The sequence below is a fragment of the Gymnoscopelus braueri genome, assembly GCF_963280865.1.
Source record: "Gymnoscopelus braueri genome assembly, chromosome: 15".
Classification (NCBI taxonomy): Eukaryota; Metazoa; Chordata; class Actinopteri; order Myctophiformes; family Myctophidae; genus Gymnoscopelus; species Gymnoscopelus braueri.
The window spans coordinates 44,813,376-44,874,398 of NC_137620.1; the positions used below are offsets into that span (position 1 = coordinate 44,813,376).

Below are 61,023 nucleotides of genomic sequence, written 5' to 3' on the forward strand. Positions count from 1 at the left end.
ACCCAAAATGGCTGCCATCAACTAAACAGGAGAGGTTGATGCACTACTAACAAACAATTATTTTTTAAGCAGTTCGGGTGCGTTTTCCTAGTATATCTTTACTAGTATTTTGAAATAAGTGTTGGATAACTTGAATGCACTTATGAGCTCTCAAAATTTAGCATTTGAGTTTGTTTTTTATGATGTCAAAAGTGTTTGTATCATATTTGATACTACAGGTCTATAGTCCTTTACGATTTGTATCATATTTGATACTACAGGTCTAAAATAAATGTTTTTATTTTTTTTTGTACAACAAGGGGAGTTTGGAAAACGACACAACGTGGTACACGTTGTCTCCCCTGGCAACACAGTCAGTAGCCAATCCCAGCACGACCATCCCTCCGGACTATGGGCTGTGAACGGTCCCGGTGACGTAGCTAGCTAGTGATTGGCGTAAAATATTACTGCAAGACAATTCAATTCAATTCAAAGGGCTTTATTGGCATGAGAAAACATACGTTTACATTGCCAAAGCAGAAAGCACAATACAACAATACCGCAATACAATCAAAACAAAAAATATGTACATTTGAAAGTCAGAATCTTCAATAGATCAATTTCTATGTACCAAGATCACTGGCAAGACCCGCCTCCCTCTACAGCCAGGGGTGTCAAACTAGCGGCCCGCGGGCATTTTGCGGCCCGCGGAAAGGTCCAGTGCGGCCCGCGAAATACTTTTACAAATAGTGAATTGATACTACCTCTAACCTCTAAACCGGTGTTGCCATGTCCGCTTATTATAAGCGACTTTGGGCTTGTTTTTCTGGTAAGTTGCTTGTAAATATTGGTAGTTGCTGGTTGCGTTTTTTTTTTAAAACTTGTTTCTAAAGTGTAGTTGCTTATTTGGGAATTGTTTCCTAATGTTGTTTAAACCAGTGGTTCACAAACATTTTCAAGTCAAATACCCCCAAATTAAAATATATTTGTCCAGAGGCCCCCATCTGAAAACATTTTATGCCAGGGACCCCATTCAAGATTTGTGTTGTTAAAATGTTTCAAAAAAAATATTCCAAATGTTTCAAATATTCTTCAACGTTAGTTTTTTGTTGTTGTTGTTGAAAATAGCAGATCTACAAGCTCACAACGCGTCGCATCGCGACGTGTTGTGAGCTTGTAGATCTGCTATATATCCGCTATATATACATTGGCTATATATACATTGGCTATTTGAAAATAGCCCTTCGCCCTTTAAACATAATACTATATGTTTTAAAGGGCGAAGGGCTCGCTTCTTTTTGGGCTTGTTTTCATAGACCCGGGCTGCTTATTTCTCTCACACGACCTGGCAACGATCCTCTAACCCTATTGGGTGAAACCATACGTCAATCAACGGACCCCGGAAGACGGTGCGCGCATTGTAAACTTGTGTCGCTGTTGTTTGATAGATAGAATAGATTATTAAAATATATATTTATATCTAAGATCTGGATTGACCGTCTATCTAACCTTGGGAGTATTTAGCCTAGAAAAAAAGAGAGATACTGAGTAAGTAATCCTGTAAAAATCTGCAAAACATGGACGTGATTGTGTTGTAATAGGCGTATTAATGCTTTATTACATAAATAACAGTAGATGTAACGGTCTCTACATTACAGATCATAATAATACAACAATTACAATGTATTGTTTTCATTTATTCAGACAGACAGCATGGAAACAGCTTGAGGTTTTGGTTGCTGTTCCACCCTTTGACCAGCAGGTGTCCTTCGGATGCATTTATAGACCCCTTAACGAGGTGGTGCCATGGTTTTGCACTTTTTCTGTTTTTCATGTGTCTATGAGGTTGATAGAACTTCATTAAGCCTCCTGGTGGTGTTTTATGTCTTCTCTGACTACTTTGAGTTTCTTCCTGGAGGCTGAAACCTTGAGCCAATTCAGATTAACTGATTTTTTGCCATTAGAAAAACAGCCCTTTAGTGACATAGTAAAAACATGCCCTCCCCCTCATTATCATAACACAGCAGGTGTGGGCATGAGGAGGAGGAAGGACTAGGACAGGTGGGTGGTGCTAAGGTGGTGGAGGAGGTGCTAAGGTGAGAACCAGGTATACTTAATGAACTGGAGGCGTGTCCACATAAAAACATAATTTTAACGCTTTCTGTACACTTTTTTGAAAAGAATCTTCCTCCTAGTATAACCATAATACCTGATGATTATGTTTCAGGGGGGGGGGGGGAAATAACTGAAAATCACGGCACCCCGTCTTTAAAGGAGAATACCACTCATTTTCAACATTGAACTATGTCTTTAATACACCTTAGAGCTGTTGTGTGGAAATAAAAAAAAAGTCCCCCCCCCCCCCCCTTCTATGTTGCCTAGAACTGGATAATTGATTGAGATCATGTGATCAGTGATCTATGCAGGGTGTACTTTTGGCTGAGGGGGGCGGAGCCAAAGGTGCACCCTGCGTATGTCACTGATCACATGACTCAGTCTCAATGTTGGTAAACAAATAATTGGTCTATTACCAGTTACACAGAATTACACAATGTACCTGTATCAGACTGTAAAAATGTATGGACAAAGTGACGCCATTGGTTTCTACAGACCGTAAATGAAGCAGATTGTTCAGCAATGTCAAATCCGCCATCTTTCTCTATCGTGTCATATCCTGCACAACCGGAAAGAATGCTATTGGTTGGGTAGCTTGTCAATCAAGGGCGGGGAATGAATCCTATTGGTTGTGTAGCTTGTCAATCAAATCATCCCGCCCCTCCTAGAGCATAACCTACTTTATCATCAATTTTAAAATAAATGGGACCATAATTTACCAAAACGCATATCATGGTGATTGAAAGAAGACTTTAAACTAGCGACTGGAAGCATGTAGTATTTATGACAATGATTATTAAGGTAATAAAATCAAGTCTAAAGTTCGTCAAAAACCCACCCACTTGAATGAAGAAAAATTCTTTCTGACACCAGCATTCATATGAACTTTTACTTCCTATATAGACTCAATTTCAAAGCCGGAAGCTGGGCCCTTGGTGTAAATTCATTTTGAGCACACAGCAGTGGTTTAAAGTAACTAAGTACATTTACTCAAGTACTGTACCTTAAGTACCATTTTGAGGTACTTTTACTTGACTGGAGTATTTCCAATTTTCGTTGTGAGCTCGTAGTTCGGCTATTTTCACAATATTTATCTGTGGAACCGAGTCAAACTAAATGTAATGGCTACAATTCCAAGTGCTTGTCAAGGTGGTCGAATATGATTATTTCGGGGGGGTCGTGGCCTGAAAAGTTTGGGAACCCTTGCATTAGTGGTTACTTTCCACTCACTGTGCCAATGTTTAGGAGACTTCGCGTACTGGGCCCTGGAGTGACGGATGGAGCGACGTCGCTCTCAGATGGCATCGGTACCTCTGAAGGAGCTGAGGGTCTACTTGGTGGACTGTATGAAGACCCCCGCAGGCCTGACGGGAGCCCTGAAGGTGGAGGAGGTGGATGGGGATGAGGAGGAGGAGCTACGAGGTACTAAATGGCTTTGGTGAAGTTTAGTTTCAACGATGTACTGCGTTGAGTTACTTACTGTTACCTGTTTCAGGTAATTGTCCATTCTTGAGTTATGCCCCGGGACGGACACACAGACAGGTTCTGTGCATCTCTGAAAAACTGTTACTTTTCAGAGATTCAAATTCAAAAGTAGCAGATCTACAAGTTAGAGTGTGTGGATCTGCTACTTTTGATGCTTTTGTGTGACACTGTACTATGGCCTACTATCACGTAGGGCGTTAATTTACGTTTTTTTTTTTTTTTTTACAATAATGTAAATATGGAGATAAGAGGTTTCTGCAATGATATAAAAAATTGCGTCACAACTCCTGTTTTTGTCTTACAAAATTATTATTTTAATTACATTATTCCGAGTTTTGGTACCGGGTCACTGTCAGTCATTTATTTGTATACAGGCTTTGTATATTTAAGTTATTTTGTCATATCTGCCATTTTTGTTTACAAAGCCTAAAAGCCAAACAGAAACTTCATTTGTATTTAGGCTTATTATGTTCCAATATTTAATACCAAAAACACATTAATCACAATTATTTGTTTGAGCGTTATTAATCGTCAATTAAAAAACTGTCATGATGTTGTCAAAGCCCTAGGTCTGAGACAGCTGTCCGTGGGCCTGGTGGACTGCATGAAGGCATCATCTCCTGGTCACGGCAACCACAGCCCTACCACCGCCTCCGTGGGTCTGGTGGACTGCATGAAGGCACCTCCTGGTGTCAGCTACCACAGCTACCACAGCCCTACCATCGCCTCCGTGGGCCTGGTGCACTGCATGAAGGCATCTCCTGGTCACAGCTACCACAGCCCTACCATCTCCTCCGTGGGCCTGGTGCACTGCATGAAGGCATCTCCTGGTCACAGCTACCACAGCCCTACCATCACCAGCGTGAAGGAGGAACTGGAGTCACCGGTAAGATCTCCACAGACTCACGGGACGCGCCGCGGCATCCAGATAGCGTCTGTGTGCACGGTCAGGCCGGGCTGGGGGGAGGAGGAGGAGGAGGAGGAGGAGGAGGAGGGGCGCGGTGAGGTGGAGCTGGAGCTGCAGTCCTCCGACCAGGAGGAGGAGACGGAGGAGCGGGACGCGTGCAGAGACGAGGAGGACAGCCGCTCGGTAAAGGCCTGACACAATTGGAGTGGTGTAAAGTAACTAAGTACATTTACTGTACTCAAGTACTGTACTTAAAGGAGAATTTCGCAAAAAACTATGTCATAACTCCATCCCGGGTCCGCCGCAGCTAAAAACCCGCGCCTATGGGACTTTGCTCTAAAACGGCGTATTTGAACTCTTTTGAACTCTTTGTCTGAACCCCTCACAGGAGAGCAGCGCCACACGCCACTTGGTTGTAGAACTGGGAGACAGGGTGTCATCAGAGAGCCGTGTCACGTCCCGCCCCCCCCCCACAGCACCTCCAGGTGAGTTCATTCACATAGAGAGCCACGTCACGTTCCCCCCCCCCCCCTCACAGCACCTCCAGGTGAGTTCATTCACATAGAGAGCCAAGTCACGTCCCGCCCCCCCCCCCCCCCCCCCCACAGCACCTCCAGGTGAGTTCATTCACATGCACTCATGGATTACAGTCCTCAGTCTGACTGATTTCAGCCATTTGGATTCCATAGAAGAGGGAGGGGTCTTCAACAGGGGGTCCGTAACGGACCCTCAGAGCTACTGTAGGGGGTCCGCCAAATCTTTGTGTGATAGGATTTCTTACATCAACCACTTGAACCCTAGCGCCCCTATTCTGAGGGGAAACGTCAGGCGAAAATAGCCGATCTACAAGCTCACAACGCCTCGCGCTGCGAGGCGTTGTGAGCTTGTAGATCTGCTATTTTCGGCAAAGAGGTATAAGGTGTAGAGAGGAAAAAAAGAGCAGACGAAGTAAAACAAAAAAAGTTTAATCTGAAACACAATTTTCATCTCTCTCTCAGCTAGGGGGTCCTTGGCCTGAAAAACGTTGAAAATAGCAGATCTACAAGCTCACAAAACATGTTTAGCTTGTAGATCTGCAGATTGTGTTACTTTTGCAAGACACGCATACGACATAGTATAAAAATAGCTCATTCATTTATGAAAAAGCATAAAACGATGAAGTGTGCGTGTGTGTGTGTGCGTGCGCGTGTGTGTGTGTGTGTGCGCGCGCGTGTGTGTGTGTGTGTGTGTTTTCATCATGTATTCTGTATTATCACGTATCACTCTTAATTTGTTTGGTCTGTATCTGTTTTTCTACCAGATCCGTTTTACGTTTGCAATTCGATGATGTCTGATTTGAGCCTGGATGCAGATTCAGAGCGAAACGCAGAGCAACGTTCTTACGACGAAGGCGAAGACATCGAAGACATCGACGCCGAAACACGTGAGCAGAGCAGCGGCTCAGAATGGGACGGCGGCTCAGAGGAGGACAGTCTGGATGGACAAGAGTCGGGTCCAGAGAATGGAGGTAATTAATTTCATAGCGACTTTGTCCGTGCTGTTGAAATGAATATAAGGCTTAGCCCTTCGCATCTGTGTCACTTTAGGTTTCTTTGGCTATTCAAAAATAGCAGATATACAAGCTCATAGCGCGGCACCGAGTGCCGCGCTATGAGCTTGTAGATCTGCTATTTTTGAAAAATCGTAAAAAAAAAAATTATAAGTTTTTTTCAAAAATCTGTTAGGATTTAGAAAAACATTTTAAGAATCGGACTCAGACCTGAAGCCGATTCTACAAATGTCTTCTAAATCCCAACAGTTTTCTGAAAAACGTAATGTTTCTATATCAGTGGTGCTCAAACTTTTTCATGTCAAGGACCCCCAAAATGATATGTATTTGGCCGCCGACCCCCATCTCAAAATATGTTGTTCCAGGGACCCCCATGAAGCAAAGATTTGAGTTAAAAAATGTTCGCTTTAAAAGAAAATATATATTCAAAGATTTGCACACATTTTCACGATTTTCCAAAAATAGCAGATCTACAAGCTCATAGCGCAGCACTCGGTGCCGCGCTATGAACGCATCTGTGTCATTTTAAGATTTCTTTGGCTATTAAAAAAATAGAAGATATACAACAGCTTGTAGATCTGCTATTTTTGAAAAATCTTGACAATTTTGTACAAATCTTTCAATATAAAGTATATATATTTTTTTAAAGCAAACTCCAATATTTGCTTCTTGAGGTCCCTGGAACAAAATATTTTGACGGCCAAATACATGTTTTTAGTTTTTTGTCTCCCTGCTCTTCTTATTGAGACCATAGAGCACCGAAGTCTGACGTAATTTACACATCCTACCTGGGTCGCGTTTTTTCCCCCCCCCGTTCTGAATTCCTATAGACGTGTTTAATATCGCGTCAAATAAGAACTGTGTTCCAAAAATAAACAAATGACCCCGGCAATTTGACTCTTATGGATATGAAGCATCAACTGACGGTGAGAAAACGCTAATGTTACTTCCGACGAATTAGTGAAATTTTCGCCAGAAACAGACCGTATCAAATATGAGTGACTGACTATCATAAACGATACAGAACCTCCTCCCTGACAATATCGCAGAGACCGTTTGTTTATTTTTGGACCACAATTCTTATATGAGACCATTCTAAAATGACCCAATGTTATTCTCCATAGAGAAATGACTTTACGAACCAGGGGATGGACGAGTGACGTCAGGACTTCTGTACTCTATTAGATCGTGTCAAAGGTCATGTCTCACCTAGACACAGGATCTGACAAAAAAAAATTACCTGAAGGTTAAGAGTCAATTTATCCCCTGAGCGAGCAGGCAGGCTCTATTAGCTCAATGGTAAACATGTCAGCACTTGCACAATAAACAGAAAAATTAACCTCGACCTAATACCTCTCATCTCTTTCTCTCTCTCTCTCTCTTATTTATTATATATATAGATTTCGCACCACCCCAGAGTAAAACAACGATAGGGAAGAAGAAGAATCCCATCTACCAGTGTGACACGTGCGGCAAGAGCTTCCGTACCAAACACACTCTGACGCGGCATCTGTTCGTTCACTTCACGGACAAGGACGACGACCGCGAGAGGCCTCACCAGTGCCCCCGGTGCGCCAAGAGCTTCTTCACGTGGCGGCAGCTGAAGCGGCACAAAGCCGCGCACGCGGCCGACAAACCCCACCGCTGCGACGAGTGCGGCAAGGGGTTCGCCCGCGAGAGCGGCGTGAAGACGCACCGGCTGACGCACAGCGCGAGGGCCAAGCCGTACCAGTGCGACCAGTGCGGCAAGGAATTCCCCAGTAGGAACGAGCTCAAGCTCCACCAGGCGAGCCACTCGGACGCCAAGCCGCACGCGTGCGACCAGTGCGACAAGCGCTACAAGCACCCGGACAAGCTGAAGCTGCACCTGCGGGTGCACACGGGGGAGAAGCCCTACGAGTGCGAGTTCTGCCTCCGGCGCTTCGCCCAGGCCGAGGGCCTCGACGCCCACCGGTACACCCACACCGGGGAGAGGCCCTTCAAGTGCACGCTGTGCCCCAAGAGCTTCAGCGACCGCAGCAACCTGAGGACGCACCAGAGCGTGCACACGGGCGAGAAGCGCTTCCGCTGCCGCGTCTGCGGGAGGGGCTTCCGTCTCCTGCAGCACACGAGGAGCCACGAGCGCACGCACACGGGGGAGAGGCTGCACCAGTGCGACGAGTGCGGGCGGAGGTTCAGCGCGAAGGTCGGCCTGAACGCGCACAAGGCGAGGCACGGGCGACCGGCGGCGGCGCCGGCGAGCGCCGGGAAGGCGGAGGCCTCGTGCCGCTGCGGCGAGTGCGGGAAGCGCTTCACTACGCCCGCCACGCTGAAGAAACACCAGGTGGTCCACTCCGGAGAGAAACCCTACCAGTGCGACGTCTGCAAGAAGCACTTCAACGACAAGAGCAACCTCAACAAACACCTGAGGATTCACACGGGGGAGAAACCGTACAAGTGCGAACACTGTGAAAAGGGGTTCAGGCTCCTCCAGCACCTCGCCAGTCACCGGCTGACGCACAAGAAAGACAAGTCGTCGCGTTCGGCCTCTGACGGCGTCGGCGAGGAAGTTGACAAGACGCTAAAAGGATCATAATTGTATAATTAAGCCATTATAAGATTCTACAAAGGCCTTCTAAATCCTAACTAATCCTGAAAAAAATGTATGTTACTATGTCAGTGGTTCTCAAACTTTTTCATGTCAAGGACCACAAAATGTATATGTATTTGGCCACGGACCCCCATCTCAAAATATTTTGTTCCAGGGACCCCCCAGAAGCAAAGATTTGAGTTACAAAATGTTTGCTTTAAAATATATATATATTCAAAGATTTGCACACATTTTGGTGATTTTTCAAAAATAGCAGATCTACAAGCTCGTAGCGCTGCCGCGCTACGAGCTTGTACATCTGCTATTTTTGAATAGCCAAAGTGTAAAATAAAACTTTTTTAGCTAGATACAAATAATTGTAATGAATGGTTTTAATTGTGTTTTCGGCATTGCATATTGGAACATTATGAATACAAACAAAATTTCTGTTTCAGCCTTTTCAGGCTTTGTAAACAAAAACGGCACAGGGCAGATATGACAAATAACTTGAATATACAAAGAAATGACTGAAATCTGAATAATAATACTATATGGCAAAAACAGGCCCTTATAACGCGTGGCATTGTGACACGTTAGAGTTTGAGTTGTGATGCTATTTTTGATTATGTATCATGTGTTTTTTATTTTTAATTGTTTGGCTTAAATGCCCCAAATAGTGAAGCCAAATGTATTTTTGTTTTTATGGGGGTTAAAAAAAGAAGAAAAGATATGGAGATGCAAGGTTTACTGCCCGGCAGCATTGATTTAGTACAGCGTTGGTTCTTGGCGTGGGGTCTGTGGACCCCCAGGGTTCCTTAAGTGGGTTCCAGCTAAATGATTGATAGTTAATCCTCACCATTATTACATGCATGAGTAAATACAACTAAAGAATGTACAAGAATGGCTGTTTTGATCAGATTCAACTGTGTTTTTCTTATATTCTAGTTCACTCCAGTGCTGCTTCTAATGTCCCTCTGCTCAGAGGCAACCAATGGACCATTTTGACAAGTAAAGAAAGTTGAATGTAATAACATTGTGGGTGTGAAGGGCTGCAACTGCCAGTGGTGGAAAAAGTACTACATTTTTTTTACTCAAGTAAAAGTATCAATACTGCCATGTAGAAATACACTGTTACAAGTAGAAGTAGAGTAAAAGTATTGGTATCAAAATGACATTATAGTACAAAAGTAAAAAGTACTCATTATGCTGAATGTCCTATTTCACAAGTTTTCAAATGGATAAAAATCCTTTGAAAATAGCCGATCTATAAGCTCACACCGCGACGCATTGTGAGCTTATAGATCGGCTATTTTCAAATGGCCGAAATGTATTTAGGGCTGAAGGGGTTAATAATTAAGTACCTCAAAACTGGACTTAAGTACAGTACTTGAGTACATGTACTTAGTTACTTTACACCACTGGTGAAGAGCTGCAACAGCTAATCGAATCAATTTAATCGACTATTAAACACAAAAACATTTATATATTTTTTTAATATAAATGTGTTTTCTTCAAAACATTTCAAAAGTAGCAGATCGCGACACGTGGTGAGCTTGTAGATCGCTTTAAATTTGCAAATTTATTTTGCAATTTTTGCACGACACCCTCTTTTATACCTTGTACTGTACACCAAAATATAAAATAGAGCTAACGTGTGGTTCATCAGAGTAATTGATATTGCCATTTTCTTTTTTTTTGGCTTTGCACGAAAAGCACACTTCTAGGGCAAGTCATAAAAGAATGGCTTGTGGCAGCTGTGTGGGTGTGTTTCATTTACTGTTAACTGTATAGAACAGTGGTTCTCAAACGTTTTCATGTCGAGGACCCCCAAATTAATTAATGTATTTGGCCACGGACCCCCATATGAAAATATTTGCTGCCAGGGGGACCCCCGCATAAGATATGTGTTATTAAAATGGTTCAAATAATTCAAAAAACGTGGCACGTTTCTTCAAGATCTTTTGAAAATAGCCGATCTACAACGCTCGCAACGCGTCGCATTGCGGCGCGTTGCAAGCTTGTAGATCTGCTATTTTCAAATAGCCGATGTGTTAAAGTGGTTAATTTTTTTTAAAAATGCATATTAACTTATTCTTCTGGGGACCCCCTGGAACCCCCTCAAGGACCCCCTTCTACAAGCTGTACACGCAGGCTCACAGTAACACCTAAATCAAAACACACCCACAATCAATGTTCTCACTTTCTAACTGTATTTACGTGTCAAAATGGCTGCTGTGATGAGGGTTTTTCCACTCCTTTCCATTCCTAGATGGAACGTTTTTTTTGTTGCTTAAATGTATTTATTTGATGGAGCCTTATTATGTCATGAATGATCAACACTGTTTAAAGAACAGCATGTATCAATCAATAAAAAAAAAGTTCATTTGGAATTGTCTTTTTGTTTTTGCACTGATATTCATGAATGTGAATAATATATATATATATATGAAACGATTTGGCTAATATATAAATGCTGTGCTTAAAGGAGTAGTTCACCCCAAAAAATGCTTATTTTCTATCACCCCATTAAGCATTGAATTAATGGAGATTTGTTTTTGTCGCATTCCTGAGCCAATAATTTGATGACAACTGAGTCTCCTACTGACCCATGACCCGGTCATCAAATTATTGTGATGACCGGGGGTGTGTAGGGTGTAGGGCATTGGTTCTCAAAATGGGGTCCGGGGCCCCCCAGGGGTCCTTGAGGGAGTTCCAGGGGGTCCCCAGCTAAATGATGGATAGTTAGGAACCAAATGGACCCTTATGGGTCTGTAACTCTGAGAGTGTTCAAATGTTCAAATTTGTACACTCTCAGAGTTAAATTAACATTGATTTTACAAGATAAATTGGGGTTCCCAGTGATAGAAATGCCATTAAATGGGGGTCCGTAGCCTAATGCATGTCAAACTGGGGGTCCTTGAAATTAAAACGGTTGAGAATCACTGCTAGAGCTGTAAAAATCTTATCCTGTGGGGGTCCCTGGCATATCTTTTCAAATGGGGGTCCACGGGCTAATAAGTGTGAATTTGGGGGTCCTCGACATGAAAAGGTTTGAGCACCACCGGTGTAGGGTGTGTAATTGATAGAAAATAAGTACTTTATTTGTGGTATCATGACCACATTTTATTCATATAAACTCTATTATTTATGCCAGTAAATTAAATTCAACCTCAGACCTCAGAGCGACTATTTACCTGCCAGGCTGCCAAAGTCAATGACGATGTCCAAATATACTGTATGAAACTACAGGGAAACGAGACTTAATGATCAGAATATGACCTCTACATAATATTGTGTCTGGTGTTAGAATAGAATAACACCATTTACCATTTATTTGACCTTTATTCAGCTGGTGAGAGGTGGGTAGCTTCTACTGTTGACTGTGACTTGGATTTGGACCATGAACCTCATGAACCTTTCAAACTGTGTGTGTGTGTGTGTGTGCGTGTGCGTGTGCGTGTGCGTGTGCGTGTGCGTGTGTGAAGCACAGATGAGTCAGATTTCAGATTAGAATAAGGTACATCTTCAAGGTTATTATGCGTCACTTTTGGGAAACTTATGAAGGGACAGTGTGTGGGTGGATGAAAATCAATGATTGATCACAAACGTGTGTGCAGATCCATGAGTATGTTTGTTTGTGTTTGTGCGAGTGTGCGTGTGTGTGTGTGTGTGTGTGTGTGTGTGTGTGTGTGTGTGTGTGTGTGTGTGTGTGTGAGATCTACAGTAGAAGGCCTCACAAGTAGATACAGTACAACACAATGTCAGAGAGGGAGGCGTGTGTCCTAATCTTACAGAATGAAGACATTCAATTAATAAAATAAAATAAAAACATCAAATATCAACTATAAACAGAACAACTTGTGTGTGACTGTGTAGGTGACCAACTGTTCAATGAAAACTGTACCAACGCGGTTTTGAAATCGGTCAATATTGTGTTGATCTCTTAAACGTGAGTCATCGTGATAAAAAGAGAAGTTGCTAAACCACACTCGATAAGAGAGAGAGAGAGAGAGAGAGAGAGAGAGAGAGAGAGAGAGAGAGAGAGAGAGAGAGGGGATAGCCATGATAAACAAACAAAGCAATAGAGGTAGAGAATGGAGGGAGAGAGAGAAAGAGAGAGGGAGGGAGGAATAAGGGTGAAGGGGGCGGTGTTGTGATGACTCAATTGTTTTGCGGAGCAGTCTGACCTCAGAGCTCTTCAAATGGAGGGACAGGGAGCGAGGGATCACCATTCACCTCACACACACTCACAGAGGAGGAGAGGAAATCAGAAGAGACAAAGATGGAGAGACAGAATATACTCGTCTGTCTCAGCTGGCTTGTCGTGGCCTCAACCGTGGTAAGAACTTCAACCATTATCTTATACTTTGCCTATTCAAAAATAGCAGATCTACAAGCTCATAGCGCGGCACCGCGTGCCGCGCTATGAGCTTGTAGATCTGCAATAAAAATAAAAAAATCATAAACATTTGTGCAAATCTTTGAATGTATATTATTTTACATTTGTAACTCAAATCTTTGCTTCTGGGGGATTCTACGAAAGTCTTCTAAATCCTAACAGCTTTTTGAAAAAACGTATGTTGCTATATCAGTGGTTCCCAAACTTTTTCATGTCAAGGGCCAACACAATTATATGTATTTGGCCGGCCGCGGACCCCCATCTCAAAATATTTTGTTCCAGGGACCCCCCAGAAGTAAAGATTTGAGTTACAAATGTTCGCTTTAAAAAAGAAAAAATATATATATATTCAAAGATTTGCACAATAAAAAAAAAAATAGCAGATCTACAAGCTCATAGCGCGGCACTCGGTGCCACGCTATTCACAACGAATTAATTAAATTAATTAATTAAATGAAAAACAAATCCATTCACTTCAATGTTAAAAAATATACTTTTTCTATACAAAAATGATTAAAAACCCTGGCAGTGTGCATTATGAATAAACTCTGGCAGTCAATGTGATGGGTTAAATTGTTGTCCAAATGTAACTTTGTCTTTTTCGCAACGGTGGATGATTGATTACATGCATTATTGTACTGTAGGTCACTCAACTCTGATTAATTTAATACATAGGAGGACTTTTTGTGTTATCATTTTAGCCGTAATGTCTTACTGTAGGCCTACTCTGTTTACATGACATTGATTGTATTATTCATTAAAGGTAGGGTAAGTGATATATATATATATTTATTTTTTGGTAAAAAGGTTAAAGTACTATATTCTGATAGTAATCATTGCTACATAGTGTTTGTTGGGTCACAGGGGTCTCTCCAGCTCTTTAGTAAACAGAGTATAAATACATTTTCAGATAGGTGACAACATTTAAGCCAATCAGGAGAGAGCGCTGAAAATGCATTTTCTGTTTAATAAAGAGCTGCAGAGACATGGGAGACTCCTTTTACTGAACAAACACTCTATAGCAATGAGTACTATCACAATATAGAGCTATTTGACACTTATTCTAACAAAAGTAAATCACTTACCCTACCTTTAATATGCGGTGTCCCGTCAAAATAAGCAAGTAAAGTTAATAAAGTAAACTTCACTTCTCTGTTTATCCAGGCTCCTATAGTGGTAATGTCATGTAATCTCACATAATCTCATTCCAGGCTCAGATCGATCCCAGGGGAGCCCGTGACATGCTGCATGGCACCAAAGCAGATCAATGTGCCACGCTGAAGGAATGGCCTTTATGCACAGACGAGGACTGGGTAGGGAAACAATATTATTACTATTATTACTTGTTTTAGTTTTTATCAATCAATCAATCAATCAATCAATAAACAATCATCAGTGGCGTAAAAAGTACTCAAATGTTTTACTTAATCAAAAGTATCAATACTGCAATATAGAAATACTCTGTTATAAGTAAAAGTCCAGAATTCAAAATGTACTTGGGTAAAAGTACAAAAGTATTGGCATCAATCAACTACTTAAAGTACCATAAGTAAAAGTGCTCATTATGCAGAATGCCCCATTTCAAGTTTTCAAATGTATAAATATCTTTTGAAAATAGCAGATCCACAAGCTCAGAATGCGTCGCATCGCGACGCATTGTGAGCTTGTAGATCTGCTATTTTCAAATGGCCGAATTGTACATAGGGCCGAAGTGGTTAATGTATGTTTTGTAATAATAATCTAAATCTACAAGCTCTACAAGTTTTCCAATAATTGTAATGGAGTAAAAGATGAGATGTAGTGGAGTAGAAGTAAAAGTATTGGAAATTGGAAATACTCAAGTAAAGTAAAAAAAATCTTCAAAAGTGTTCTTAAGTACAGTACTTGAGTAAATGTACTTAGTTACTTTACACCACTGCTAATCACAACAGTTTATGAAGCTTTGCCTTCACAGCATAGTTTTGGTGAGATGATCTCAACTGCATATTTACTGTACCTATACCCAATACCGTAGATACAGTAGATAGATGATCCTCCTCTGTCCATCCCCAGAGTCCTAAGTGTCCGTCCGGCTGTCGTATCCAAGGCCTGATGGACAAGTACGACCTCGAGCTGCTGAAGAAGATAGAGAGCATCAGGAAGCTGCTGGCGGACAACCAGGCCAGCCATCGCTCAGCGGACCTGGACTCCAAACAGACCTACGACGACCTGAGAAGAAAACTCACCCTAGATGCAGGTGGGAAATAGTGTAGATGCAATAGTGTTGAATTTTTGAATATGTTTTATTCATAGTCTTTTGAATCAAATTCATTCCATTTAGTCATCTGAAAGGTCTTACTGTTACTCTAGTTTTAGTCGACTAAAATGTATTGTGGTGGTGCCTTGATGGCGTCGTAATGGCTGATTTTACACTTGGTTGCATGCTGAAAATAGCAGATCTACAAGCTCACAACGCTTGTGAGCTTGTAGATCTGCTATTTTCAGAGAGCAACAACACCCGAGCGCAACCAAGCATAAAATGACTTGTCTTTTAGTTCTACTGGATCTCTTCTCCACTAGTGCTTTATTTGTTGACGAAATTGTCAATATAGTTAGTCTTAGCTTTAGTCATCATAGCTTAGTTTTTATTTAGTTTTCGTCAGTGAAAAAAGGTAGTCGACGAACATTTTTCGTCATAGTTTTAGTCGACAAAATCAACACTGAGATGAGATGCAACTCAAATCACCTCTTCTCCTCTCTCTCTCTCTCTCTCTCTCTCTCTCTCTCTCCCCAGGTAATGACAACACCTACTATGACCTGGCCCAGAGCCTGCGTCAGAGGATCGTGGACATGAAGATCAAGATTGACAGACATCTGACGACTCTGAGGGCTCAGAAAGAGCGTGTCAAGGACCAGGTGGTTCAGATGCAGAGGCTGGAGGTACGACAACCGTGTTCTTTGAGGTGGTGGAGGGCTGTGTGACCATTTCTGTCAGCATCAGGCTCATCACCATTATGTTGTCGGCATACTTGTCAGAAAACAACTCAATGACATGACACACTTGAGACTGATGTCTTTCTAATCATCTGCCCCTCCCCCCCTCTCCTCTCCTCTCCTCTCCCCTCCCCTCCCCTCCCCTCCCCTCCCCTCCCCTCCCCTCCCCTCCCCTCTCCTCTCCTCTCCTCTCCTCTCCTCTCCTCTCCTCTCCTCTCCTCTCCTCCCCTCCCCTCCCCTCTCCTCTCCTCTCCTCTCCTCTCCTCTCCTCTCCTCTCCTCTCCTCTCCTCCCCTCCCCTCTCCCTCTCCTCTCCTCTCCTCTCCTCTCCTCTCCTCTCCTCTCCTCCCCTCTCCTCTCCTCTCCTCTCCTCTCCTCCCCTCCCCTCCCCTCCCCTCCCCTCTCCTCTCCTCTCCCCTCTCCTCTCCTCTCCTCTCCTCTCCTCTCCTCTCCTCCCCTCTCCTCTCCTCTCCCCTCTCCTCTCCTCTCCCCTCCCCTCCCCTCTCCTCTCCTCTCCTCTCCTCTCCTCTCCTCCCCTCCCTTCTCCTCCTCTCTCCTCTCCTCTCCTCCCCTCTCCTCTCCTCCCCTCTCCTCTCCCCTCCCCTCCCCTCCCCTCTCCTCTCCTCTCCTCTCCTCTCCTCTCCTCTCCTCTCCCCTCCCCTCCCCTCTCTTCTCCTCTCCTCTCCTCCCCTCCCCACTCCTCTCCTCTCCTCTCCTCTCCTCTCCTCTCCTCCCCTCCCTTCTCCTCTCCCCTCCTCTCCTCTCCTCTCCCCTCCCCTCCCCTCCCCTCTCTTCTCCTCTCTCTGTGTAGGTTGACATTGACATGAAGCTGCGTGCCTGTAAGGGCTCATGCCAGAGTTATAATGAGTACAGTGTGGATAAAGACAGCTATATAGCACTGGAAAAACAGGTAAGGACAGCAAGAACATCATGGATGATATCTATCTATACAGTATGGTATCTATCTATTATCCTCCATTCCTCAGAGAGATTATCTCTCCCCGTCTGTCCGTCCGTCCGTCCGTCCCTCCATCGTCCCACCAGTGTTGATTTCGTCGACTAAAACTATGACGAAAACTGTTGGTCGACTACCTTGTTTCACTGACGAAAACTAAATAAAAACTAAATAGAAAACTAAGCTACGATGATTGAAAGTAAATATATTGATAATTTCGTCAACAAATAAAAACTAGACTAAATGTCAGTGAGGGATCTAGTGGAGAAGAGATCCAGTAGAACTAAAAGACACGTCATTTTATGTTTGGTTGCGCTCGGGTGTGAAAATAGCAGAATAGTAAATCGGCTATTTTCAGCATCCAACCAAGTGTAAAATCAGCCATTATGACGCCATCAAGGCACCGCCAACATACATTATAGTCGACTAAATCAACTGTAGATTTAGTCGGCTATAATCTTATGATATTTAGTCGACTAAAACTAGACTAACAGTAAAATGTTTCATGTGACTAAAATATGACTAAAACTACATTTTGATTCAAAAGACTATGACTAAAACTGAATAAAAAATTTGCTCTCAAAATCGACACTACGTCGCACCCACCCACCTTCTCTCTCTGTTTTTGTTTAGTTTTAGTCGACTAAATATCATAAGAATATAATCTACAGTTGATTTAGTCGACTAAAATGTATTGTGGCGGTGCCTTGATGGCGTCGTAATGGCTGACTTTACACTTGGTTGCATGCTGAAAATAGCCGATCTACAAGCTCACAACGCGTCGCAGAGCGACACGTTGTGAGCTTGTAGATCTGCTATTTTCAGAGCGCAACACCCGAGCGCAACCAAACATAAATGACTTGTCTTTTAGTTCTACTGGATCTCTTCTCCACTAGATCCCTCACTAACATTTTAGTCTAGTTTTTTTTGTTGACGAAATTGTCAACATATTTAGTCTTAGTTTTAGTCATCGTAACTTAGGTTTTATTTCGTTTTTATTTCGTTTTCGTCAGTGCAAAGAGGTAGTCCACGAACATTTTTCGTCATAGTTTTAGTCGACGAAATCAACACTCCGTCAAACCCACCCACTGACCTTCTCTCTCTCTCTGCTCCGCTGTGTCCCTCCAGGTGTCCCAGTTGGACGCCCAGTCTGCTCAAAGCACAGAGACGGTCAGCACCATGTATGTGATGAAGAGCAGAGCTCTGAAGGACGTGGTCGTCGACAGCAGATACCGAGCCAAGCAGACCGTCGGCTCTGGAGACGCAGGACAACAGACGCAGGACTTTTTCACTGAGGTAAGATTATTTAACCATTTAAACTTTAAGACCTGAAGCCGATTCTACAAATGTCTTCCTAATCCCAACAGTATTCTGAAAAAAAATTATGTTTCTATGTCAGTGGTTCTCAAACTTTTTCATGTCAAGGACCCCCAAATTGACACTTATTAGCCCGCGGACCCCCATTTGAAAAGATATACCAAGGACCCCCATAACAGATTTTTACGGCTCTAGCAGTGATTTTCAAACATTTTAATTTCAAGGACCCCCAGTTTGACATGCATTAGGCTACGGACCCCCATTTAATGGCATTTCTATCTCTGGGAGACTGGGACCCCAATTGATATTGTAAAATCAACTGTTAGTTTAAGTCTGAGAGTGTACAGATGGCAGCCGTCCATTTGGTTCCATTTGTACACTCTCAGAGTTACAGACCCATAAGGGTCCATTTGGTTCCTATCCATCATTTAGCTGGGGACCCCCTGGAACTCCCTCAAGGACCCCTGGGGGTCCCCGGACCCCACTTTGAGAACCAATGCAATAAAGCATTCAAAGATTGTGGAATAGTTGTCTGGCTACGCGAGACTACAGTAATAGTAATATCAGCAGCACTAATAGTGTACTAGTAGTCATACTTAGTAGTAATAGCAGTGGTAGCAGCAGCAGTACCAGTGGTGTAAAGTAACTAAGTACATTTACTCAAGTACTGTACTTAAGTACAATTTTGAGGTATTTGTACTTTACTTGAGTATTTCCAATTTCCAATACTTTTACTTCTACTCCACTACATCTCAGAGGCAAATATTGTACTTTTACTCCACTACAATTATTTGAAAACTTTAGTTACTAATTACTTTTCAGATATAAACTATGATATAATGAAACATACATGAACCACTTTAGCCCTATTTTATACATAGGCTATTTGAAAATAGCAGATCTACAAGCTCACAACGCGTCGCATCGCGACGCGTTGTGAGCTTGTAGATCGGCTATTTTCAAATATTTAGTACTTTTACTTTTGGTACTTTAAGTACATTTTGATGCCAATACTTTTGTTCTTTTACTCAAGTACTATTTTTATTCTGGACTTTTACTTGTAACAGAGTATTTTTATATTGCAGTATTGGTACTTTTACTTAAGTAAAGAATTTGAGTACTTTTTCCACCACTGAGCAGTACTAATAGTAGTCAGTAGTAGTAGTATTAGTATTCATCATGGAAGTATACATTTGATAGGTATTACTAAGGTGATAAGCTGATACAATGATGCACAAACATTGTCTTGTGCCAAAGAAAAATCCAACTTCCTCCCTTCCTCTATCAGGTGAACATCGTCCAGCTGTCCTTGGAGGGGGAAGGAGGTGTCAGGCCCTCCTCCTCCTCCTCCTCCTCCTCCTCCTCCTCCTCCTCCTCTCCCTCTGGTGTTGATCGACCCTCGCGAGGTTCTGTCTCCACGCCAGGCGGGCGAGGAGGAGACAGTAACGTCTTCGGCGGCCTCGGCCACAGAGGCCAGCCGTCATCATCTTCTTCCTCCTCCTCCTCCTCCTCGTCCTCCTCTTCTCCCTCTGGTGTTGACCGACCCTCAGGAGGTTCCCTCACCACGCTAGCTGCCGGCTCTGGCGGGCGAGGAGACGGCGACATCTTCGGCGGCGGCCTCCTCCTCGGAGGAGGTTTCGAGAAGCCAGCCACCACCTTCCACAGAGGCCAGCCATCATCTTCTTCCTCCTCTTCATCGTCCTCCTCCTCTCCCTCGGGTGTCGACCGACCCTCAGGAGGTTCCCTCACTACGCTAGCTGCCGGCTCCGGCGGGCGAGGAGACGGTAACGTCTTCGGCAGCTTTGGTGGAGGCCAACCGTCATCTTCTTCTTCTTCCTCCTCCTCCTCCTCCTCCTCTCACTCTGGTGTTGACCGACCCTCAGGTACCGTAGGCCTGTCACAATTATTGCATAATCGTCTAATCGTCAATTATTTAAGATAATCACAGTTATTTCTGCATAATCATACATAATCGTTTCCATGTTGAAAAGTTGGCACACATTTCCGAATACAAAGAAAAGCAGAAATAGATCATTTATGCTAATTCCTTTTCACTTTGTGACGCGTTGTAAGCTTGTAGATCAGCTATTTCAGAAATGTTTTACATGTATAAAATTATTAAAGGGATATTTCACTTTCAAAAAATCTTTTGGTCATTTTATCGTCTACTCAGGCCTTTGTGAGCCCCCCAGACCGTTTTTAAGTTGCTTGATTCATTATTTAGATATTTGATATTCATTTTATCAGACACGCCCCCTTCCTATACAAACCCATTGTAACTTCAAACTCCATTTTTAACATGTTAGATTTATCAAAAACACCCGTCCTTGGTTCTGGTGACTCACCCTGCCCTCCTAATACGTGAGGGGCCGTGCTTTTTCGATTACTTTTTTCATTTATTTTATTTAAATTTTTTATAGTATTTTATTTTTTTCATTTTCCAAAAAAAATATTGAAAATAAATGAAAAAAGTAATTGAAAAAACACGGTGAAATATCCCTTTAAATATGTCAATCATTTCTTTATATTTAAGTTATGTGTCATATCTGCCCTGATCTACAAGCTCGTAGCGCGGCACCGAGCTTGTAGATCTGCTATTTTTGAAAAATCGAGAAGATTTGTGCAAATCTTTAAATAAATATATTTTTAAAGCGAACATTTGTAACTCAAATCTTTGCTTCAGGGGGGTCCCTGGAACAACATATTTTGAGATGGGGGTCCGCGGCCAAATACATATACATTTTGAGATCCTCGACATGAAAAAGTTTGAGAACCGCTGACATAGTAATATACGTTTTTTTCAAAAAACTGTTAGGATTTAGAAGAAATTTTGTAGAATCGGCCTCTGGTCTTAGAGTGCAACCACGTTCCAGTTCAGCATTGCAACACTGCAAACACACAATTAAATCGTTTATTGCAATTATTTGAGTGACAATTAACGGTCAACTTAAATGTGTGATGCATGGTGACAGCCCGACCCTCAGGCGGTTCCTCCACCACGCTGAGCGGAGGAGACGGCGACTTCTTCGGCGGCCTCGGCGGAGGGTTCGAGAAGCCAGCCACCTTCTTCAACAGAGGCCAGCCATCCTCTTCCTCCTCCTCTTCATCTTCATCCTCCTCTCCCGCTGGTGTAGATCCACACTCGGGAGGTTCTGTCTCCTCGTCAGGCGGGCGAGGAGGAGGAGGAGACAGTAACGTCTTCGGCGGCTTCGGCGAAGGAGGTTTGTCCTCCTCCTCCAGCGGTGGGAAAGGTACTCACATTTTTTTTTTTACTTAAGTAAAAGTATCAATACTGCAATGTAGAAGTACTCTGTTACAAGTAAAAAGTCCAGAATTAAAAATTCACTTGAGTGAAAGTACAAAAGTATTGGTATCAAAATGTACTTAAAGTACCAAAAGTAGAATTACTCATTATCCAGAATGTCCCATTTCACAAGATTTCGAATGTATCAAAATCTTTTGAAAACAGCAGATCTACAAGCTCACAATGCAACACATTGTGAGCTTGTAGATCTGCCGGTTTCAAATGGCCGAAATGTATATGGGGCTGAAGTGGTTAATGTGTGCTTTGTAATAATAATCTAAATCTACGAAGTAACTAGTAACTAAAGTTTTCAAATAATAGTAGTGGAGTAAAAAAGTACAATATTTGCCTCTGAGATGTAGAGTAGAGGTTAAAGTACTGAAAATAGGAAATTATCCAGTTAAGTAAAAAGTACCTCAAAAGTGTACTTAAGTATAGTACTTGAGTAAATGTACTTAGTTAATTTACACCGCTGTCCTCCTCTCACTCAGGTGGCGTTGACCTTCGACCCTCAGGTGGTTCCTTCGCGGCGCTAAGCGGAGGAGGCGGGGACTTATTCAAGGACCTCAACAGAAGGTTCGAGGAGGCGTTCGCCGGAGGAGGCGGCCAGCCCTCCTCCTCCTCCAGCTCCTCCTCCAGCTCCTCCCCCAGCTCCTCCCACGTCTCCACCAAAAGCGTCTCCTGCACCAGGAAGATCCGCAAGACGGTGGTCCAAACCAGGGACGGCCCCGTGGAGAAGACAGAGGAGGTGATGGAGGGGGGTCCCGAGTGCCATAGCATGTCCTCCACTGGACCCTCCTCCTCCTCTTCCTCGCCTTTCGGCACGAAGACCTCCGGAGGAGGTGGAGACCTGTTTGCCGGCAGGGATTTCGGCGAATTCTTTAATTGAACCGAATGAATTCCATTTGTTGGGCTTTATGATTCGGACATTTTACTTAAGTAAAAGTAGCGATACCGTAATATAAAAAATACTCTTTTACAAGTAAAAGGCCTGATGTGTTCAAAATATTATTTGAGTAAATTACAAAAGTATTGGCGTCAAAATAAACTTAAAGTTCCAAAAGTAAAAGTAGTGAAATGTTTGAAAATAGCCTATAGGTTTAAAATAGGGCTGAAGTGGTTAATGTATGTTTTATAATATAATACTTTATATCTGCAAAGTAACTAGTAACTGAAGTTTTCAAATAATTGTAGTGGAGTAAAAGGTACAATATTTGCCTCTGAGATGTAATGGAGTAGAAGTAAAAGTATTGGAAATTGGAAATACTCAAGTCAAGTAAAACATATCTCAAACTGGTACTTAAGTACAGTACTTGAGTAAATGTACATAGTTACTTTACACCACTGACTATGATGCCATCAATGATGATCAACACTGTTTAAAACACGGCATGTATTTTGAATTTTTATAAAGTCATTTGAATTAATTGCTGTCTGTTGGGTGTTTTAATTGAATTCATATTCACTGGATGTAAACCATGCTCATCTGGAGTCAGGTGGCTCAGATCGAGCAGAAGTCAGTCTTCAGGGCCTGGGCCGTAGCGTGACGGTTCAGGCACCCTAGGCTGCAATGCCAGCCTGACAGCATGACGTGGGTTCGACTCCCGTTCCCAACCATAGATATAGAAACCTAGATACCTCATTGGCCTCTGCAGTTCGTTGGAGCAACTCGTATCGCGGCCGCCATTTTCGCGTAGGCAAACGGACACTCAAAGTGACTACTGGCCAATCACAGCGCTCACAGCGCGTTGACTACCGGCCAATCACAGTGCGTCTTTTCTAAGACTTGTCAGAATCTAGTTGTCCCGCCCCCACCTGCCTCTGATTGGCCTACCGAACGCCCCCTTCTGTGACACACGCGGAAGCTTGCCTACAGCTTGCCTACGCGAAAACGGCGCCCGAGATACCAATGCCTCAGAGCCGAAGGAGGCGTCTACCTTTATATGTCTATGTTCCCGACGACCTTTGCTGCGTGTCACCCCCCATCTCTCTCCCCATTTCCTGTCAGCCTAGTTTCCCTATCAGTCTAAAGTCAGTCTTCAGATTGGGAATATATTGCCTCAAAAATATCTAAAACATTTTAACACTTTTTTTCTCCATAGATATGAATTTTATTTAACTAATTAAGACCTCTTAAAGTTTGAAATCTTGTTTGAAATGACCAAAACCTGCCTACCGATGATGTCACTGGTAGAACGGGTGGGTGAACTGTCCACATCCCTCCTCTGAGACACAGTCAATAGACACAAATGTCTGAAATGTATTTAGGGTTGAAGTGGTTAATATGTTTTGTAATAATAATCATCAAACTCTACAAAGTAACTAAAGTTTTCAAATAATTGTAATGGAGTAAAAGTACAATATTTGGCTCTGAGCTGTGGTGGAGTAGAAGTAAAAGTAGCGAAATTTTTACTTGAGTACAGTACTTGAGTAAATGTACTTAGTTACTTTCCACCACTGCTCGCACACTATGCACAAATATGGTATTTTGGTTGACTGCCTTGATCTATCAATAAAGGTAATTTACGCATTTAAAAATCCCAATAAATATCACCACCATATCATTTAGTCATCCCCCCCATCTTCATCAAGGGTACCTGTCTATAATTCTGTCTAATACAGTGGTTAGACACTTTCAAAACATTTGTATCTAATTATAATAAATAAAACAAAAAAGCGAAGCCACAAAAAGTTACGTGAGAAATCTTTAAATTAATTTAATCAGTAATATTTACATAACAAAAGCCATTCCAACAAAGAGTAAAGAGTAAAATATACCATGATTGGGAGAAATACATTTTCAAAACTGTTGGGTTTTCACCTTTTGAACAGTTTTTCATTGAACCAAAAAAAGGTTATTGAAATGCATTTCAAATGTATTTGTTAAAAAGTAAGGTTGTATTATTATGAAAAATTTAACAAAAAATCCCTTTAAACTTAGTGTACCTATATTAAGGTAAGAGAGTAAATAGTAAAGGAACCGTTCTCAGATTCCATAGACTCTAGAATCATCACCAAATAGCAACACGTGAATCCGAGTTTAAAGAATGATGCATCTTTGGTAGAGGTTTGGGTGTTGTAGTAACGATGTCATGGTGCAAATACTGGCAAGATATCTTCAATATGATTTGCTTTGTTGATTAGCAAGCTATGATCCAAAATAGTCTCCTCATTGAGTTACATTGCAAGGTAAGGTTCACACATAAACTAGACAAACAAAGAGAATTCTGACAATGTATAAAATGACACGTTTCAGGCATTTTTCACCTTTTTACAATGACCGATAAAAGCATTATTGTCATACTATAGGTCGAGAAACATATCTACTAGATATTCCAAAAAATATATATCAAAATCAATTTGAGGGTGAGATTTGTATTTAAAACAAAAAACTAAACACTGACCCTGGATTTGTGATTTCATACATTCTCAATATCTATTTTGTCCATATCTCAATGTCCATTTGTAAGCTAAAAGAGTGACTTTGACACACTTTTCACAATGTTAAGACAGCAAGAACACCGGAAACAGATTATACCCATGTACGGGAACGGGAACGCATCTGTGTAACCACTTTAACCATTATTTTATCCTTTGGCTATTTTTGAAAAATCGTAAACAGTTTGTGCAAATCTTTGAATATATATATTTTTTAAAGTGAAAATTTTTAACTCAAATCTTTGCTTCTGGGGGACCCTGGAACAACATATTTTGAGATGGGGGTCCGCGGCCAAATACATATAATTTTGGGGGTCCTTGACATGAAAAAGATTGAGCACCACTGACATAGAAACATAGGTTTTTCATAAAACTGTTAGGATTTAGAAGACATTTTTTAGAATCGGCTTCAGGCCTTAATGGGTTCGTAAGTACTTCCGGTTCAAATCTGCTGCCGAGCCAATCAGAAGAAGCTATGAGAAACTGACCCGGAACAGAAAAGTCACCTCATGGAGAAAAATAACAACTAGTCATGCACGGAGCCTATTGAAGATACCTCACCAATAGTGTGGTTGCATAGGGACAAGGTCACACACACACACACAACACAAGTCAAACCTCTACCAAAGATGAATGGTGTTTTAAGGATGAAGCTGGGATCACACTCACATGCCAATCAATGGATCAGGATTTGTCATCTAACCATGTGAATCAACATCATTCGCTGTCGGAGCAGAAACCTTGTAATCTCCATATTTCAACTTCATTAATGCCCTACTTTGAAGTACAAGAGTGTTGCGCAAAAGTAGTGAAATTAGCCTTTTTTCTTTTCCATTTCCTGAATAGTAAATGGTTTTGGACATACAAGGTTTCGACCGGACAGCCACGGTGTTGTGTTCTCCCCCCCCCCAAATAAATGCCCTGTAAGGCAACACAAGTTATAACTCCACTTGAACCAAGATAGCAAATATCAACAACTCAAACCAAAAAAACAAACATGTTTTTTTTTTTATCTCAAAACCTCTCATTATTATAAAACTGTCAAATTGTACACTAAATAAAATAATTATATTTTACAACAATAGAACTTTAGACAGTAAAATAGGCTTTGCTTGAGGTAATTACATCATTATGGTACTTGTACAAAGTCAAAAATAAAATAGATTTTTGTCTGTCTTTATTTTACCCCCGAAGGAAAAAAAAAAAAAAGCACGACCACTCGGCCAACAGAAGGTGTTTTTACGTTGTCATTTTACATTTCCTGTGTGTAGATTTTCAAAATAAAAAAAGGTCTTCAAACCACCAAAGGGCCACGTATAAAAATGTGATGTTGATTTTTCAGTGGTGCGTTCAGGGGGAGTTTTAAAATGATCAGTAATGTTTGTGAATGGGAAACTAAACACCAGACGGAGTTACAGTAGGATTTCGTTGCTGTCGGGCAGAAAACTCTTATCTCCATATTGTAACTTTTTCAGTTTCTTTGTAAATTAACGCCCTATTTGATCATACTACAGCGTCACACAAAAGCTTCAAAAGTAGCAGATCCACAAGCTCGTTTTGAGCTTGTGGATCTGCAAATGTTGCATCTTTTGAATTTTAATCCTGAAAAGTATCGGTTTTGGACATATGAGATTTCCACCCGACAGAGACGATATGTGGAATAGCTGATAGAAAGTTTGCCTGGTTTCCACAGTGCTACGAACCGGACTAGTCAAGGCTTTTTCTTTAACAACGCGTTTTCCCTAAAATATTTTCATACCAGAAGAGATGATTTTGTCAATTACATTTCAAGTTTCAAATTGACTGCTATTGCTTTTGAACTGCGTTAAGATGTAGTTTTGCCAAGCCCTGTTGGGGGAACGTTTCCCACTGATGTCTTCCCGCTAGCCCTTCCTCGTGAAAGGCCCAATAACACTACGATCACTGATATCTTCTCGTTAGCCCTTCCTCGTCAAAGTCCCAATAACACCACGCTCACTGATGTCTTCCCGCTAGCCCTTCCTTGTGAAAGTCCCAATAACACTACGATCACTGGTGTCTTCTCGCTAGCCCTTCCTTGTGAAAGTCACAATAGCAGTACGCTCACTGATGTCTTCTCGTTAGGCCTTCCTCGTCAAAGTCCCAATAACACCACGCTCACTGGTGTCTTCTCACTAGCCCTTCCTCGTTAAAGTCACAATAACACTGCGCTCACTGATGTCTTTCCGCTTGCCCTTCCTCGTTAAAAGTCACAATAACACTACGATCACTGATATCTTCTCAATAGCCCTTCCTTGTGAAAGTCCCAATAACACCACGCTCACTGGTGTCTTCTCGCTAGCCCTTCCTCGTCAAAGTCCCAATAACACCACGCTCACTGGTGTCTTCTCGCTAGCCCTTCCTTGTTAAAGTCACAATAACACTACGCTCACTGATGTCTTTCCGCTAGCCCTTCCTCGTGAAAGTCACAATAACACTACGCTTAACAGTCTGGCAGAATGGATCCCATTTCTGAGCCCACTTCTGGGAAGGCACGCAGGAAGTGGGTTCTCTGTGAACACCCAAGTTTGTGCACCATGCATGCAGTGGCATTTAATTTGCCGACAGATCTATATTTCTTTCTCGTTTTTCTGTGGGTGCGTAAAGTCCTGACTGTAACTGTGATTAAGGGCTGATACAAATAAAGTTCACTTGGAAATGTGTGCCATGCCAAAGTGTCAGTACATGCACATTGGAAGGATGGTGTGAAATGGGTACCATTCTGTTACGGTCCAACACCCAAAGACTGCATTTTATTTGATGACCTAATTTGGTAACATCTCAGTAATCCTAAAGCTTGACCACCACTGTAAGTATAAATCACCCTTCTAAGACATCTTACACACTGTCCTTTTATGCCCGCCACTGTTCCAATCTCACAGCGTGGTTCCACATCACTAACAGACCACATGACAAGAGCCTCCAAATCACATCATAAATGGTTGACTTGTGCACGTCATGGACACCAGTGCAACCCCCACCACGGACGGAACCACTTCAAACATGGACAAATGTTCTTAACGGAACCATTTCAAACACGAACCGAGACCCGACGTTTTGGATACAAAAATGTCCATCTGAGGAGATTCTCAGATGAACCAAGGCACAAAACTGGACCTGACCTTATCTGACACGACAGGTAGCCAGAAAGTATCTAATGGCTGACATGTTGGTGGAGAAAAGGGGTCAAACAAGCGCGAGAAGCACTTTAATTACACAAGACGCAGCCATGGACAGAAACTCGTCCTTTTCATACAGGTATTAATGTTTCAAACCACTCGGGGGTGGAACGAGAGTGCAGCATCGATCACAGTAGGATTGCTTTTTCTTTTTTTTGTCACGAGAATTTCAGCCATAGCTGTAAATTAGCAAATGATGCAACTGGCCAAGAGCAACAAACTAAATGGTGCATTTAGTTTGGTCGTAGTTTGAGTTTGTTTAGCAAATTTAGCAATGGTTTCAGACAGGTTTTTTAATTTCATAACATCTGTTCAATGAGCTTCACTGAGCAGCACACAACACACCAGAGCCTGATGATTTCTCAGAGACTTTTTTCAGGACCCCAGCCCAAAAGGAGTTGAAATGCTTTTCTACACGGCTGTATCGGACAGGTCTGCGTCGAGTGCCAAGGAGTAAGGATTGCTGAACTGGCCGAACGAATAGATGAGGGCAAGGCCGCACTACAATTACACCATTCCAGATTTAATGAAATACAAAATCTTCGCAGAGCTTAACATAATGACCGTCATTCATTTGAGTTTCGGGGGTAGATACAGAATTTCATTGGTGGGATAGCAGAGATGGCAGCGAACTAGATTGAGTCGTCTAGTGGCCAAACTCTTTCCAGAGATACAACATTTCTCACCCTCCGTTCGATCTCCCCATTGAACAGCCTCATAATGTCGCCCCCTTTTTCCCCCACTTAAAAAGACAGGAGAGTCGTCGGCATAGAGTTTCACCCCCACTGTTCTGTGATGTGGAGACCAGCTCCACCCAGCATGAAACAGCGCAGCCAAACGCTCCATATCTCTCTCACTCTCGTGGGTGATTTGACTTCTGTTTAACAGAGATGTGAGCAGTTAACATTATGTGCCAGATCTACATTTTTTGCGTTCCCCAGTGTGACAACCAGTTGATAAATCTTGGCGTGGACACACGGGCACCATGTAGGGACAGAGAATCATTTGTAGCTTTGTTTTGAGAACTGAACTCTCTCTAAGGCGGTGATTCTCAACCAATTTATTTTAATAATGCATTATATAGGCCACGGATAGACTGGGCTGCCAGATATAACAGGGTTTACTTCAGGGGTCCTTGGGGGGGTTCCAGGGGGTTCCCAGCAAAAGTAGTTAATGTAGCATCACGATTATTTTAACTACTTTATCCGTTTTATACGATCAAAAATAGCAGATCTACAAGCTGACAGCGCATCAATTCGTGCTGTGCTGCAAGCTTGTACATCTGCTATTTTTGAAAAATATAGAAAATGTTTTGACATTTTTTAATATATTTTTTTTACACAAATCTTCTGTTCAGGGGGTCCCTGGCACAAACCATTTTCAAATGAGGGGGTCCGTGGCCAAATATATATCAATTAGGGGGTTCTTGGCATGAAAAAGTTTGAGAACTTAACTGCTCTAAACACTGTGCAACAGTACGGCAGCTATGCTTCAGGGTCAAAAGGTCAAAAGGTGGGGCTTATAGAATAGCGTGACGTTTTATATGCAGCGAGCAGCTCCTGAATCCTGCAGGTTCTCTTCTAGATGTGAAGGATTAGAGCTATAGGAGCTGATGGGACGTCTTCATTAAGGCCTTTCTAGATGCGATGTTGTTTTATTTATTTTTTTCGTAGGAGGGAAAGTGAGGACTCGGCTTCTGATTGGCTGAGACGGAGGGAGGGTGCGCTTGTTTTTTGCTTCACGAGATAAAAGCGATTTTTTTTCTGCCGCCACGGCTCGCCGACTCGGACGTAGGCCTGTCACAATTATTACATCATCGTCCAATCGCAATTAGTTGAGATAATCGCAATGATTTTTGCATAATCGTCATAACCGTTTCCATGTTGAAAATGTTTCACACATTTTTAAATATCAAAATAGCAGATCTACAAGCTTACAACGCGTTGTAAGCTTGTAGATCTGCTATTTCTGCTATTATTACATGTTTAAAATGATTAAATACGTCAATAATTTTGTTGTATATTTCAGTTATTTGTAATATCTCCCCTGTGCAATTTTTGATTACGAAGCCTAAAATGTTCCAATGTTCAATGGCCAAACACACAATTAAATCGTTAATCACAATTATGTGTGTGAGATTATGTGACGATTAATCGTCAACTTAAATTTGTAATAGCGACAGCTCTACTCGGACGGCACACTCGACCACGTAGCGGCCATCGGCCGTTCGCCCGCGGCGGCGGCTCACTCGGCTGGCGTGCGCAACCCTCAAGCCTGCGCTGTCGGCCGCGCGCCTTGCCACGCGGAGGCGACAAAACCAAGCGCTCCCTCTTCACCCTCTTTTCCCTCCCCGGGGAAAATAAAATAAACAACAGCTTTCTGGATGAAGACTGTGTGTGTCTGTAGAAAAGTTCATGTGGCAAAGGCTGTACTGTGACATATTGCATAATAAACATGACCATTATAGCTGGTGTTACAAGCTAACCTATATGGTTATCAAACATTATTACTATTCCTTGTTATCCACAATTATTACTATGTACAAAAGCGCACGTTTTTCCCGTCAGTATGTGCGCGCGTGTGTGTTTGTTTTTGTCAGTGAGAAAACGAGAGATATCAGAAGAGTGTGTGTGTGTGTTAAGCGTGAACAGAAAGGTGTGCGTTCAGAAGGGCGTTTGCATGTGCGTGTACTGCTGCGAGGGCGCCGACGTGGCGGGCGAGGGTGCGTTGGGTAGGACGGAGCTGTTGGAGAGGTGAGACGACGGGGTGGAGTCGGACAGCTGCAGCTCCTCCAGTTTTTTCAGGTACTCGTCCCTCAGGGCCAGCAGCTCCTTGTAGCGCTGCTCCACTGGACTCTGCTGCTACACACGCACGCACACACACACACACGCACACACACACACACACACACACACACACACACACACACAAAATGTAGGCATTTAGCAGACGCTCTAATGCAGAGTGATTTACAGAAAGCAAGGTAATACATCAACATATACATAGAATTAGTAAATCTAGGATCACAGGTAAATCGAAGAACCTATCATGAATCTAAACCAGGGGTCTTCAACGTTTTCAGGCCAAGGACCCCCTAGCTGAGACAAGAGTTGAAGCAGGGACCCCCTCTATATTGTATAACATTGTGTTTCAGATTAAACTTTTTTTTGTTTACTTGGTCTGCTCTTTTTCCCCCCCTCTACACCTGTACCTCTTCGCCAAAAAATAGCAGATCTACAAGCTCACAACGCCTCGCAGCGCGAGGCGTTGTGAGCTTGTAGATCTGCTATTTTTTGGCGAAAGTTCTCCTCAAGTGGTATTGTTAAAAAATAACAATCATATCACACAAAGATTTGGCGGACCCCCTGTAGTAACTCTGAGGAACCCCTAGGGGTTCCGGAGCCCAGTTGAAGACCACTCTAAACACTGAATAGTAGAATATAAAATAAAAAAAATCTGTACAAACTAATAGGATTATAAAAATTAAAAAGATGATCAGATGGGGGATTCGTGGACATCAATTTGGGGGTCCTTGTCTTGACATCAAAGAGTCTGAGTAGCACTTGTCTAGGAGTCTCCAAAATGGGGATCGTCATCAGACCGGGTTTTAATACAGAGAGAAATGTGTGCACATTGTATAGCAGAGTCCTGCACGGGTCCAACTTTGACAACCCGCACCCGCCCCGCCCGCCAATTATTAGATCCGTAGACTGAGCCGTCACCCGTGATTATATCAAAAATACAAACCAGATCCGCCCCGCCCATCAAATAATGGACCCGTTGTCCGCCCCATTACCCGTGAGTACATGCAGTAAATACAGTAGCCTACAGACAGTCACTCGATTTAAAAGTGTGTTAAAATGCTTTTAACACAAGATAGCAGCCTTCAACAATAGCGGTACATTCAGGTTCGTTCCGAAGTTCTGCACATCAAGTGAAGAACAGAGGAGCGAGCGTTCCATATATAGCCAAGCGCGAGAACGAGCATACACGCAGTACGCACGTGTCGTTGTTTACGTTGTCAGATGATTTTAATTTGAAGGTTGAACAGGATGTTCAATGTGTTTTTGTGAGTTAAAATAACTGACCGACGTGCTCTGTGCCGGCGTTCTGTGTTAAGTTACACAAGTGACGTTGTTTGGGTGGGAACAGTGCAGATTTTCACAATAAAATGTTACCCACCCGCGTTTAGTTCAATAACGCCCGTCCCCGTCCCTGTGAACTTATACAAGTATATTTTTCAACCGTTTTCACCCGTTAAACGCAGGTGCCCGTCGGATATCCGTGGGTACCCGGCCCGTTGCAAGACTCTGCAGTATAGTCTTTATTGTCATTGTTGTCGTGGTCTTTCAGTGTGGTGGTGAATTCATCCTGTCAACATCAGATGCACACACACACAACCACCAACCTGTTGGCGTATGCGTGGGTTCCAGCGGATGTAGTAAGTCACCCAGAGGTCTAGGTGGCGCATGCTGGCCACGGGGTAGAGGACGCGGCCAGACTCCGGGGTGTAGAAGGGATTCAGGAAGCTCTCACTGGTGCTGTTCACCAGAGACCACAACGACACCGTCTTTGATCTCACCTCCTACAGAGAGACAGACAGACAGACAGACAGATCAGAGAGAAGCAGTTTAATCCCCCTTTTTTTCGCAGGAATAAAGGGCTTTGGATTTGGTGTGTAATGAAATTGAAAACAAAACTTGTGGTGGCGGGAATTCCTTTTATTGTGTCCTTTTAGTTATTGTGGTATTGATTAATTTAATGTACTTGTCAATCTCTAAGTTGAGTAGCTTTACTCTGCAGGGAGGCGAGATCATCACCTGTTCTTCCCTGACAAACCCCTTACAACAGCTGATTCACACCAACCTATTTACAAATGTTGACTACATGTGAGATAGGAAAACAAGCCCATGTAAGGATTGACCACCTGTTTTTGTGTACCTCTGAGAGAGTATAAACATGTTTGTGTGTGTGTGTGTGTTACCTGTTGTTCTCGTACACTCTCACAGTTGTAGAGGAAGGTGCCAAAGCGACAGCTGTACAGGTGTTCCAGAATGGTCACAAGGAGCCGCTCATTGAACTCAAACGCTGTAGGGAACTGCCACGACAACAAAGCAAAGAAGACACGAAGAAGGCATTTAGACAATGAGGGGACATTTAAACAGCCTCTGCACCAGAGGTGCAAGAAGTACTCACTCAAATCTACAAAGTAACTAGTAACTAGGATGCACGATCAATCGATCATCATATTGGTATCGATATCCCATCCTTTTTCACCCAACTCCTTTTGGAGCCTCAAAGAATAAGTCATCTGCTCTAGGAGATGCAATTGTCTCACAATACTGACAAATAGCCCCATAGTAGGGCAATTTTTCTGCAACCAGTTCTTTGAGATAGCTTTTTTGCTTGCTGCAAGTAGGATCTTATAAGAGTCATCCTGACTCAGTCCAGCCGGGGGTTTGTCCAAGATACAAAGATTCAAATGTAGTATTGATACTGAAACCCAGATTTTTTTTTAGATAAGTGTTGCTACCTCCCTCCAGAAAGGTTGAATTGCAGGACAAGACCAAAAGACATGTGCATGATCGACCATAGTATCTCCACATTCTCTTCAGCAGTCCAGCTGGTTGTATAATAATTATTTATATTTGAACGTAAAGCTGGGGGAAAAAAGCCCTTTTGTGATGTGAATGAAGGCTGCAGAATCAAGCAGTGCTTTCTGGAGAAAACAGGTGTAAAGGTAAACTATACCATTTCAATATCCGTATCGGTTGATTCGACAATGCAAATAATCGGTAAACAGATATCGGCCAAAATGTCAATATTGTTCATCCCTAGTAACTAAAGCTGTTAAATAATTGGAGTGGAGAAAAAAAAACGTACTTTTCAGGATTCAAATTGAAAAACAGCAAAAGTAGCAGATCTACAAGCTCGAAACGCATCACTTAGTGTCGCCTTTCGAGCTTGTAGATCTGCTACTTTTGAATTAATTTTGATCCCTCGATTTTTGTAACCCTTTTTTTTTTCACCCGGTGCCAATTTTCTAAGTGATCCTGGGCACTACACTCCCCCCACCAGCCTAGGGAGGCCAGGGCCGAGCTCATGCCTCCTTCAATGCATGAGAGCCAGCTGACCTTCTTGTCACCTGACAGGGGGGAGTTTCCCTGCTAGGACGTAGCGCGTGGAAGGAACACGTTATTCCAACCAGTTCCCTTCCCCTCCATCAGGCGCCCCGGCTGTCATGGGGGAGGCGGATTACTGCATGTTTTTGTGAGGGTACCTACCCTTGGGAACACGGGGAGAACATGCAGACGACGAGCTACCGACTGCCCCACCGTGCCCCTTAGATCGGCTACTTTTGATGCTTTTCTGCGACGCCGTTTTATGATCACGTAGGGCATTAATTTACATAAAAACATAAAAAGTTAGAATGTGGAGATAAGAGGTTTCTGCCCGACAACAACGAAACGTACTTTCTGTCAGTGGTTCTCCTACCTGTTTGCTCATTTGCCAGACACAGTCGATGAACTGAACGAAGATGGGAGACCTCTCCTGATCCGCATGGTTCTTATCGCCATGACCTATCCTCTGCACACACACACACACACACACACACACACACACACACACACTTTTTTAAATAGCAGATCTACAAGCTGAGCTTTGTGAACTTTATGAAACAAGTATTGTTGATCTATTCATGTGAACGTCCATACAGAGGGGAACGGCATTATTCATTAATTATTATTACCATTATTATTCATTTTAAAATGATTATCTCATAATTAATTATCTTATTAAATGACTTATTACAATGAGTATGATATGAATATGAATGTTCTTACTTGTGTGAACTTGTGTCCAAAGCTGATCCATTCCTTCTCAATGAGCACCTAGAAACACACAAACACACACAATGTTACACATCTCCTTTACAATGTTTAGAAAAAATAACGCACACCACTGGCGTAGCGTGGATCTGTATCCCCCCCCCTTGCGTTGCAGGACACATTGCGATTTTTTAAAAGTAATTAATTAATTAACCCATTGAGACCTGGAACGCATATGTGTCACTTTAGATTTCTTCGGCTATTCAAAAATAGCAGATATACAAGCTCATAGCGCGGCACCGAGTGCCGCGCTATGAGCTTGTAGATCTGCTATTTTTGAGAAATCTTGAAAAAAAAATGTTTAGATTTTTTTTCAAAAAACTGTTTGGATTTGGAAAACATTTTTAAGAATCGCCTCAGGTCTTAAAGGGTTAAACAACATTTTTTTTTTTTTATGACGTCGGCGACGTCATTGGCACTCTGGGCTTATAGAAACGTGACGTCGACGACGTCATTGGCACTGAATGAGTTAACAGGTCACACATGGACCATTGTTATGCAGGAGACGGTAGCTTTAGCTTTGTAAAAGGTACGAATGGGGGGCAGCCAATGTATCACTGCGGTAACGTATCTATTGTTGTCGGAGCAGAATTATTTTTTTCTGGGGAATCTTGCCCTGCAGTTTGAGCAGCTAGACAGGGCAGGCCGGGTCTTTACTGACCGGGCCATGGCCTCAGTGGCCTCCATGACGCTACGCCTCTGACGCACACAATGATGAGATGAGACAATGAGAACAATACCTGTATATTGCCGGCTAAACATTTAACTCTTACCCTGCCAGAGTTTTTTCAGAACAGTCTGTAGCCTCTGCCAGGGTTTTGACCGATTTTGGTACCTTTTCGCATAGCCACAAAATATTTTTCTCCAGTATGATTGATCCCCAGAAAATTTCTAATCACAGATGAGATTCAGGTGTGGTTTCACAAATGTCAACGAGGTCAATTTGACCTTGTTGTCATGTGTTGTTTGATGTTTGAAAATAGCTCAAAACCAGTGGTTTCAAACCAAAAAACATTGTGAATTGTTTGTCCGTTTCAATTTTAACATTGAAGTGGATGGAGCAGCAAATCTTTGGAAATTGTTATCTCCTTATTCGTTTGGAATATCGAAAAGGTGTCAATACTAAATAATTAGAGAATCTTTTTAGAATTTTTTTTTTTAGGACGTTTTTAAACGTCTTTGGCAGGCAACAGCTAATTTCTCAAAGACGTTTATAAACGTCTTTGGCAGTTATAGAGTTAATAAACTACCGGCATAGACCTGACCACCTGACTGATTACTGAGGTTTTGTCACATATTTTGTCAAACAAAAAATAAATAAAAAGCAATATCAATTGTATTCAATCAAAATAAAAAAATGTATATATAATAACAATAATACCAAAACAATTGTCACCTATAATGACCAGGGTGAAAGTGGTTAACCACTTGAACCCTATATGGGTGACCGGAGTCCCTCAGCCATCTATACTAGTGTCTTTTTTGTTTTTCTGTAATTGTGGGGAGGGCTTTTGCTGAAAATAGCTTGTCGCTCTGCCAATCTGACAGGATAAAAATGCCATTTTTGGCTTAAGCCTTCCCCACGGCTGCATGAATCTTCTGATTCCGATGTCTAAAGGTCAAATAAAGACCCAGGTATCAGCCACTGGCTCTAGTACAGCAGGATCCACTGACCTGGAACCCTCTTAGAGTGCGGTAGTGGCTGTCCAGCATCAGCATGGCCAGAGAGGTGAGCTGGGCGGTTCGATCCCAGCCGTCACTACAGTGGACGATGACCGAGTTACCAGAAGAGATCTTATCTGCTACCTGGATCGCTCCCGATAACACCAGCTATTGGAAAAAATGAAGAAAAATACATTATATATAATATAATGCTTTTAAGCACATAAATAAATACATTATGTTTTCTTTTTCGGGTCAGGTGTCACACAATTGCCCTATTTGGATTCAAAACGGCTATTGTAGCTGAAAAGCTACAAGTCTGCATGTCTGGTTATAAGTGGACTACTTCAGAAGACATAACAATACATTATCCAATTATCAATCCAATTTGTATGTTAACCCATAGACCGGGGACGCATCTGCGTCTCATTTTAAGATTTATTTTGGCTATTCAAAAATAGCAGATCTACAAGCTCATAGCGCGGCACCGAGTGCCGCGCTACGAGCTTGTAGATCTGCTATTTTTGAAAAATATTGAAAAAATATTTTCCAGATTTTTTTCAAAAAACGGTTGAGATTTAGATTTTTTTTAAGAATCGCCTCAGGTTTTAATGGGTTAAGAAAAGACATCATTATTATTATTATGGTTGCAACGGCTTCAATGGCTTCGTTTTTTTCAGTAAATGAATGCCCTACTTTGGCATACAACAGTGTCTTGCAAAAGTAGCAGGAAAACAGCCCATTATTTTATGTATTTAGACATTTCTGTTAGAGATTAAGCCCCTTTTCGAGGGGGTCCTCGATCTCACAAAGCGCCGCACCACGATGTGTTGTGAGCTTGTAGACCAGCAATTTTTGCTGCTTTTGAGAAACGTTTAAAGTTAATATCGTTAAAACCGGCTCCCATCTCTAAGTACTCAGTACTCAACTATGGCCGCCTAAACTTTAGGCGAATTTAACTAGATTTAGTTTAAGTCCCGGATTGTAGCTTTAAATCAGAGATTCTCAAACTTGATCAAGACAAAATCAAGGAACCCTCAATTTATATATATTTGGTCGCGGACACCCATCTGAAATTATTTTGTTGCAGGCACTCCCAGAATAGATGTGTGTTAAAAACTTGTACATTATTCAAAATTGTCCCAAAAAGTTTCAAGATTCTTCAAGATTTCCCCAAAAAATGTGACGCAGGTGCTCTCCCGGTGTTAATGGGTTAAAGCCACACACACACACACACACACACACACACACACACACACCTATATACCTTAATGTGTTCCAGCCAGTGTGTAGACTCCAGACTGGACAGCCAGTGGGACTCTTCCACGTTGGGATAGACAATGTCTTTGAGTTTCTTCAGAGACTCTCTCATCACGTGAATGTTGTGGATGTCCAGGAAAACCAGCTCTGCGTTCTGATACTCGTCTCCTTCATAGCCTCCTCCTGTAGCCTGGGAAAACAATACATATGGAGTGAAGCACAAACACAAAATCTCACCGCTGAAATGTTTTCGTCATGGGGCCCAAGTCCTACATTTGCACTTAGTGTGAAACAGCGCTCCACACGTCCTAGACCAGTGGTTCTTAAACTTTTTCATGTCAAGGACCCCCAAAATGATATGCATTTGGCCACGGACCACCATCTCAAATATTTAGTTCCAGGGGTCCAGAAGCAAAGATCTGAGATACAAATGTTCGCTTTAAAAAATATATATATATTCAAAAGGTTAGCACAAATTTTCACCATTTAAAAAAAATTGCAGATCTACAAGCTCATAGCGCGGCACTATGAGCTTCTAGATCTGCTATTTTTGAATAATCAAAGTAAAGGTTAAAGTGTTTCAGAATTATTGTGATCCTTTTATTAACACATTTTGCCGGGGACCCCCTGGAACGCCCCCACGGACCCCTGGGGGTCCCCGGACCCCACTTTGAGAACCAATGTCCTAGACTCTTCTTTCTAGGCAAAACGTACATCACTAATTAAATATCATAAGATTAAACCTAGGATAAATCTACAGTTGATATAGTGGACTAAAATGTATGTAGGCGGGCCGTGATGGCATTGTAATTTGTAATGCCTGATTTATGCCTAGCTGATGGCCGAAAATAGCCGATCGGCTGTAATCAGAGAGTAGGCTGCACTAGCGCTCCTGTTTTTGTGTATAGAGGGGCGGGTGTATAGAGGTGCGGAGAGATTGCGCCTGATCCCATTGGTTCACCGATCTGTCCGTCAAGCCCCGCCCCCTTAACACAACATTACGAGCGACGCCCACTGCACTCTGGTTGGTTGGGGAAATGAAAACACTTCCTATACCGGGTACACCGACGCGCTGCTCCAGGCTTTTATTTTTTAGCAAAACTAAACAATAAAAGCCTGGAGATCGAGGCTAATCAGAGAGTGACACCCATGTGTCAACCAATGATAAAATGACTCGTCTTAGTTCTACTGGATCTTTTCTGCAGTAGTCCCTCCCTAACATCTTCATAAAAAAATGTTGTTGACAAAACGTATTTAGTCATAGTTTTAGTCATTATAGCTTAGTTTTTGTCAGTGGAAAAAAAAAGGTACATCTGCTATTTTCACTACTTCTTAAACTTTTTATGTATTTATTTATGAAAATTATTAGATTTTTTCATTTTATTCATGAAATACTTTTGAAAAATGTTGGAATTGTTTTTAATTGTGATTTCTTTGTTTAAACTTAAAAAAATCTTTTGAAATAATATATATATATATTTTAAATGTAGGAAACGGAAAAAAATTACATATTTACTCGGGACCCATAAAAATTGGTTAAATGGTACAGGTGTTGTTTACCTTGTTGGCCACAGCGTTAACGTTGGGCCGTGCGTCGTAGACAGTGAGTTAAACACAGGTGTTGTTACCTTGTTGGCCACAGCGTTAACGTTGGGCCGTGCGTCGTAGACAGTGAGTTAAACACAGGTGTTGTTACCTTGTTGGCCACGGCGTTAACGTTGGGCCGTGCGTCGTAGATGGTGAGTTAAACAGAGGTGTTGTTACCTTGTTGGCCACAGCGTTAACGTTGGGCCGTGCGTCGTAGACAGTGAGTTAAACAGAGGTGTTGTTTACCTTGTTGGCCACGGCGTTAACGTTGGGCCGTGCGTCGTAGACAGTGAGTTAAACACAGGTGTTGTTTACCTTGTTGGCCACGGCGTTAACGTTGGGCCGTGCGTCGTAGACAGTGAGTTAAACACAGGTGTTGTTACCTTGTTGGCCACGGCGTTAACGTTGGGCCGTGCGTCGTAGACAGTGAGTTAAACACAGGTGTTGTTACCTTGTTGGCCACGGCGTTAACATTGGGCCGTGCGTCGTAGACAGTGAGTTAAACAGAGGTGTTGTTTACCTTGTTGGCCACGGCGTTAACGTTGGGCCGTGCGTCGTAGACAGTGAGTTAAACACAGGTGTTGTTTACCTTGTTGGCCACGGCGTTAACGTTGGGCCGTGCGTCGTAGACAGTGAGTTAAACACAGGTGTTGTTACCTTGTTGGCCACGGCGTTAACGTTGGGCCGTGCGTCGTAGACAGTGAGTTAAACACAGGTGTTGTTACCTTGTTGGCCACGGCGTTAACGTTGGGCCGTGCGTCGTAGACAGTGAGTTAAACACAGGTGTTGATTACCTTGTTGGCCACGGCGTTAACGTAGTTAAACACAGGTGTTGTTTACCTTGTTGGCCACGGAGTTAACGTAGTTAAACACAGGTGTTGTTACCTTGTTGGCCACGGCGTTAACGTTGGGCCGTGCGTCGTAGACAGTGAGTTAAACACAGGTGTTGTTACCTTGTTGGCCACGGCGTTAACGTTGGGCCGTGCGTCGTAGACAGTGAGTTAAACACAGGTGTTGTTTACCTTGTTGGCCACGGAGTTAACGTAGTTAAACACAGGTGTTGTTACCTTGTTGGCCACGGCGTTAACGTTGGGCCGTGCGTCGTAGACAGTGAGTTAAACACAGGTGTTGTTTACCTTGTTGGCCACAGCGTTAACGTTGGGCCGTGCGTCGTAGACAGTGAGTTAAACACAGGTGTTGTTTACCTTGTTGGCCACAGCGTTAACGTTGGGCCGTGCGTCGTAGACATTGAGTTAAACACAGGTGTTGTTACCTTGTTGGCCACGGCGTTAACGTTGGGCCGTGCGTCGTAGACAGTGAGTTAAACACAGGTGTTGTTTACCTTGTTGGCCACAGCGTTAACGTTGGGCCGTGCGTCGTAGACAGTGAGTTAAACACAGGTGTTGTTACCTTGTTGGCCACGGCGTTAACGTTGGGCCGTGCGTCGTAGACAGTGAGTTAAACACAGGTGTTGTTTACCTTGTTGGCCACAGCGTTAACGTTGGGCCGTGCGTCGTAGACAGTGAGTTAAACACAGGTGTTGTTACCTTGTTGGCCACAGCGTTAACGTTGGGCCGTGCGTCGTAGACAGTGAGTTAAACACAGGTGTTGTTTACCTTGTTGGCCACGGCGTTAACGTTGGGCCGTGCGTCGTAGACAGTGAGTTAAACACAGGTGTTGTTACCTTGTTGGCCACAGCGTTAACGTTGGGCCGTGCGTCGTAGACAGTGAGTTAAACACAGGTGTTGATTACCTTGTTGGCCACGGCGTTAACGTAGTTAAACACAGGTGTTGTTTACCTTGTTGGCCACGGCGTTAACGTTGGGCCGTGCGTCGTAGACAGTGAGTTAAACACAGGTGTTGTTAGCTTGTTGGCCACAGCGTTAACGTTGGGCCGTGCGTCGTAGACAGTGAGTTAAACACAGGTGTTGTTACCTTGTTGGCCACGGCGTTAACGTTGGGCCGTGCGTCGTAGACAGTGAGTTAAACACAGGTGTTGTTACCTTGTTGGCCACGGCGTTAACGTTGGGCCGTGCGTCGTAGACAGTGAGTTAAACACAGGTGTTGTTTACCTTGTTGGCCACAGCGTTAACGTTGGGCCGTGCGTCGTAGACAGTGAGTTAAACACAGGTGTTGTTACCTTGTTGGCCACGGCGTTAACGTTGGGCCGTGCGTCGTAGACAGTGAGTTAAACACAGGTGTTGTTACCTTGTTGGCCACGGCGTTAACGTTGGGCCGTGCGTCGTAGACAGTGAGTTAAACACAGGTGTTGTTTACCTTGTTGGCCACAGCGTTAACGTTGGGCCGTGCGTCGTAGACAGTGGGTTAAACACAGGTGTTGTTTACCTTGTTGGCCACGGCGTTAACATTGGGCCGTGCGTCGTAGACAGTGAGTTAAACACAGGTGTTGTTACCTTGTTGGCCACGGCGTTAACGTTGGGCCGTGCGTCGTAGACAGTGAGTTAAACACAGGTAATGTTACCTTGTTGGCTACAGCGTTAACGTTGGGCCGTGCGTCGTAGATGGTGAGCTTGGCGGTGCTGTTGGCCTCTCTCACCAGGTCCAGGTATCGCTCGTCATCTTTGTTGCGTTTGCCGGACATGCCGACCAGCGGCTGGCTGCACCGCGCGATTACCGCCTGGTTCTCTCTGTGGATCCACGACAACACCTACACACACACACACACACACACACACACACACACACACAGGTTTATATTACTATACTTGTGAGGACATCAACATTTTAGGACAGCCATTTTATTAATGCCATTTTATATATATTTTTGTACTATTTTTAACCGTTAAGGCTAAACCCGAAGATCAACAATTGTCCGGTGCATGAGACTGGCACTCGACTAAAAAGTATAGTCCAGTGCCAGGTATGCCAAGTATAAGTCATGAAAAAGAGGAAAGGAGAGGGTGTAAGATCCAAGTACTAAATCATGTCCAGAGAATTTTTAAAAACAACATGTTTTTAGACCAGAACTGGTCTTCATCAGGGCAAGTATGGGTTTTATTATACTGGCCCCGATGGCGGACATTATTATTTTTTACTGTTAATCATCGGATGCGTCATCGTAGATTTTAGCTACCTATATATAGCACCATCCGTTTTCCAGAGACCTGTTAGGATTTAGAAGCCATTTTTAGAATCGACCTCAGGTCTATAATGTTATATTAAAATAGTAGTGTTTTGCCAATTATTCAGAGGTCTGTGTGAAATTCCCTCACGGCCCACAGGTTGAGATGCACAGATTAAAAAAAGGTTAAGTGACTCACGGGGATGCGACATCGTGACCTGAAGGTGGCGACTCTCTTCAGGTCCTCCTCGGTGGCTTTGAAGGGGACCGCCAGGATGGTGGGATAGGTGTCACACAGCTCAAACTTATTATTGATGAAGGTGATCCTCCACTTGTCGTTGGGTAAGCCCTACGGGAGTCAATGGGAATGAATGCGTTGCTTTCGGGGTGAAAACATTAACGCCCTACTTGATCGTACTACAGCATCACACAAAAGCATCAAAAGTAGCAGATCTACAAGCACGCGGCGCGTTTTGAGCTTGTAGATCTGCTACTTTTGAATTTGAATCCTGAAAAGTTACAGTTTTTGGACATATGAGTTGTTTCCAGAGACGATATCCAAAAACCTAACTTTTCAGGAAATGGAGAAAAAACTAAGTGTTCCATTGGATCCGATGCAGTTCATATTTAGCCACAAGCTCTTCTTAACCCATTAAGACCTGAAGCCGATTCTACAAATGTTTTCTAAATCTCAACAGTAAAGATTCGAGTTAAAAATGTTGCACACATTTTCACGATTTTTCAAAAATAGCAGATCTACAAGCTCGTAGCGCGGCACTCGGTGCCGCGCTATGAGCTTGTATATCTGCTATTTTTGAATAGCCCAAAGTGTAAAATAATGCTTTTTAGCTCAAATCAAAAAGTGACACAGATGCGTTCCAGGTCTTAACACATTCACTACCACTGACGTAAAAAAAGTATTTTTTTTCCAATTACCAAACCTGCCTCTGACGTAAAAAAACGTAATTTTGCTAAATCATTTTTTAAAACAAGATCTCACGTTCCTTCATCTCTCGCAGTGACACATTTCATTGTAGCACACCCGGATACGGAAATACGTCAAATCGAAGATTTTCGGTTCCGTCCGCTTCCTGTTTAGGTCCTCCTCTAAAACTGCCTTTTCTCGGCTTTGCATTTCTCCGCCGTGGAATGCCGTTTAGCGACGCTGTTTTGAAACCGCTACTACTGCAAAATGGAATGTCGCCCGATTGAAAATGTCTTCTCTGGGCCACTCACACAACTACCCTGTGTGTCTACAAACAGTTGAACACGCGATCATAAGGGATTTAGCGAGGTCTGTGGCGAGGTGAAAAAAGTACGTGAGTTTTCCGTTTACATAGCGATACATGGGGTTTTTACACTGGGCTGGAGGAGAGAGACTCCGCCCGATCGGAATGTTTGTTGTTTGAGCGGCGTCCACGACTCGCCTGTGTGTTTAGAAACTAAATTGAGATTTATTTTTAAATTATAAAAAACACTAAATCGCTGGCAGTGGGCAAACACAGCCAGAAATAAGTCTGGCAGGGAATGAGTTAATGGGTTTATACTTTTCATTAGTTGTCCGTGTGTGTGTGTGTGTGTGTGTGTGTGTGTGTGTGTGTGTGTGTGTGTGTGTGTGTGTGTGTGTGTGTGTGTGTGTGTGTGTGTGAGTGTGTGTAATGTATGTCCGTCTGTGAACAGTTAATCTCCGGCACCGACGTTGGCCCGAAACTGTGCCCACTTCCCTGGACACTCCCTGGATGTCAGAGCAGAACCTCTGCTCCGAAATGTTCAGATCATCCTGTTATAGGAGGCCGATTTTTGCTATACAAACATCCAACGTCCAAACATCACAGCATATCGGTACACAATACATTATCTCTATGGTCATGTGATCAAGACGAATCTATCCCAATTTTTCATATTCCATCCCGATTGGGGAATTTTGAACATTGCTGGCCCACGATAACCTACCTGACCTGGCGGAGACCTGTGTTCCAAGGAGCACTTTTTTAAATGTTTATTTTTGTATGCTTTATATTTTACTTGGCTTTTTCCATTCTTTTTCGAGGTATGCAAGAGGAAAGAACAACACAGATATCCCCACAAGACAAACGGGACGAACACTAGCAAAATGAAGTGATAATTTGCGTCTCGGCCTCAAAAGACATTCAACTCTCTCACTCAAGAGAACAGGCTCTGTGTGGAAATAGTGGAACAGAGCTGTGAGTGAGTGGTGTGGATTCTCACCTGTCTTCTGTACTCCTCCATGGGTTTGTAGACGTTCCATCCGTTCTCTTCATATTTCTCCTGACTCAGATATGCAAACATATTCTACAGAGACATGGACACAAGGTTCAGACACAACACAACATTTAGTTTACACTCTTTTATTGGCCCTCTCCTTTTTTTCTCTCTACAGCAGGGGTGATGCAACTTTGATGATGTAGAGGGCCACTATATTTTCCACACTCACTCCAGAGGGACACGTTGCATGTACTGTCAGGCAGACACCTCTTATCTCCTTATGTTAAACCTTTTCGTAAATTAATCGTCATTCTAGTATGTCACACAAAAGTTGCAAAAATAGCAGATCTACAAGCTCAAAACGCGTCGCATCGCGACGCGTTTTGAGCTTGTAGATCTGCTGTTTTTGCAACTTTTGGAATTGGAAACCTGAATTATTTTTTGCTATTTTGGAATTGGAAAAGTAACATTTTCATAACATTTCAAATGCATTTAGTTATACTTATGTTAACTTTATGAACTTAAATACAAATACATGTGACATAAAAAAAAGCTTTTTAAACTAGATTCTAATACTAGTCATTAAGCTACTAACATAGACTGAAGTAATTAAAGCGGGTCATGTTTGCATGTTTGGAACTGTAACAGCTGAAAACCTGTGGGCCGCATTAAGTGACGGTGTGGGCCGCATGTGGCCCCCCGGGCTGCCAGTTGCCCCCAGTTGACATACCAGGCCATGTGAGACAGGGAAGGCGTATTTGAAGAGGATGTCAAAGATGTCTCTCCTGCTGTGTCCCTCCTGCTTCAACGCAAACCTCAGATTCCTCATGTCCTGATGACGAGACACACACACACACACACACACACACACACACACACACACACACACACACACACACACACACACACACACACACACACACACACACACACACACACACACACACACACACACACACACACGTGTTTTATATCCTAACTAACACAACAATCTCTTCATAAACCTCACATTCCTCATGTCCTGACGATCACACATAAAAGATGATAAGACGATGTCTGTTTTACGTTCCTGAACACCAATTATCTATTATTTTACTTAACTCAAAACTAAAACTGAAACTACTTTAGTTCATGCACCTTGATGAGTGTTTGATCTGTAAATCATACGTGATGTTTCTCTCACGTGCACACACACACACGCACGCGCACACGCACGCACAAACCTTGCAGGTGATGTCCAGGCCGTATGCGTTCTCTCCTCTACTGGAAGCTCCGCCCATCTTCTCAACACGACAGATGGCGCCCAGCGGTACGTCCAGCGTCACCGCCACGTCCTGGAGAAAAACAGGGTTAAATGATGAATCATGATTATGTCCCGCACTAACACGTTCACACGTTGTACGTCGTCGCTGTCGGGTAGAAAACCTCTAAACTCCATATTCTAAATTTTGGTGTTTTTTTGTGAATTTAAACATCCTACTTGATCATACTACAGCGCCACACAAAAGCGGATCCACCAGCTCCAAACGTAGCTAATTTTTCTTGTTTGTGAATTTTAATCCTGAAAATGGGCAAATTCTCCTTCTACAGCACTGCCACCGACCCAGGTTTGGAATAGTCTAACCCCATCCCTCATAAAGTGCAGTTCGCTGGGCTCATTTAAAAACAACCCTGAAAAACCTTTCAGGAGGCCAAAAAAGCAGGTAGTACTATTTCCCCGTTAGACAGACGCCCCCCTCCCCTTTTTTGTACATATAGCATTATCATTTTTTTCCCCCTGCTTTTTAAATTTTTTGTTTGTACATATTGTTATCTTTTTCTGTATTTTTGTGTTGATATTTGAACTGTGGTGCCACTATACTGTATATGACTATGAATTGAATACCAAGGACCTCATTGGAAACAAGACCGCAAGGAATTTTTTTATCGGACATTTTAGACAAAGCATTTTAAATGCAACTGTGCTGTTTTACATGTTTTGCCTAATAAAATATTATTTCTTTTTTGCCTAATAAAATATTCAATCAATCAAAGTAACAGTTTTGTAGCCTGGCATTGGCCAGACTGATAACGTGGATTCACTCTCACGTTCCTCCCCGGTATCAGTCTGGACTTCGGCCCATATAGGGAGCGAGTATGAGAAATCAGAATGATTTTGATGCTTTTCACTGTTGTACGGGACAGCAGTTGAAACGCTGTCACTGATTGGCCCGATCATTTTCTGATTTCTCATACTCGCTCCCTATGGGCCGAAGTCCAGACTGATACCGGGGAGGAGGAACGTGAGAGTGAATCCACGTTGTGATAATATACAAAGAAAAACTAACGCACATCCTCTGTTGAATGCTGTGTTGAGCCGAAGCGCGTAAGCGTTCGTTTGTTGGTGTGTGTCGACAAAAAAAAAGAGGAAATGTGAGTACTTTGTCCTCCATTGACTTGAACATTTAGGATGTGTTACCTCTTAGGGATTTTTTCAATTCCTATTTTTGCTACGCACATCCTCTGTTTTTGGTGCTAAAGCCAAACTGCAAAAACAGAATCATGAAAAACAAGAGAGAACTCGCAACTCACTTTTAAAATGCTCCAATTTCTTATTCACAGCAGCAGTGAGACGTTTCCACCTTCGTCTCTTTCAGTCAAACTCACAGGGCGTCGCCACCTCTTGGCATACTTTGATTTCAGAACTTGGTAGGCAGAATGTGTGCAGGTCACGGGTTTGATTACAACTACACCAGTGAGCAGGATATTTTGCTCCATTATTAAGTGGGTTTTGTGTTGTTTATTAAACCAGAGCATCTGTGATTACAATGTCTGAAAACTACATTGACTTGCAAGCAACCGAACGAAAGTATGGAGAAATTTTTTAATTGGGAGTTCAAATGTGTCGGTACATCCAGTAGCTCACTCTGACCACAAGAGGGCAGTCAGTGTAGGTTCTGTTTGGCAGCACAACACCTGTGTGTGTGTGTGTGTGTGTGTGTGTGTGTGTGTGTGTGCACAAGTGCACGCGCATCTTACTGCGTCTGAGCTCTTGAAGTACAGTCTGTAGTTTGTGATGAATACTTTTCCTTTAAGCGCTCCACTGAAGGGACACATGTAGATGATCTCTTTATCTGCAGACACAGACAGACACACACACACACACACACACACACACACACACACCCACACACCCACACACACAACTTTAAACCTGTCCACAACAAGAAGCTTACAACGTGTCACATGAGCTTGTAGATCTACCATTTTCTTTAATAGGTTTTGCCTACTGTATATTGACATGCCCCAAATATAGATCGACCATTAATAGATTTTTTTTTTTATTAAATGATCGATTGTCGAATATTTCTTAAATATATGAAATGTAATTCTTATAATCAGTTAATTGGACGACTTCACACTCACCTATGACTCTCTCCTCTCCTGGCAGCAGAGCTACGTCTGCTAACGGCTCCATCTTCAAAGACTCTCTGGATGTCTGCGGACACACACACACATAATTATAAAGTACAGTAAAATAGAGGTTTTCACGGGTCCAACATGATGGATGTGAACCCTAACGGACCAGTGAAATTCATTCTGAGATGCGATTGGTTCTGAATTTTCTTTTTTTAAGAGGTGAGCACAAATTTGACAGAGGAGCAACTTTGTAAATGAGTAATATTTGACCAGGAGAATCTATACTTTAGACTCAAGTAAGTACTGGGAGTGGAGTAGTTTGTCCACCACTGACCCATAGGCGCAGGAATGTCCCCCCAATATTTAGCAATCGACTTGTCGATCTTGCGCCGCTAGTCTCTCACCCCACCGTTCCCATTGTGTTGCGCAATCGTCGTGTATTGGCTGCATGCTTGCCTCTCGCCGCAATGACCATTTTGTTACTGGCTACGTGCAGTTGTTCTCTCAACTCGACCAATTTACCAATTTATAATATTATAAAACATACATTAACCACTTTAGCCCTATTTTATACCTAAGCTATTTGAAAATAGCCAATCTACAAGCTCGCGGCGCGTTGTGAGCTTGTAGATCTGCTATTTTCAAACATTCTGCACTTTTACTTCTGGTGCTTTGAGTATATTTTGATGCCAATACTTTTGTACTTTTACACAAGTACATTGTGTGAATTCCGGGCTTTTACTTGTAAAAGAGTATTTCTACGTTGTCAGTATTGACACTTTTACTTAAGTAAAGAATGTGAGTACTTTTTCCACCACTGGCTATTTATACACAACAAATGGTTGTTCTTTGTAAACAGGCTGTGGGTGTGAGAGCAGCAGATGCCCCGCGGGGCCTCAAGCTGCTAGAATGAAGTGCTGCTATGATAGACTGACTGACCAGGGATCAGACACTGCAACTATATACGGGGGAACAAAGTTGTTCCCCCCCTGTCAGCTAAAGTGAGAGCAGAGAGCGCACGTGGACTTGAGTTAAAAATTCTCGCTTAAAAAAAATATATATATTCAAAGTTCAAAAATGTCCACGAAGAAGCTACACCAAAACTGACAGTGAATGTCATGACCTCACCATCTAACACTTACACCCCCCCCCCCCACACACACACGTCTCGTTCCCAGCCTTTACTCATCTCCGAGGAGAATAGCCTGGTCACGACCTAATGCAGAGAGTGTGTCTATAGGGGCAGAGCGTCCGTCGTTATGTTATTTCCCCCGGAAACTATATTTTTTTCAACCAATCGCAACACTCGTTTCATGCACGGAGAATGTAAACAGATTTGTAAAGCCTCAACGTCATTCATTTCATTGGGCGGATACTTCCGCCAAATTCCGGTACTTCCGTTTAGACACTCAACCGGCTATGTGTGTGTGTGTGAGTGTGAGTGTGTGTGTGTGTGTACTTACATTGGAGCTGTTGGTGTCTGTTAGAGTGGAGTTGTAGATGGAGATGGGTGAGGCCATCACTCAACCACTGGAGCTGCTTCTACAGACAACAAAACAGATCATTTTGTTCATTAACTGTGATCGAGGCAAAAGTTTAAAATAACGCTGATTCGTTTTTTGGGGCTTTTTAACCCTTTTTATCCCCAATTTATTCGTTATGCTTAGCAGTAGTGATGCGCGCGTGTCAGGTTTTTTCATAACCCGCCCCGCCCGCCCGGAAACCCAACCCAACCCGTCCCACAAAAATTAATATAAATCAACGACCCAGCCCGTCCCACAACCCAAAAAAAAAACACACAAGCAAGTCCATTCAATTGCTTTCCAGAGAGAGAGAGAGAGAGGGACAGAGGGAATGAGAGAGAGAGAGAGAGGTGTGTTTTGGTGTTTTTCTTTTCTTCCGTGGATTGACCCGCTTCGCCCGCCCCACGATAATTGCGTCGTAATCTACAACCCGTCAGCTGCTTTACCACTGCGCCACCCGAGCGCAAAATAATCGTGAATCGTGATACTGATTTAATATCAACCCAGTCGCCACACGTTAAAGAAAAGCAGCATCATACTACACACACACACACACTTATTATGGTTATCCTGGCTATAAAACACTACTCATTCACATTAGTGTTTGCCCAGCAGCAAATGTGAACCATGCAGCACGTGAGTGTGGGGTGAACTCACATTAATGTTTCATTGTAGTGAAGTGGATAAGCATGGACCGCTCTGTGTGTGTGTGTGTGTGTGTGTGTGTGTGTGTGTGTGTGTGTGTGTGTGTGTGTGTGTGTGCGCTACTGATCTGGTGTGAATAATGAATATAAAATGGTTCCTAGTGGGCCAATGCACTTAGTCGGTTGGATGAGTGAACATACAGTATGTGCTGTCAGTGTCAATAGACAGTGTGGGGGAATTGTTACTGTACACTGTAAAATACAGACCCATAATACTGACAATTTGGTGTGTTAGGGCTGCAGCTGCATAACATCGTTTCAGCATCGGCATTGCAAAGTGTACACACATGCAATAAGCCCTGTTCAGACGTACTAGAGTTGCTGGCATGCTGGTGCAGTATATTTGATTTTGACGTCCAACGTGTGCCGATCTGCAATAGCGGTATATATATAGAGGTGCTGGCAAAATGCCAGCAATGCATGCTTTTAGTAACATTCCCAGCAATCAAATGGTGGGACGCAGGTGCGAGCACAGAGCAGGATGACACTGAGAGAGAACTACTGTGGCGCGCGCGCACACACACACACGCATCTGACAAATCAATCTATTAATGATGCATGTAGACCACTTGTTCAAATTGAAGTGTCAAAGCGTCTCTATATTGGGTTGCACCGCAATATTAATTTGAACACTGAGTTACCGACCCAAACGTTCATGTGAAACCAAAACACACACACACACAAGGGAACCGACCCAAATCTCTCACACACACACACACACACACACACACACACACACACACACACACACACACACACACACACACACACACACACACACACACACACACACACACACACACACACACACACACACACACACACACACACACACACACACACACACACACACACACAGTCTTTTCTCTCGCTCTCACTCATTCCGCACACACTTCGACCAAGAGTTCTTGAACTTGAACCAGACTCATGTGTCCGTCACATTCTTATCATATTTGAAGTGGTTTAAAGCACTGCCATCATAAACACATGAGAGACGGGACCTGTAGTCTTACCAGTTTCACAGACAAACAAACCTAGCATTTTCTTTTCTCCAGAAACTGATGAAGGAAGAGAGCCAAACCATGCAAGGTACCACTGAAAGGACACTTCCACACACACACACACAGCAGGAGGAGCCGGGAATCGAACCTAGTAGCCGCTTTAGTAGCTCCTGAACCCCTAAACCCAGTGGTTCTCAACCAGATGATTTAAAGGACTTTTAATACCTAAAAAGAAAAGACCATTTACTGCATCAAAAGTAATCAACAAACTATACTATAAAACATTGGCCAAATTGTCAACTAACATAAGAAAGGCAAAATAATAATTGTGAAAATAGCAGATCTACAAGCTCACAACGCCTCACGTTGCGAGGCGTTGTGAGCTTGTAGATCTGCTATTTTCACAATTTTTATTGGTGGAACAGAGTCAAACGAAATGGGGGGTCCCCAGTTCAAATATGATTATTTTGGGGGGGTCTCGGCCTGAAAAGGTTGAGAACCACTGCTCTAACCGATGTCATGTTTGTATGCATTATGTAAGGTGAACTGTAACTGTCATCACAACACAACACAAAGTGTGTGACTGGTCAGGAACATGCTTTGAATGAATGAATACAATGCAAATCAGGGACTCCGCTAGACCAGTTCAGTCTAGGCCAGGTCAGGGGTCTTCAACAGGGCGTCCTCAGAGATGCTGAGGACCCCTATTCTGGGGGGAAAGAAACATCTACAAGCTCACAACGCGACGCATTGTGAGCTTGTAGATCGGCTATTTTCGTCGAAGAGATTTGGTGTACAGGGGAGAAAGAGCAGACCAAGAACAGAGCCAAAAAGGTCAAGTTTACAAATATTGAGGCTTAAAGTGGTTAAATGTCTGAAAGCACACCTTTAACACAAATCCCATATGAAGTGCTTCATCTCTTTCTCAGCTAAAGGGTCCTTGGCCTGACAAAAACTTTGGTCTAGGTGCACCATACCATAGTGTTGATTTCGTCGACTAAAATTATGACGAAAAATGTTGGTCGACTACCTTTATTCACTGACGAAAACTAAATAAAAACTAAGCTATGATGACTAGAACTAACTAAATATATTGACAATTTGGTCAACAAATAAAAACTAGACTAAAATGTTAGTGAGGGATCTAGTGGAGAAGAGATCCAGTAGAATTTTTTATTTTTATTTTTTTAGAACTAAACGACAAGTCATTTTATGTTTGGTTGCACTCTGAAAATAGCAGATCTACAAGCTCACAACGTGAGCTTGTAGATCGGCAATTTTCAGCATGCAACCAAGTGTAAAATCAGCCATTATGACGCCATCAAGGCACCGCCAACATACATTTTAGTCGACTAAATCAACTGTAGATTTAGTCGACTATAATCTTATGATATTTAGTCGACTAAAACTAGACACAAACTAAAACATTTCAGATGACTAAAATGTGACTAAAACTAAATGGAATTTGATTCAAAAACTAAATCAAAATTTGCTGTCAAAATCAACACTACTAGTGCACCACCATCCAGACTGAATTGGGTCAGCACCGAGACAAGACATCAGAAAAATAAAACCACAATGGCATAATGTAGGTTTTTTTCCTATAATGTATGTATGTGACACCAACCCCATCACTCCACCAAAACTGTTTTGTTGCATGGAGTTGCATTGGTGCGGTGACTGCGGTCTGGCCTTTAGCTAAATGTGTTCCACTCCTTTATCGAGCTTCACCACGTCTCTTGTTGTGAGAAGCATCCTCCATGTGTTATCATCCCTGCCCCCCCCCCCCACATCTCCTTTTTAAGTTATCAACATGAATTTTGTATGTACGGCTGCACTTTAAATTAAACTGTCAATAGCAATATCTAATCAATCGATCAATAACAATGCCCTATATACCCTCACAGGAGGGCGTGCACTGGGGCTGAAAGATCATTAACAAACTAGTGAGATGTCTGGCATAAATATACCCCCCCATCCCCTCTCCAGCACCACCTAGACTGTTTTTTGTCCCTCCCATAAATAAAAGCCTTCAAACTACATATGACAATGCCACACACAAGTAGCAAGAATAGATCTACAAGCTCACAATGTCGCATCGCGGCACGTGGTGAGCTTGTAGATCTGCTGTTTTCACTATTTTTAGGGGAGCCAGGTTGAAAGTGGCTAATTCTCTCTGTGGCTTTTATAAAAATGTAAACAAAAGTATTAACACTTTAGTGACTAAATAAATAACATTGGATCCATTGGAACACTAGTCTCGCGTAGCCAGACAACTATTCCACAATCTCTATAATGCTGTATAGAGTCTGGAACTACAAATCCCCAAATCCGAGAGAGGAAGCTGGCACTTCCAATATATTTTAAAATATCTTTACATTAATTTTTTTTATTTCCATTTCTGCTTAGCATCAAGATATTTTGATTTATATTAGGTTAAAGTTGCGCCACTGTAAAGACGAAACTGAAGTGGAGGGAGGAGGCTTCACATCCGGTTTATATTTTAATCATGATCAGAGCTTCCGAGTCCCAGACTGTATGACCGGAAACGTTTGAAAATTGTGGGAGGCAACAGTCTGGACATGCCAGACTATTGGAACACAGCTTCTTTGTTACATTTCCTGAAAAGTAATGCTTTTGGACATAAAAAGGTCTCTCCACCGGGGCCAACAGTGACGTTAACATGATGACTATATGACATATTATATCCTCTGTGCCTGCTGCCAGTGTTGATTTAGTCGACTAAAACTATGACGAAAAACATTGGTCGACTACCTTTTTACACTGACGAAAACTAAATAAAAACTAAATAAAAACAAAGCTTTGATGACTAAAACTAAGACTAAATATATTGACAATTTCATCAACAAATAAAAACTAGACTAAAATGTCAGTGAGGGATCTAGTGGAGAAGAGATCCAGTAGAACTAAAAGACAAGTCATTTTATGTTTGGTTGCGCTCGGGTGTTGCGCTCTGAAAATAGCCGATCTACAAGCTGCGACGCGTTGTGAGCTTGTAGATCGGCTATTTTCAGCATGCAACCAAGTGTAAAATCAGCCATTACGACGCCATCAAGGCACCGCCAAAATACATTTTAGTCGACTAAATCAACTCAACACTGGTGCCTGCTGCTTTCAACCGGCCTCGTTTCATTGATAAACTATGCGCCGTAATATCTGTTATTACATCTGATGCTATTTTTACTGCCCCCCGTCCCACGGCTATTTTTACCATGTGCTTGATGCATCTATCAAGCACCTTATGTACTGTATATAATGTCATACTGCCACGTTAATATCACAGAGCAACAGATACCCCTATATGTAACTATATACCTTTCAATCCGGGAACCCCTTTTGGGTTAGTCGTTTTTCAGTAAACTTTAGAGGAAATGTTTAGAATTGGACTCAGGTCTAAATGGGTTAATGGAACTTTAATCGATTATAAAAAACTGTATTGATACGTTTTTGAAATATAATAAACTAAAAAAGGTACAAATAAAATGGTAAAGCACTATATTCTGATAGTGATCATTGCTATAGACCAGGGGTGATGCAACTTTGATGATGGAGAGAGCCACTATATTTCCACACTTGTTGCATATACTGTCTCTCCGTACTTTTTCCGCCATTCGATGTCACACAAAAGTAGCAAAAATAGCAGATCTACAAGCTCAAAACGCGTCGCACTTTTGAATTGGAATCTAGAATTTAGTTTTTTTGCTATTTTTGAATTGGAATGAAAAGTAACATTTTAATTTAATTTCAAATGCATTTAGTCATACTTATGTCAACGTTATGAACTTCTAATACAAATACATTGGACATTAAAAAAACGATAGAATTTTAATACTAGTCATTAAGCTACTAATATAGACTGAAGTAATTAAAGCGGGTCATGTTTGCATGTGTGGAATTGTAACAGCTGAAATCAATAATATATCACTATTCAGATATTAACCTGCGGGCCGCATCAAGTGAAGGTGGGGGCCGCATGTGGCCCCCGGGCCACCAGTTGCCCATGTATGCTATGGACAGTACAGAGTGTTTATTCAGTAAACACACTCACTTCAGCTCTTCAGTAAAGAGAAAATACATTTGGTGGATTGCACAAAGTCAGCCAATCAGGAGAGAGTACCCATTTATCAGCTTCAATTGTATTAGTGTACCAGCTGAGAGCTCTAATGTTGTCTGCTCATTTCTTTGTGTCATCACTTTGAATTTCACTTGTTTAATCTGTATAGTGTGAGTTCTCTCTTGATTGGATACAATTGGTATCCCGACCTGAAAATGTATTTTTTACTAAAGAGCTACAGAGACATGGAGACCCTTGTTACTGAACAAACACTTTATATCTGCAGAATTATCAGAATATAGAGCCATTTAACTGAAAATAGTGTGCAAATATTTGAATATATATATATATATTTTTTAAGCTCATTTGTTTTACTCAAATCTTAGCTTCTGGGGGATTCTACAAATGTCTTAACCTAACAGTTTAAAAAACTATATATACCGGTATATATATATATATATATATATATATATATATATATATATATATATATATATATATGTTGCTATAATATCAGTGGTTCTCAAACTATTTTCATGTCAAGGACCCCCAAAATGATGTGTATTTGGCCGCCAAAATATTTTGTTCCATGGACCCCCCAGAAGCAAACATTCGAGATAAAAATGTTCGCTTTAAAAATGAATATATATTCAAAGATTTGCACACATTTTCACGGTTTTTCCAAAAATAGCAGATATACGAGCTGTTGTTGTTGCAAGGAGTTGTGACTAGTTGCATTGATGCGGTCTGGCCTTAACAGATGTGCACACAATAAATAATAAATCATCAGCATTCAGTTCTCTAATGCCTCAAGAGTTAAAACTGACCTTTTTACAGTGGTGAGAAGTAGCCTAACCAAGTACTGCACTGAATCTACCCAGCAGCACATAGTCATTCAAATCAGCCTCAGCGTTATCAGCTGCCACATTAAAGTAATAAACATATTAATGGATTACTAATTACAACATTAAATTAATGAACACATGAATGCATTACTAATTACAACATTAAACGTAGGGTAAGTGATTTTCTTGTGATTGATTGGTTAAATTAAAGTGTTAAATAGCTCTATATTCAGATATTAATCATAGCTACAGAGAGTTTGTTCAGTAACAGGAGTCTCCATGTCTCTCCAGCTCTTTATTAAACAGAAAATACATTTTCAGGTCAGGATACCAATTGTATCCAATCAGGATAGAGAACTCAGACAAGATACAGATTAAACAAGTGACATCGGAAGTAATGACACAAAGAAATGAGCTGACAACATTGGAACTGGAACACTAGATGATAAATGGGTACTCTAGTCTATTCTGATTGGCTGAAATTTTGAAACCCACCTGAAAATGTATTTTCTGTTTATTAAAGAGCTGGAGAGACATGGAGACTCCTGTTACTGAACAAACACTATATAGCAAAAAAATACATTTCGTTTTAACCTGCCTTTAAAGTGATGAACACATTGATGCATTACTAACCAGTCTGCACAATGAGTACTTTTACCTTTAGTACTGCAAGTATATTTTGATGCAAATACCTTTTCGTTTTGAATGCAGTACTTTTACTTTGTGTGGTATCGAACGATGTTTGAATACATGACGTTTACTTGCAACAGAGTATTTTCTTCTACACTGTGTTAATAACTACTTTTACTTAAGTACATAACTGAGTACTGCGTCTTCCACCTCTGACATCTTAGAACTTCAGACTCAGAGCCAACATGCAAAAGCCACACCATGGAATTCATCCTGGGTCAGGAAAAATAATCCAAAAAAGGAACGCCTATGACGAGAGTATCCATACCATACATGGGCAACTGGCGGCCCCCACCTTCACTTAATGAGGCCCGCACCTTCACTTAATGCGGCCCCCACCTTCACTTAATGCGGCCCCCACCTTCACTTAATGAGGCCCCCACCTTCACTTAATGAGGCCCCCACCTTCACTTAATGTGCCCCGCACCTTCACTTAATGCGGCCCCCACCTTCACTTAATGCGGCCCCCACCTTCACTTAATGAGGCCCCCACCTTCACTTAATGCGGCCCCCACCTTCACTTAATGCGGCCCCCACCTTCACTTAATGAGGCCCCCACCTTCACTTAATGAGGCCCCCACCTTCACTTAATGCGGCCCGCACCTTCACTTAATGAGGGTCACTTAATGAGGCCCCCACCTTCACTTAATGAGGCCCCCACCTTCACTTAATGAGGCCCCCACCTTCACTTAATGCGGCCCCCACCTTCACTTAATGAGGTCCCCACCTTCACTTAATGAGGCCCCCACCTTCACTTAATGAGGCCCCCACCTTCACTTAATGCGGCCCCCACCTTCACTTAATGAGGCCCCCACCTTCACTTAATGCGGCCCGCAGGTTAATATCATTAATATCACTTAATGCGGCCCCCCCCCACCTTCACTTACTGAGGCCCCCACCTTCACTTAATGAGGCCCCCACCTTCACTTAATGCGGCCCGCAGGTTAATATCGGAATACTGATATATTATTGATTTCAGCCGTTACAATTGTAAACACAACACAACCCGATTTAATTACTTCAGTCTATATTAGTAGCTTAATGACTAGTATTAAAATTCTATTGTCTTTTTTATGCCCAATGTACTCGTATTTAAGTTCAAAAAGTTAACATAAGTATAACCAAATGCATTTAAACATTTTTTTAAATTTTGCTTTTCAGGATTCCAATTTAAAAATAGCAAAAAAAAACAAAAAAAAAAATCAGGATTCCAATTCAGAAATAGCAAAAACAGCAGATCTACAAGCTCATTGCGACGCGTTTTGAGCTTGTAGATCTGCCATTTTTGCTACTTTTGTGTGACATAGAATGGCCCGACAGTATATGCCATCGGTTCTCCAAGTGGGGTCCGGGGACCCCCAGGGGTACTTGAGGGGGTTCCAGGGGGTCCCCAGCAAAATGTGTTAATATAGCATCACAATAATTATGACCTTTTTATACTTTGGCTATTCAAAAATAGCAGATCTACAAGCTCATAGCGCGGCACCGAGTGCTGCGCTATGAGCTTGTAGATCTGCTATTTTTTGAAAAATCGTGACAATTTGTGCAAATCTTTGAATATATATATTTTTTTTTAAGCAAACATTTGTTGCTCAAATCTTTGCTTCTGGGGGTCCCTGGAACAAAATATTTTGAGATGGGGGTCCGCGGCCAATTACATATCATTATGGGGGTCCTGGACATGAAAAAGTTTGAGAACCACCAGTGTGTAAATATAGTGGCCCTCTCCATCATCAAAGCTGCATCACCTCTGATCCATACTGTACTTTTACTGTATGTAGAGCTGAGCCTTACTACTTTTTTCCACCAGTGTATTTAACAATTTGCAAAAGCACTCCAGATACAAGTACTTAAAAATAAACTAACACGGATACTTTACTTATAGTAAACCCTAGAAGTATAAAACGCATATACAGTATAATGATCAGTGGTGGAAAGTAACTAATATAAGTACTGTACTTAAGTGCAATTTTGAGGGATTTCCAATTTTCAATACTTTTACTTCTACTCCACAACATCTCAAGAGGCAAATAGTGTACTTTTTGTTTTTACTCCACTACAATGATTTGACAACTTTAGTTACTTAGATCATTTCAGTCCAAAATGCAAAAGCACTTCCAGGGACAAGTACTTAAAAAAAAAACTATACACACATACTTTACTTAGTAAACCCAAGAAGTATAACACATACACTGTATAATGATGAGTATTGACAGTGGTGGAAAAAGTACTCAAATTCTTTACTTAAGTAAAAGTACCAATACTGCAATATAGAAATACTCTGTTACAAGTAAAAGTCCAGAATTAAAAATGTACTTGAGTGAAAGTACAAAAGTATTGGCATCAAAATGTACTTAAAGTACGAAAAGTAAAAGTACTAAATATTTGAAAATAGCAGATCTACAAGCTCACGACGCGTCGCGAGCTTGTAGATCGTCTATTTTCAAATAGCCTAGGTATAAAATAGGATTAAAGTGGTTAATGTATGTTTCATAATATCATAATTTATATCTGAAAAGTAACTAGTAACTAAAGTTTTGAAATAATTGTAGTGGAGTAGAAGTACAATATTTGCCTCTGAGATGTAGTGGAGTAGAAGTAAAAGTATTGGAAATTGGAAATACTCAAGTAAAGTACAAATACCTCAAAAGTGTACTTAAGTACAGTATTTAAGTAAATGTACTTAGTTACTTTCCACCACTGAGTATTGATCATTCATAGCCATATAAAAGCAGCAACAGGAAATATACAGCAGGTAACCAAAGGCCTCAAAGTGGACAGAGTATCGTGGATACTATGGATACTGTATCCATACTGTACTTTTACTTGAGTACCAAACAGTCCTCAGTACTTTTTTTTCTCCACCCCTGCATTTTTTTCTTTCTTTTTTTTTTACAATTTCAGCCGAAAATGCAAAAGCACTCCAGAGACAAGTACTTGGAAAAATAAATAAAGATACTTTACTCGGTAATCCCCAGAAGTAACGCATGTTCTGGTGAGTATTGATCATTCATAGCCATATATACAGCAGCACCAGGAAATATACAGTAAGGTAACCCAAAGGCCTCAAAATGGACACACAGCCTTCTCATTTACTCTTTACAGCTCCATAAATACTTGTAACGGGATGTAACGGGCCGCGCGGCCTCTCCCCACACACCCCGTGGGGTTTTGAATACTTTAAATACTTGAATACTTTCACTCACCCGTTAAAAAAACCCTCAAATGTCTTCCAGAGTCCCCGAAATTAAAATTCTCACTTCAGTTTGTTTCCCCTCCGTGCGCCCGTAGGAAGAACAAACTCCATACCCGACGGGTCACGTGTTGGGCACGTCAGCGCGCTGATTGGCTGGGCGGTGGCGGGCCACAAGGTCTGCTGGGATGTGCAGTCTTCTCGGAACATTACCATACATGAAGGCTTTCTGAACTACATAAGGAGTCACGTGTCACGGCACGTCACGGCTCCGATTGGCTGGTGGCTACGGAGTAGAATACCGCAAGGTCTGCTGGGATACGTAGTCTTTAAATTATAGGCTAATAAATAATAATAATAATAATAATAATAATAATAATAATAATAATGATAATAATAATGATAATAATAATGATAATAATAATAATAATAATAATAATAATAATAATAATGATCATAATAATAATAATGATGATAATAATAACACATGATTTTATTCCCTTTATTGTAGTGTTGTTTTATTTCAATACTGATACTATTTCAATATAATAATATTATCTTATTTTTTATTTATATTTCATACTTTTTTCAATGTGATATTTTATGAGACCCAATCTTATTCATCTTCTCATGTATGTGCTTTGCCTATTTTCAGTTTTTATTTCGAAGCACACATAGACGGGAACAGAATGTGATAGGG

At 42.1% G+C, this 61,023-nt stretch overlaps 3 protein-coding genes across 4 annotated transcripts; 2 read left to right on the forward strand and 1 right to left on the reverse strand.

The window, feature by feature from the left end:
• The first annotated feature begins 1,389 nt into the window (after window positions 1-1,389).
• LOC308101832 (uncharacterized protein) lies at window positions 1,390-8,842 on the forward strand. 2 transcript variants are annotated; one of them, XM_080451334.1, is made up of 6 exons: window positions 1,390-1,539; window positions 3,343-3,516; window positions 4,143-4,669; window positions 4,875-4,971; window positions 5,787-5,993; window positions 7,436-8,842. In XM_080451334.1, exons 2-6 carry the CDS (start codon window positions 3,372-3,374, stop codon window positions 8,608-8,610), a joined length of 2,151 nt encoding a protein of 716 aa, XP_080307460.1. In that variant the 5' UTR covers window positions 1,390-1,539; window positions 3,343-3,371; the 3' UTR covers window positions 8,611-8,842. The 2 variants fall into 2 exon arrangements, with proteins under 2 accessions (XP_080307460.1, XP_080307459.1); XM_080451333.1 differs by having other exon boundaries at window positions 1,390-1,527; window positions 3,340-3,516.
• A 3,975-nt stretch (window positions 8,843-12,817) lies between these two features.
• On the forward strand, window positions 12,818-22,972 carry LOC308102021 (uncharacterized protein). Its single transcript, XM_080451600.1, has 9 exons — window positions 12,818-12,943; window positions 14,215-14,316; window positions 15,056-15,239; window positions 15,777-15,922; window positions 16,787-16,885; window positions 18,059-18,226; window positions 19,536-20,130; window positions 21,220-21,498; window positions 22,043-22,972. Exons 1-9 carry the CDS (start codon window positions 12,887-12,889, stop codon window positions 22,438-22,440), a joined length of 2,028 nt encoding a protein of 675 aa, XP_080307726.1. The 5' UTR covers window positions 12,818-12,886; the 3' UTR covers window positions 22,441-22,972.
• A 7,169-nt stretch (window positions 22,973-30,141) lies between these two features.
• Window positions 30,142-60,432, reverse strand: mtm1 (myotubularin 1). Its single transcript, XM_080451180.1, has 16 exons — window positions 60,337-60,432; window positions 49,756-49,834; window positions 48,299-48,371; window positions 47,912-48,006; window positions 46,117-46,227; window positions 45,624-45,725; window positions 44,897-44,980; window positions 42,867-43,016; window positions 42,068-42,253; window positions 38,006-38,188; window positions 36,751-36,906; window positions 35,032-35,079; window positions 34,682-34,774; window positions 33,171-33,284; window positions 32,595-32,771; window positions 30,142-31,047 (listed from the first exon to the last, which is right to left on the reverse strand). The coding sequence occupies exons 2-16, from the start codon at window positions 49,810-49,812 to the stop codon at window positions 30,850-30,852; spliced, it is 1,827 nt and encodes a 608-aa protein (XP_080307306.1). The 5' UTR covers window positions 49,813-49,834; window positions 60,337-60,432; the 3' UTR covers window positions 30,142-30,849.
• Between the last annotated feature and the right edge of the window lie 591 nt (window positions 60,433-61,023).

Bases quoted from the DNA above. Each gene is read 5' to 3' on its own strand.
- LOC308101832 (XM_080451334.1), top strand. From the start codon at position 3,372: ATGGAGCGACGTCGCTCTCAGATGGCATCGGTACCTCTGAAGGAGCTG. The intron at 3,517-4,142 runs GTACTAAATGGC...ATGTTGTCAAAG, and splicing joins TGAGGAGGAGGAGCTACGAG to CCCTAGGTCTGAGACAGCTG. The intron at 4,972-5,786 runs GTGAGTTCATTC...TTTTTCTACCAG, and splicing joins CCCCCCCACAGCACCTCCAG to ATCCGTTTTACGTTTGCAAT.
- LOC308102021 (XM_080451600.1), top strand. From the start codon at position 12,887: ATGGAGAGACAGAATATACTCGTCTGTCTCAGCTGGCTTGTCGTGGCC. The intron at 18,227-19,535 runs GTAAGATTATTT...TTCCTCTATCAG, and splicing joins CGCAGGACTTTTTCACTGAG to GTGAACATCGTCCAGCTGTC. The intron at 20,131-21,219 runs GTACCGTAGGCC...GCATGGTGACAG, and splicing joins TGGTGTTGACCGACCCTCAG to CCCGACCCTCAGGCGGTTCC.
- mtm1 (XM_080451180.1), bottom strand. From the start codon at position 49,812: ATGGCCTCACCCATCTCCATCTACAACTCCACTCTAACAGACACCAAC. The intron at 48,007-48,298 runs GTGAGTGTGAAG...CTGTGTCTGCAG, and splicing joins AGGAGAGGAGAGAGTCATAG to ATAAAGAGATCATCTACATG. The intron at 32,772-33,170 runs GTAACACACACA...GTCTCTCTGTAG, and splicing joins AGAGTGTACGAGAACAACAG to GAGGTGAGATCAAAGACGGT.